Genomic DNA, 72,089 nt, shown 5'->3' with positions numbered 1-72,089 from the left:
AAATACTGACGTAGACTCTTTCCAGGACAGGATTTGAAAGATAGATGGTTTTTCAATTTGTAGTAAAGAAGGAACGGTATGGCCAGGGCTATAGTATATTAGTAGGGATAGAGTAGAGTTAGGTGGTAAAGGGCTGAGAATGCCCAAAAAGGACTGGAATAGGACGCCTTGAGGATATTGTATAAGCCTCTGCCTTGGCCATTTTGATCTTCCTTTTTAAGGAAATTCTTCCTTATCATGAAATGTAATCGTTATTTTGGGTAGGGTAAAAAAATAAACGTGATTCTATCACAAAGTTAAATTTACAGGACTAGGGTAGAAGTTGCCTTCAAACTTCTTCGTTACGATTGGAAGCAGAGGGTCAGCTTATACAGAACTGAGATGAGACGCTGACCCCATGCTCCACTAGAACTAAGCAGCATTTAGTATCTTTCTACTCTTCTAATAGTTTCATAAATATTTAATAACTTTTGGTGTGTAGCGAGTATATATCGCACATTCAGTTTTGACTTCTAAGACAGTATTGACATGTTTTAATGCAGTAGGTTGTATTTCCCTCACTGGCTTGAGACACTTCCATCCCAGAGACTGAGCAGGTCAGTCAGGTCAGGCTCATGATTGTTTCCCAGTGTATTCATAGGAAAGTAGTTCCAGAGAAACAAAGACCTTCATTCACAGTAATCTTAATGGATAGGAAAATGCACACTAGGCTTTTTACGGCATTTTTATTTCTTTTAAGCCGAAATTTTTAAATAGCTACCTTGAGAAGCATAGTGTCTTATTTTGATATTTAGAGCAATGTATTATAATCTAGGCAGCAGCTATTTGTACAAAGGCAGGCATGTTGTACGTTGTATAAGTCTTAAGATGGGCTAATTTATCACTTAGAGTAATAGATTTCAGGTAATTTCAGAATTAGAAGTTATAGGGATGGTCAGTGATCTTGGATTTTTGTATTATCATAATTCTTCTTTATTTTGCATACTTTTATTACAGCATACTTATTTATATATCCTTTTAGTCCACTTGTTTGTTATTTTGAACAGCTGTGAAGTCAGTCCATTGTCTTGCTCTGCTATTACTTGTTTAACCACCCCACCTACTGTTGAACATTTAGATTGTTTCCAGTTGCAAAAATAGTGCTGCTGGGGATATTTTGATATGTATTCTATTGCTCTTTTTTTTTCTGTATTCTCACAATAAAAGAAAATAGAAGTATAAGAAAAAAGTTCTAATTGTATATCTTCAGAAGAGCAATACCACACAGCCTCAGCAATATTAACAAAAATATTTCTTTTTTATCATTAGGTACTGTTCCTTTTCTTATTAGTTCTACTAAGATTTATTATAGATGTTATAAATATATTTATTATGAACATCTCCAGCAGATCCAGTTTTTGTTACTGGCCAGTGTTCTTCCTTCCCTGTTTGTTTCTCTGCTGGAGACTGGGGTGGTGAGCCGGCTGTTGAAGAGACGCCAGCTCTGATTCATTCACAGCTGCCCTTCACGCAGTCTCAAGGGAGAAGGGATGGTGCTAACACAGCCACCGCCTTCCTCATGACTTGCCCTCCTGCTATCTGGTGACATTCACAAGTTGACAAGTGCTTACTCAGTATGTACAGCGGAGGCTGGCCCTCTGCCCAAGGTCATGGAGCACAGCGGTGACATGCCAGGCTCGCTTCCTGCCACCAGATGGCTTAGAATCAGCGGAAGCTGTCACATGGAAAGTAGTAGAAGCATTAGCGAGGTTGTACTTGTTTGCCAGGGCTGCCGTAACGAGGTCCCACAAAGTGTGTGGCTTAAACAATCAGAAATGCATGGTCTCACAGTTCTGGAGGCTAGAAGTCCAAGATCTGGGTGTCGGCAGAGCTGGTTTCTTCTGAGAGCCCTGAGACACACCTCTCCCCTAGCTTCTGGTGGTTTACTGGCAACCTTTGGCACTCCTCAGCCCGTAGACACATCACCTGATCTTTCCCATCATCCTCTCCTGACATTCTCCCTGTATATGTGTTTGTGTCCAAATTTCCCTTTTTTTATGAGCACACCAGTCATCAGGTCTAATCCTAGTGACCTCGCTTTAAGTTGACTACCTCTGTAAAGACTGCCTCCAAATAAAGTCACTTTCTGAGGTACTGACAGGACGCCAACATATCTTTTGCAGGGCGGGGGGACATAATTTAACGCATAACAGAGGTCAAGAGGAATATGAGAAGTTTGGGAAGCTTTGGAGGAGGAGGTTGAATGCAGGGGACCTCGAAAGCCATTTGCAGTTGATTCACTGCTTTTTGACTAGTCCCTTGTCAGTCTGTTTCCTTGTTGACAGCAGCAGCTGGGCCTTGTGGGACCGAGATCATCAACACCCCTATAGGCAGGTTGGTCACTGCTATGAAAAGTGTACCTAAGTGACAAAACTAACTTAGAACAGAAGCTAGTGCTTTTTCAGAAGCGGTCATCAAAAACACAGAGAGAACTTCTCTGTGAAGAAAAAGAAAGTGTAAGAAAAGCCCGTGCTTCCAAATTAAATCTGGAGTTGTCATTTGCTTACTTAAGTCACTTATCTTCTGTGAAGGAAGAGCATCTAGAAAGAGAATGGGTGCCCTTGCTGGAGAATTATATTTGGCATCTCCAGCTTTGGTCTAAATTATGGTTCTTGACTTGAAAAATACTTTTAAAGCTCATGAGTTGTTGCGATTAAATTGACTCAACTATGTTAGCAGGTCACGATTTTTTCTTTAAAGCTGCTTCCAGCTTTTAAGAAAATGATGTTTACACCATCCTGCTCTGTCATAGCTTTTCATTGTAAACTTAGGGTGCCCTAGTTGGGTGACCTGGAAAACATGCTAACAGAAAGCTTTAGAAAGTTGGCTTTTTAAATTGACTGATCCTTGTGTCAGTATCATATTATATTGAACATATACTTTAAAAAATTTGCATAATAGCAGCAATAGTTACTTAAATAATTGCATTAACTTTTAGTCAAAGATGGGGTGGAATTGTCATATAATCTTCCTCAAGGAATTCATATGTTCCAGTCAGAGAAATTGAGAAATTTTTCAAGATGCCTCTGGAATTCAGAATTAGCCACAAAATCTTATTCTCCTTTTCAAATGGAAGAAATTCGGTCCATAGAACTTTATTGAGCCAGGTTGCCTTCCTTTGCATGAATTTGGAAATTTTTTTTTTCTTTTTTGAAGAGAAAAGAGAAGTAGTATTTATGGAAGGAGGTTGGGGAAGACATTCTTGGGAGATTTGTGGTAACAGGCCAGATACTTTTGATTCCCCCCCCCCGCCCCCACTAAATACTATGTGCAGATGAAAAAAGAAAAAAAAAGGCTCAGTTGAAGTTGCTAGTTAACTTGCAAATGAATGCATACTAAATACTCTGAAATCTACCAGCCGCTGGTCTCTCTGAGTGTGGCCTCCAGAGCACGTGTCCTTCTGTCCAGGCCCTCAGTGGAGGGGCCTGGGCAGTGCTACAGTCTATTGTGCTAAAGCCGATACGGATGAAGATTTGTGTTCTGTCCATCAGAGGAACGCGGATCTGTCTGTGCAACCTGTCAATCGGCAGTGCGGGTTTAAACTAAATGTTGCCTTGGTACTTTGTTCCTTTGCTTACTGTTAGTGTGGTCACAGGTGTCAGGACACAGCGGCAGGAGGCAAGGACTGTGTTTACTCACTTTGGTGTCTCTGGAATCCAGAAAAGTACCTGGATTTGGATAACTCATTTGTTGGATGTCATGGCAATGAAGGAAAAAACCCCACCCATTATCCATATGCAAAGGAAAACACAGTTCAGAGGGTGAGATGTCTACACAAGCTCTGAGGCAGCTAAAGGTCCATCACTAACTGAATCAGCCCTGCTGCTGCTGATGGTGATTAGTCAGTGTCTGCTTCTGCTGCTGGAAGGATGAGCCCCCGTAAGTCAGCTATTCTGAGACAAAAAAGATTCAGTGACATTTATTTAAATAGAAATGATTTGTTAGTGATGCAGTTTTACCTTAGTAATGATTGAGTAGAAAAGTTAAGTGTTTCTTGAATAAATGTGTTGTCACAACAGGGACTGGTCAAAATACATCAAATACATTTTTAAATGACTTTTTCAGTTCAGCAGAGAATGGTTTGCTGGAGAGTGACTGTGCCACCTTGGCTGGTGTGTGACTGGCGTTGCTGAGCTCTGTGTTTTGCGCTTGCAGCTGAAGCCCAGGACAGCTCCTGCCTCCGAGAAGCCCAAAACCCAGAACCCTAGAGAGAGAGAGAGGCAATTGTCCTGTTATACCATATTTCATAATAAAGGCATCTACACAGTGCTGAGGGTGCAGTGATTCACTCTTCAAATGCCTGAGGGAGTCACTGAGTGCTTGAGCTGATCTTTGAAGGAGGAGTAAGAGTTTTAGGAGTGGGTAGGGTAGGGTTAAGGGGAAGGAAGGGTGTTTCAGGAGGAGGGATTAACATCTGCAAAGGTACAGGGGTAAGAGAAACTGGGACCATCTCCTGTATGGAGAGAGTCCAGAAAAATCGTTCCCTCTTCATTTATCGCACTTAAGCAGGGAAGATTCAACATACACAGATTGTGGTTTTTCGGGCCTCTAGTAAACCTCAATTGACCTATTTATTGACCTGTTTTGATAAATTAAAAGTTTCAACTGCAACAACAGGGATGATGATTCCAGAATCTAGCCAAGCATCAGACCAGCTGGGGGAACCATTTAAAAATACAGATTTCCAGCACATTGGCCCCAGAAATTCTAATTCAGGGGCAAATGTGCTGGAGCAGCCTAGGAGGAACCTAGGAAGATGACTCTTTGAATTTCCCCTGGTGGTTTTGTGATTCCTTAGCCACTCATTACATATTAACAGAAATAAAATTGTTATGAAAAGTAGGCCTATTTATCAAAATAAAAACTTAGAAGAATGACATTGTTTTACATTTTTGAAGCTTTCTTTGACGTCTGAGTTAATAGAAGACATTCAGTTTGTTGTGATATCACACACTGTGTAGCAGCTGGAAAACTGCATTGTATACAACCGAGAGAATGAAAGTGAAAAAAGTAAATAATGTCTTAATATTACTGTGAAAATGGTTTTGACCTTGCAGATACCCCAGTAGACTCTTGGGGTCCCCCAGGCATATTATGTCTTAAGGCCATCCAGCAGACCACCCATCACTCCCCTCGCCACCCCCCATCACACACACACACAAGCTTCCCCGGGCACCTAGTTACTACCTTGACTCCTCAAAATGAGGAATCTGACAAGATCACTACAGTGTTTTGTTCTATAAATTACTCTGAAGCAGACTTTAAATGAACATAAAGAAGGCAGCTAAGTATTTGTTGAATAAATAAATGTTAAATATTTATGCACTGTGTACCTTTAATCAGCTGATAAATTAAGATTAGATGTCTTTGCAGCCAACCATTTAGAAAATCTGATTATTTTCAAATAAATTAATATTTGGAAGCTAAAAGTTCTAACTAAGGATAGCACTGGATCATGGTTATTGAGCTCTGAATCCAGAAAGCTGTCTGAATTCCAGCCCCAATACTTAAAACAGGGATCATGGGCAAGTGACAGAAACCCTCAGAGCCTCAGTTTCTTCATCTGAAAGTGAGAATAACAGCAGTAAATGTTCACAATCCCTTATATTTATTTCCGAAATTCAGACACATCTAAAAATGGAAATTTTCTTTGAAATTTCACTGAACAGGCAAACCTGGCCTGAATTCCTTTGGTAGGAAAAGCTCACCTGAATGGACTTGAAGCACTTTTCATTTATTTTACCTGATCGGACTATTTGTGTATTTTCCTGCAGAAATTAGTATGTTTGATTATGGAGTACTTTGTAGACCTTGATTAGTCTGTGTATTATGAATGTTTCATAGTTAAGTCAGATAGGTACTGAATTCCAAAACACATCTGCCCCAAGGACTTCAGATGAGAGACTTAGGATAGGTCTTACCACATCAGGATTAAATGGGCTAATGTATACTTATAATGTCTAGAACACTGCCTAGTACCTAGCACCATATTAGGTTTTGTTAAATAAGTAGGGTGATATTTCCATACAGATTGCCAATAAACCCATGAAAGAATGCTCAACATCACTAATCATTAGAGAAATGCAAATCAAAACTACAATGAGGTATCACCTCACACCAGTCAGAATGGCCATCATCAAAAAATCTCCAAACAATAAATGCTGGAGAGGGTATGGTGAAAAAGGAACCCTCCTGCACTGTTGGTTGGAATGTAAATTGATACGGCCACTATGGAGAACAGTATGGAGGTTCCTTAAAAAACTAAAAATAGAACTACCGTACAACCCAGCAATCCCACTCCTGGGCATATACCCTGAGAAAACCATAATTCAAAAAGAGTCATGTACCAAAATGTTCATTGCTGCTCTATTTACAATAGCCAGGACATGGAAGCAACCTAAGTGTCCACTGACAGATGAATGGATAAAGAAGATGTGGCACATATATACAATGGAATATTACTCAGCCATGAAAAGAAACGAAACTGAGTTATTTGTAATGAGGTGGATGGACCCAGAGTCTGTCATACAGAGTGAAGTAAGTCAGAAAGAGAAAAACAAATACCGTATGCTAACACATATACATGGAATCTAAAAAAAAGAAAGAAAGAAAGAAAAAAAATGGTTCTGAAGAACCTAGGGGCAGGACAGGAATAAAGACACAGACGTAGAGAATGGACTTGAGGACACGGGGAGGGGGAAGGGTAAGCTGAGACGAAGTGAGAGAGTGGCATGGACTTATATATATATACTACCAAATGTAAAATAGATAGCTAGTGGGAAGCAGCCGCATAGCACAGGGAGATCAGCTCGGTGCTTTGTGACCGCCTAGAGGGGTGGGAGGGAGACGCAAGAGGGGGAGATATGGGGATATATGTATATGTATAGCTGATTAACTTTGTTATAAAGCAGAGACTAACACACCATTGTAAAGCAATTATACTCCAATAAAGATGTTAAAAAAAAAAAAAATAGGGTGATATTTCCAAATAAGTGTGGAAACCCCTGAATAGAAAAGAAAGCTCTTCTTATTTTACTAACATTTCCACATCAATGAAAGATGAGTTTTTGTTCTCTTTTTTCCTCTTGAGTTGGGCAATAGGAAAAAAAAAAAATGGAAAAGTGCTATTTTCCTGCTTTGTATCAGAGAAAATAGTAACTTTGGCGGAAGTGTACCTTCCTTGTTATTTGGAAATTGAAGGCACTTTAGAATTAGTCATTCTGTTCATTTTTATTGAGCACCTACTATGTGCCTGGCAAGCTGGATACTAGGGCTACATAAGGGAATAAGCCCAAGTCTATCCTGCAGTCACCCATAGTCTAGTGGGAGAGAAATAGTTGAGCCAGTGGTCATGCCAAATACTCGGTTTTAAAAGAATTAACCCGGGAATGCCTTCTAATTTAGGATTGCCAAATAAAAGACAGGACTCCCAATTAGTTTGAGTTGCAGGTGAACAATGATTAACTCTTTCGTAGAATTATGTCCCAAATATTGCATGGGACATACTTATACTAAATGCAGTATTTGTCCTATGCAATATTTGGGACGTACTTAGAACCAAAAAATTATTTATCGTTTATCTGAAATTCACATTTAAGGACATTCTGTATTTTCATTTGCTAAATCTAGCAACCCTACCTACGGTCCTGGGCTATTTTCAGCCATATTGGCAAGCTCTGAGTAGGAAACAGATATTGCACTCATATTGGGTAATTGAGTTTGTAAAAGAAGACTATTTATAGAGGTATGGGCAGGGTTAAAGGACACTAAGGATGATAAAACAGCCGGGGCTGGAAGCAGTTACTACCCCCAGGTCCCAGAGGGGCAAGAAGGAAAGAAACAGAGAGGGCCGCTGACAGGCGCCATGGCCATCCCAGGGTGAGATGCGTTCCACCAGCACAGACCCAGTAGGAAGGAAATTGGCAAAAAAAAAAAAAAAAAAACCCCAAAACCTTACTCTGCTCCCTCCCGACTTCACTCTGCTCCTGTCCTGCAATCTTGGGAGTGCCCTGCCCTCACTAGAGGCCGGGAGGCCAGGGGGCTGGCACTCCATACCCAGGTGGGTAGGGGATGGGCCTATGGAGGTAAGTTAATTCATTCCGATGTGTATCTGATTAAGATATCCTTGCATCAGAACACATCCTTTGCTACGACAGTAATAAGCCAGGGGGAAAGAAGGTGGGGAGGGACAGAAAGGAAAAAAGAAAAGGAAGAATAGAGTGACAGTCTGAAATTTGAAGGTCAAGGAAAAAAGTGAATCAGCACTATGAATGATTTTAATCAAAGGTAATTTTGTTTCTGCCAAATAGGTTCTTTTTCCCCTCCTTGGAATAACGATCTCGATTTCTTGTATCAACTTAATGGCTAGAACCAGGGCCCTCGGGCCCTCATATTATGCCGGCACGTGTACGACCCTGGAAGCCAGCACCTCCTTAACGTGTGGTCCTCGGTGCCTCACCGGGCTCGCCCCCGCCCGACCTTCATCCTCCGTCAGGCAGGAGGGCACAGTCCCAGATGAGTCCAGGCCCCTGCCCTCCTCACCACACTCTTGTCTCCATTCGCCCAAGGCCAGGCCTGTGGTGCTTGACCCAATCCTCCCACCAGACAGCTTTCAGTTTGCTGATGCAAATGGTTTGTAACATGGTGATACCAACTAGCCAACTGGTGAAGGCTGAGGTAACAAGGGTATGTGAACCACTGGGCATGGCTGGGCTCCTTCCTCAGGGCTCTCCCAGCAAAGGCTAGGTCACCACCCGGAGACGGGTTTTGGAATGCATGGGGCACTTTCAGGTAATGCCCAGGTGTCCACCAGGCTTGGCTGAAGGTCCGTGTCCGCGCACTGGGCGTGGTCCTGCGCAGGGCTTCAAAGCGTGCTGCAGACCTGCTCTCGTCTGTGCTGAGCGCTGATTTCCCTCCTTTCTCTGGGTTACAGTTTCCCAGGCAAGGCTTGCAGCAGACGCAGCAACAGCAGCAGACGGCCGCTCTGGTGCGGCAGCTCCAGAAGCAGCTTTCCAGTAAGTACCTTCCGTCCGGAACAGATGGCTCCCGGGACGTGAAAAACAAACCAGTGAGCAAAACACAGGTGGCAGTTCCTCAAAAACGGCCAGCACACTGTCTTCCTTGGTGCCGTTTTCGTGTGCGTTTTAGTCCAGGCCCTTCTCATTTTGTTCGTGTTGGTTTGAATGCTTCTTTTCCGGAAAAGCCCCAGTCTTTTCCTTGAGTTCAGCGAGGATGTTTTCCTGTTGCTTCTCTTTGAATCTGGGAATGTTTCTTTCCAGCTGGGGTCCCTGTGGAACGGCAGGTGCTTTTCTTATAAAGCTAGATGTCCCAGAGAGCAACTCTGGGCTGATACCCTCCAGTGTACGATGGAGGAGGTGCCCGCCCCACCCCCAAGACTCAGATACGGAGAGGCCAGCACCAGACCTATCCCCTGGTCACTAGGGCCATGACCGCTCTTACCACGGCACCCCCCTGCCCTTCCTGATAGCGACTAAGAGAAATCAAGACCCATAACGCGGCAGGCGGCGTCGCAGGACAGCGTTTCTCCCCGGTTCATCTTGCTGCTGTGCCGGCGTGCTACCTTTCTAGGGCGCATGCCGCCAACCATTCCATCAGACCTCATCCCGGTGCCAGCAGCCGGCTCCCGTGAATCCAGTCGCCCTGTGCTGGAGTCACGGGATGGGCAAGTCTTCTAGAAATGGGAGCGAGGCCCCTGTGATACAAAGAATATTGGCCTGGAAGTCAGGAGACCTAAATTCTGCTCTATCACCATTATCTGGATCATGCAGTTTTTCATCCATACAGCGAGCAGGGAGACTAGCGATTTCTCGATTCTGTGCTTCTGAGGTACAGAGCGACGAGCAGCGAGTTCTGAAGGCAGTGAGTGGTGTGGCTCTGGTGGGATATTGTAGGGAAGAGGGCCAGCTGATGACTGAGAGGGGCAGCTTGGCTCTAGTCTTAATGTCCTGGCTGGCTGCTGCCCGTGTGCTTTCCTGGGCAGAGGGGGCACCTCTCCTAGACCCTGTGTCTCTCTGAGGGCATAACCAAGGTCTGTTGTTGTTGTTTTCCTTTAAAAATATTTCCCTCAGTTAAATCATGTCAGTCTTTTCCAACAACTGTTCCATCGGTGTGGTCTGTTAAACACATGTGTGGTTAAAATTTCACTGTGTTTCATCAGCTCCAGAGTTCACTTTTTTTTTTAAATTTATTTATTTATTTATTTTTGGCTGCACTGGGTCTTCACTGCTGCACGTGGGCTTTCCCTAGCTGCGGCGAGCGGGGGCTACTCTTCGTTGTGGCTCGCGGGCTCTAGGCACGCAGGCTCAGTAGTTGTGATGCACGGGCTTAGTTGCTCCGCGGCATGTGGGATCTTCCCGGACCGGGGCTCGAACCCGTGTCCCCTGCATTGGCAGGTGGATTCTTAACCACTGTGCCACCAGGGAAGCCCCCAGAGTTCACATTTTTGCACGGCTAAAGAGAGAATATAATTTTAAGGTGGAGACAACATGTTATATTTTAATTTTTTTTTCTAGTGATTGGAGGTATGTACCTACGATTTTTATGGAGTAGCACCTATCTGGGGAGCATACTCTTGGTTCCTATTTCCAAGGGCTCACAGAATGCAGTTTTTGTTTTTGTTTTTTTTGGGGGGGAGGGTTTTGCCGTCATTTCTGGAGCACTTTCTTGGACCCATGACTTTACATGTATTAATTCACTTGATTCCTAAACCACCTCATGTGACAAGGTATCATTGCTATTCCCGTATTACAGACGAGGAAGCAACTAAAGAACAGGGACATTTTCTCGTTTGCCCAAGGTTACTCGGCTAGCAGCTGGGACTAAAACTCAGACTATCTCCTTCCAGAGCCCACCTCTTAACCACAACATATATTCTGATGCCTGACATGAGCAGTGATGCCGGCCTCCTTTGTTGAATAAGGGCAACTAAGCTGAGCTGCCCACTGCACAGCTCCAGCCGGCTGCATTTATGCCATAATCCGTGTGAATGGGGCCTTCGGATTTGAATAGTCCCACCAGAGTTCTGCAAGCAGTAGCTATTTCTAAGCCTGTGTCATTTTTTTGAACCTACTCACTGTTCTTTATCTGTCCAGATGTGCATATAGACACATGTGCACATAAACACATGTGCACAGGCACACACTCGCGTCACACACACAGCCTGTCTCTCCCATGCATACACTCTTGCACGGTTCTCTCTGATGTATCCATGGCCATTTGCAGAAAATTGCCCCTTTCAAGCTACTTCTCTCTCACCTATTATAACGTCAGTGTTAAAGTAGAATCTCTGATGTGCTTTTATAAAGTTTCCAGAACTTTTCATGTTCTATGATACTTACAGTCCTTTTTTATGTTAGTATTGAGATGTTTCTTAGCTCAGGGATACAGACTTTTGACGAGCCAATGACCCTCATCCCAAGGCCTCTTGCTGGCCGTTGTGGGACTCTGACGTAGAGGTGGCCCCTCTGCGGAATGAATTCAGCAGTGGTATTAAGACCTGGGCCGCACAGGTGTCTGGGCTAGTGTTATACTGCCTGACCAGTCAGTCTGCTTTCAGTATCAGCCTCAGGGATAGAGGAACAGTGACAAGAGCGTGCCATCGATCTGTGGCATCATTTTGCATCTGCAATTTTATTGGAGTTTCTTTTTCTCATTAGGTAACCAGCCACAGCAAGGAGTGACTCCCTACGGGCACCCTTCACACTTCTGAGTCTGGAAGAGAACAAAGACATGAAGTTTTTCGTTTGCACTGAAAAATAGAAAATCACATTTAATGCATTAGTCATCTTTAGAAATGTCCCTTTGTTCTTTCATTTCTTTGGCGTTTTCCAATATTTTACGCTATATTTCATACCAAGGTGTTTAAACAAAAAGTAAAGGAAAAGGTGTGGTTTGGTTTTGTTTCATTCAATTTGAAAGTAGGTTTAAAAATGTGGATCATGTGGGCCTAACTCCAGGAAGAGTTTGGTAGCAGACCTTTTGAAATTGGTGCTTTTATTGAATCTCGTAGTTATAGAAAGAATGGATTATGGTGGATTTAAAATATTTATGTATTCATTAATGATGAAGTTTGGTTTTTTTGTTTTTTGGGTTTTTTTTTTTGTTTTGTGGGGTTTTTTTGCAAACTGTGCCGGACCAAACTACTGATTTGAAAGGCATGTCAGATCTTGACAGGAGAGCAACCCATTTATTCTGCATTCACCTCTGGTGGCGAGATGGACATTTATTTGCATCGCTCTAATTTGAAATGTTTGTAATTTCTTAAGCACTTTATGAACTTTGTTCTTATTTATGTAGGATTTTTCTTTGCTTCTGTTGTGGTCAAAAGGTGCTGAAACAGATTGTTGCTTAGTACTTAAACTTCTTAGACCAAGAACTTAACCCAAGGCTTCTGTGAGAGCCACCCTAAGGTATGTGGAAGCCTGTTAGAAGTAGCTGTACTACTAAATTTGTTTTCAGTGGCGAGTTCATTGACCAGAGTCTTTGTGAAGGTACAACATGTAAATTCTAAAGGCCGGAATGAACCACAGTGGAATTGTTCCAATTATTTGCCAGATTTGGCAAAAATGACTCTGTCCAGTTTTGGTTCTCCTGAACCTTATGCCAACTTGAGAAAAAAATCTCGCAGCTGGCCTGAGATTCCACAGTGCTCAAACTTGACATGGTTTCCAGAGAATCTGGCCCCCAAGTCCAGGGGGGCTCTGGTTTTCATAAGAGATGTATTTGCTGTTTATTTTGTATGGTAAGTATTTGCTATTTTGAATTTAAATATTAATGTTGGTGTCTGTCTTGGTTGTGTATTGCATATACTGTATTTATAAATTGGTGCAAAAAGCACAAGTAAAGTAAATTATACATCAAATTTATTATAAAGAAATAGTAACTATTTTAACTTTGTTCAAGTATGTGGTAATTTGCTCCTATTAGAGTAAAAAAATACAGTAAATTATTATCAGTTTGTGTAACTTAAGAGTATTCCATATAATATTTTTTTAGATTTAGATGCATAAAATTTTGAATGTGAAAATTGCAGGGCATTTTAAAACATGTGGGGGATATTTTCCCATGTTCTGTGTTAATTCATTTTCTTTTGCCATATGAATTTACCTGTAACGTAGTCGCGCATACTGTGAATAGATTTGTCTATAATGAGCAAACCATGTAGAACTACTTTTTTTTAAATGTAGCTGGTACAACTTTAGTAGATCATTTCCTTTGCAAATCATTATATAAATAATTTATATCTTCCCAGGTGAGTTACTCATTGCAAAGTTTGACTCATGCAAATGACCTCAAATACATGTCCGCTTACTTTGCTGTGGCAGCATCCATGTGAACTGCTTTGTACACTGTGAAACGATTTCGCTCCAGCCCGCTCATTTCATGTTTACTCTGGGCTGGAAAAGACTTTGCCAAAACATTAAAGACCATTCTTTTCACTAAATTAACATGTTCTATCTGCTTTCAGAAGATGAATCTTGACATTTCAGCTGGTTTTGTATATCAGGGTTTTTTTTGTTTTTTGTTTTTTTCCCTCTTGAGAGTCATACTTAGAGTTCATGAAGTTATTTTTTCTTCAAAGTAATCTGTCATATAATGACTGCCTTGGCAAAACAACTGAAATGTGAATGTCGTGCCTAGTGAGTACCGGTCATGTTCTGTCCTGATTGTTGTTTTACTTCTTCTCAAGAATTACTGGTGTTTAAAATGCCACTTTTCAGTTTGAACCATATATATTTGTAGCTCAATATTGCAAACAGAAGTAAGACTGTTTCAAGAATGAGTGTTATAATTGCATAGCATTTGTATGCACTTTATATTTTGCAGAAGTTAGTGAAATTAATTTATTAATCATTTTGCACTTGAAAGCTGTGGGGCATAGCTTTTTGTTGTTGTCGTCTCCTTTTTTTTTTTTTTAGGTGGGAAAGCTAAGATATGGTAAGGCCCTATAATTCGACGATTCTACAGAGAGTTGAGGAAAAACCTAGAACTGGTTTTCCCCTGTGTCCTATACAGAGAGAAACTGGAATTTTCAATTCTATTCTTATCATATTTCCTCCCACTTAATCCTCTCTCCTGAGAGTTTTCTTTTTCTTTTTTAGAATATGCATTGATTTGTCTTGAAATGATCACAAAGGAAAGCCCTGTCCTTCGGCAGAACCTGGTAATTTGCTTGGTGAGACAAAGAGGAAATTATCTTAGGATAAGATGGAGACCCCCAGTTTCCCTTAAAGAAGACTTTGAAATAGAATGGAGTTGGACATAAGAAGCCCTTAGATACACCTGTTTACACAGTAGGCTTCTTCCTAATAGGGTTACATTTGTCCTCTTTTTTTTAATTCCTCTTGGTCCAGAAGTAGAATGAGATCACTGTTAGAACGAGTATCCCTTGACCGCTTGTGGCCACAGGATACCAACGTCAAAGAAAGAACGTAGGAATCAGGTCACCTCTTTAGGTGGGGCAAGCTGAAAGTTGGTGTGATTAAAACACGATGAAGTGAGTCCCCCCCATCATCTGTCTCAACTGATTGACAGGGGCAAATGTAGTTCTCGGTTTTGTGTGCTGAGATATCTGAGCAAGACCTATGGCATTTTCTTTTTCATTTATTAAGTCTCCTATAAGTCTTCTTAAATAATAGGCAAATAATTGAATAGATGCTGGAGAAATTACACTGGAAAATCCTAGCCTCTAGAGTTAGTTAGAAAAGCTGAATCATATTGTCCCTTAAATTAATTCAGGTTGAATTAAGCATGTAATATAAATAAATTCAGTGAATTACAAAAAGCAACATTTTGTATAGGGTTGATCAAATTTTAACTACAGTGAAACTCCATTATATGTATTTGGTCTAGATTTTCCCGAACATTTCCCTGTCACAAAGGATTATCACCTTATAGAATAAATGCTCATAGAGCAATGATTGATTCCTCCTAAGAAAGTGTTCCTAATAAACAAATAGTTCCAGACCAGGGGTGCCTGAGCTAGATTTTGAAGTTATAAAGAAGTTTCAGTGTATTTTAAAAACTTTTTAATGGCTTTATTTGGGATAGATGTAATCAACCCCCTTTTCACGTTTTATGATGTGCAGGTGTTAAGTTGCTTTTTTACAAGTGGAAATTCAGCCTGCATTTATTTTTAAATGGTTATTAAAACCTTTTTTTGTATTCCCCATCAATGAAAATTTTCAGTGTGCACAAAATGGTGAATCATAAAACAGTTCAGCGCTTATTTTCTGTGGGTTTTAGTAAAATATTTATAAACTGACCACAGTATTTATACATCAGGATGGCAAATTTACATCGACCGCAAATTTAATCTTTTCCGTTGTGTCTGTCCTCAGCGCCATGCTTGTAACATTGATTAATAGAAGGTGGACACTAGGCAAATGGTAATGAAAGAAAAAAAAAAAAAGTCCATTCTTTAATGAATTCAGGTACATTAGCCACTTGTTATTTTATGGTCGATCATTTTCTTAATGTTCATTGTTATTTGTTGGCAAAATAAAAGTGCCTTAAGTTAAAAGTTTGTTTTGAGATCCATTATAAAAAAAATCAGTATCAGTTCATAATGCATTTATTTACAAGTCCTTTTTTTTTTGCATGTCTATTATAAATTTAATATTGTAAGTGTATTCAAATTCATTTACATGCCTATGGCTGCCTTTGATTAAACTTCTTCCAAAAAGTAAATTCTGTCCAGATGTTGACTTTGTTCAGGTAGTTTTATTTTCTGTCAGATTACCTGGATGTAAGTTGTTGCATAATCACTTCCAAGTGGATTCTTTGCTGTGCATCTGTATATCCCAGAATCTGAGGTTTGAGGATTCTGAATGACTAGGGTACCTTGTGGGTGAAAACGTTGAATTCCACGTTGAATTCCATGTGTCCTCCCTTTGTGTGCCCCTGAGAACAGGGCGTGGTCAGGCATCTCCCATGTGATTTCTGGCTTGGGGACTCCCAGGGCCACACAGTGGAGCTGAACGGCCACGCCTGTCCTTGTGAGGACGCTCCTGGGTAGGCGATTTGTAATTCGGGGAGGGTAGGCCACAACCATTACTGGAATAGTAATCAGTGCGTGGCCAATACTGTTTTGAGCCTTACAAACGTAGCTTCCTCTGTCATAAGCTGTTGCCTCTTTGATGACTAAGGTGCCGTTTTCATGCAGTATGTATTTTCCACTGGTCTGAGGCCTGTCTATTACATAACCACTTGGCACAGTCCATTTGATACGTGGCTTAGGGCTTCCATCAGAGACACAGCGCAACGACAGAGTGTCTCCACTGATACTGTAAACTGTTCCTCGTGCATAAGTGACAATCACTGGCTTTTGGCCAATTTCTAATACAATTAATTTCTCAATATAGCCAACTTTATTTCTTGCTGCGCACCGATATTTTCCTGCGTCGTCCCGAGTCATTTTAGAAATGATAAAAGAGCCGTTACTTGCTATTAGATACTGAGAATTTTTTGGTCCACTGGGAAACAACTGTGTGCCATTTGGTAAAATCCAGATTATTTCAGGTGGTGGGTTTCCATCAACAGAGCAATTCAATGCTGTGGACTTTCCAAGCTGGGCAACGATTTTTTCATTAAGTGGATTTCTGAACGTCGGTCTTCTCAGCATTTCCAGTACTTCTAACTGTACCACCAGCACACTCTCTCCTCCTTCATTCCGGGCCACACAGGTAAAATTGGCCGCATCTGAAAGCCTCACGTTCCTGATTTCCAAGGTTCCATTTTTATGCACTGTGATTCTGCTTCCGTAGTATGGAACTGTGAGGAAAATATTGTCTGGCATGATCCACATGATTTGAGGCGATGGCGTCCCTTTGGCTCTGCAGTCAAAGTGTTTTTTGGAATGCCTCACTGCCGTGGCTTTAATGATGGTTTTATCTGTATACAGACCATTGATTAATGGAGGTTTGGAGACAACGTCCAGTTTGTACATTTTGGTGTCATCCCCACTGGGATTTCGTGCCACACATACGTACTCTCCAGAATCGAGCAGTTTCACTCTGTTGACGGACAAAGACCCATTGGCATGAAATGTGTACCTGTCCTTAGAGAATGAAATCATGTCATTGGAAGGCAGCAACCAAAATATTTTTGGCTTGGGTTCCCCAGTGACCTCACAGTCAAGGACGGCTGTGTCTCCAGCCTCGACTCTCGTGTTGGTCTTGTAACCCTGCCGGATCCGTGGGGCGGCTGTTATGACTGTTAGGTGGACTTTCATTTCATCCTTCCCTAGAGTGTTCTGGGCATGGCACGTGTAATCTCCTTCCTCTGCCATCCCAACTCTGTTGAAGTATAAGGTTCCGTTGTCGAAGAGGGTGACCCTCCTGGCGCTGGGGCCACTGTCGTCGGCCTGCATGGCGTTATTTATCATCGTCCCATCAGGCAGACTCCAGGATATCTCGGGCACTGGTGAGCCGGAAGCCATGCAATCGACTTGGAAGTCTTTCCCGTGAAACACTTGCTTTTTAAAATGTTGCTTGTGGTCAATTTTGGCAGGTTTCCGTCTTAGGCTGACGTGCATCAGGGTCAGATCGTCCCCCATCTTGTTTCTTGCCACACACAAGTAGTCCCCACCGTCTTTTTCTGTTACTGATCCAACAAACAGGGATCCATTTGGGTAGACATGGATGCGGCTGCCCATTCTGAGGAAAGAAGAGACTGATTGAGTATGCAGGTATTAGCAAGGGGTGGGAGACTTATTTACACAGGATTAGCTTTATGGACATTTTCTTAAACTGTTGGAATGGAATTAAAATCAGTACTGGCTTCTTTACTGTCTTTTAAGCTATTCTGAAAGATGAAATTAGCTGAACAGATATGATTTAGTGCAGACAAACAGTATGTCTTAGATGGACTTCAAATGAATCTCCTTTGCATTTCAATTAAAAAGAATTTTAATGGTGACGAGAATATTAGAAATACCAGTTTCCTAGACCCATGACTGTCTTGACCACTTTACACATCAAATGATCATTTTGTGGTATACGTCAGTAAAGAAGAACTTTCATACAAATTTACTTGCTCAGAAAAGATACCAGGTTTTCCTTTTTAAAGAGATATTAGTAATCAGTTATTTGGTTAGAAAATGAGTTTTCTTTTTTTTATAAAGAGAGAAAATGCCAAGGTAAGACACATTAGAAGCTTACTAAAGCATCTGTCTTTGCAGGCAGCTGTACCGTGACTCTGGTCTCTGTATTATATTGAACTTCATGAAGACCATTTTTCTCTCTGAAGCCACTACACAGCCTGCTATTACCACATTGAACCATCAGGTGGCAGATCTTTCCTGGTAAAACTATATCTAGTTTTTCAAAAAGACCGGTGGAAACTGAGTAACTGCTAAAAACGCAATCAAAAACACCCATAGGTGGAAATCTCCGTACATGTTTTTCTCCTAGTTTTTTGGCAACATGATCTAAGCAGGTGGGTGAAACGAGAGAGAAAAGTGTGGATGACCTTTCATAACATAACTGCTAAGCAAGTCAAACAGCCTCAAGTCATTTTTTACCTTCAAGAAAACATACTGTAAGTAGGAAGAGTATTTGTTGTAGGACAACTTACAAGTGCTGATATTCTTTTTTTTTTTTTTTTCCTCAAGCCTGGAAAGAACTTGTCTTGCATATAAACCAAAGGAAGGTCATCATAATGGATGCACTTAATAAAAGGAATGGAAACTACAAGGGTCTTTGCATTTATTTTGTAATCTTTAGGTAGTTCCCCACTATACAGCCAAAAAAATGATACTTAGACAGATGTAGTAACTTGCCCTTTTCACCATGCTACACTGCCACCTGCTATCATTCTTTCCTAATGCTTTCTAAGAGCTCTGTTTCTCAAACTCGGGTGCACATTAAAATCATTTGTATAAAATAGTGCTGTTGCCTGGGTCCCACCTCCAGAATTTCTGACTTAATTGGTGTGGAGTGTGACCTTGGCCTCAGGACTCAGTTTTCCAAATGACTCTCATGTGCAGCAAAGTCTGAGAACCACTGCTCTAAATCTTGGTATTTAATGCAGTTCCCTCATCACCTGCATCAGAATTACATGGGGTCTAATTTAAGATGCATATTTCCCGGTTTCACTGTTCAGAGATTCTGATCCAATAGATCTAGCCAGGGATCCGGGAACCCACTGTTTGACAAACTTCCCAGGTGACTCTATGAACATTAAAGTTTGCCAAACAGTCTCAAATTTGAGTGTGCACTATAATCACCTGGACAGCTTTTAAGAACACAGATTGGGTGTCAAAACACAGAATCGGATTCAAGTTCTCAGACGATGTTAATGCTCTTGGTAGGGGGACAACCCTTTGAAAACCAATGACTCAAAATGACCTTTCCTCACCCCAAAATCTGATGCATCTGGAAGTTGTAATATATAAAAAGAGAACTGTAACTGTTTCCTTTCATAAACTGATATTTTTAAGGGAAAATTTACTTTTGAAAGTGGAAGTTTTCCCTGAGTAAAAGAAAGGGAATTCTTTATGAAAATTAATGCACAGCCAAGCATCTGCTGTCTTTTAGAGCAGTGTTTCTTGGACCTTATTGTGCATGTGATTCACCTGGGGATCTTTTTAAAATGCAGATTCTGATTCTGCCCATCTGGGATGGGGCCTGAGTTTCTGTTCTTGTAACAAGTCCCCAGGTCATGAGAAGCAAGGTTCCAAAGAAGAGGAAACACAATTCTGTCCTGAAACATAGGTCACATAAGTCACATTTAAAGTCATGGAGGTAGACCAGTAGTGCTCTAAAAGTCTGAGATGGTTAAAAAAAAATTCAGAAAAGGCAACTGTGCAGCTGACAACTAGGCTTTAAAAAAGTAAAAAGTTTTGCTTATTTTGTTGATGGTGGAATAGACTTGGATGAGCATAGCTATGATGAAAATTTTCGTTTTTAGAATCTAAAATAAATTCAGACAGAGCCAAGAAGTGGCAACAGGAAGGACTTTTTTTTTTCTTTTTTTAACAGCAGAAGTGCCCTTTTAATTTCTTGACATCTAAAGCATCTAAGTAAAGAGTATTCTTGCCTTTCTGAGTGGGTTAGTTGCAGAATAATCACTGAAGTGTTCAGTTAGCAAACAAGTTGTAGTTCATTATAAAAGCAAAGAATGACAGTACCTCTAGTGGACCTGTGATAGCATCTGTGATCTTACACACTCTGTTGCCTCTTCCAAAATATGAACAATCTTTCTGTGTTCCATAAGTGCTTTCCCAAAACAAAATATAAACAGCCTACCTAATATCTTTGCTATTAAACTCTGAAAGATTTGTTGGACTACCTAGGTCGAGATTTATTGGTCAAGATTTATTCTGAGGTGCTAATGTGTTTTAGACATTCCTTTGGATTAACTTTTTAAGACATTCCCTTACATTTTTTCACACCTCTTTCATTCTTAAAAATTGACCTAATGCCCAGTAAACATTTTAGACATTTTTTTTACAACCTAAAATTTGAAATTTATCTGTTATTCCCATCACAAGTGTAATGCCTTCTACACTTCTTGCATTGGTTTCTGCATGGGTAGTGAAATTGTATTCAGAATTACACAGAATAATGAGCAGTCTCTGGGTAAATGAGAATCACCCTCAAGTGCTGCAGGGTGATTGATTAAATAGACATGCCGATATTATAATATTATATACAAAAACTGGTAAGCTATTGAAAATATTTGATGCTACAAATGGGTATACGTATAGTAGATAACAAGCATAAACAATAGTAGATAACAAGCATAAACATGGGACTTGTGAAGTTTACATTTCATAACAGCATTTTTAAATTTAAAATCTAAATTCAATTTAAGATTTAGGTAATTTTCATGACTTATTTGAAAAGCTTGAAAATTAACATTTACTTTGGAGTTAAAGATCACTAGTTAAATTCCTTAACTATATCCGTTACCAACTTATAGTTTGACACTAGAAAAAAATCTATTCTTTTAAGTATAAACTCATGTATAATTTCTCTTGCATGGATATTTTCTACTAATAAATAAACATGGAGGCGGAGTCAAGATGGCAGCGTGGGAAGATGCAGAGTTAGCATTTCCCCACAACTATGGCACCTACCGGCCACTGGTAGGGGACTCTGACGCCCAAGGAGACGGGAGGAACCCCAAAGTGAACCGGCAGGATGTAGGGGGACTGAACAGGGAGGTGAAGTGGAGGCCAGACAGGATCAGCGACCCTGAGGCCGGGGAGATCAGGAGAGGCAGGTGGGAGGGGCCACCCCAGACTGGAGGAGCAGAGGGGGTTTGCCCCACCCACTCAGGCACAGGGAGCATGCTGAGCTCCCAGGCTGACTCCCTGCCCTCCAAACCCCGCTCCAGTCCACGTGGATCCTTAGGGGCATAGGAGGGAGGCTGGGGAGATCAGGAGAGGCAGGTGGGAGGGGCCATCCCAGACCGGAGGAGCAGAGGGCGATTGCCGCACCCACTCGGGCACAGGGAGCATGCTGAGCTCCCAGGCCGACCCCCTGCCCTCCAAACCCCGCTCCAGGCCACGTGGGTCCTTAGGGGCATAGGAGGGAGGCTGGGGAGTTCAGGAGAGGCAGGTGGGAAGGGCCCTCTGGGAGGAGCGGGAGAGGAGCAGAGGGCGTTTGAGCCCAGAAAGCCTGCTGGGCTCCCAGGTGAGGTCCCCTGCCCTCTGAGAGCAGGTGTGGGGGGCACGCCTGGGCCCCTTCTGTTCCTTGAGCCTAAGCCCCACCCCCCCACAGCCCCCAGGGCCTTTTCCAGCCCTGTCAGTGGTCCTGAGCATTGGCCCCGCCCACCACCCAAACCTCACCCTTGCTTAGACCCTGCCCTCCACAGCCAAGGCCTTTTCCAGCCTTTTTTTCCCCCCCCTCTTCTTTTTTACTATTGTGGTACTGTTGTACCTTCTGGTTGTTGATTCATCTATATTTTTATTTTTATATTCCTAACATATCTGTTAGTTTCCTAATCTAATTTTTTACTTTGTTACTGTGGTTTTTTTTTTTTTTGCTGCCCCAGGCAGCTTACAGGATCTTGGTTCATGAGCCCATGGGTGGGCCAAAGCTCCTGCAGTGGGAGCGCTGAGTCCGAACCACTGGACTAACAGAGAACCTCAGACCCCAGGGAATATTCATCCGAGTGAGGTCCCACAGAGTTTCTCATCTCAGCACCAAGATCCAGCTCTACACAGTAGCCTACAAAGCCCAGTGTTGGAAGCCTCAGGCCAAACAACCAGTAAGAGATGAACACAATCCCACTCATAAAAAAAAAAAATGAGATGGCCAAAAAATATGTCACAGATGAAGGAGCAAAGCAAAAACCTACAAGACCAAATAAATGAAGAGGAAATGGGTAATCTACCTGAAAAAGAATTCACAGTAATGATAGTAAAGATGATCCAGAATTTCAGAAATAGAAATGGAGGCACAGATTGAGAAAATACAAGAAATGTTTAACAAAGATCTAGAAGAACTAAAGAATAAACAGAGATGAACAATGTAATAACTGAAATGAAAAATACACTAGAAGGAATCGATAACAGAATAACTGAGGCAGAAGAACGAATAAGTGAGCTGGAAAACAAAATAGTGGAAATAATTGCTGAGGAGCAGAATAAAGAAAGAATGAAAACAATTGAAGACAATCTCAGAGACTTCTGGGACAACACAAAATGCACCAACATTCGAATTATAGGGGTCCCAGAAGAAGAAGAGGAAAAGAAAGAGCCTGAGAAAACACTTGAAGAGATTATAGTTGAAAACTTCCCTAACATGGGAAAGGAAATAGTCACCCAAGTCCAGGAAGCACAGAGTATCCCATACAGGATAAACCCTAGGAAAAACACACCAAGACACATATTAATCAAACTAACAAAAATTAAAAGAAAAAATATTAAAAACAGCAAGGGAAAAACCAACCATAACATACAAAGGAATCCCCATAAGGTTATCAGCTGATTTTTCAGCAGAAACTCTGCAGGCCAGTAGGGAGTAGCAGGATGTACATAAAGTGGTGAAAGAGAAAAACCTACAATCAAGATTACTCTACCCAGCAAAGATCTCATTCAGATTCGATGGAGAAGTCAAAAGCTTTTCAGACAAGCAAAAGCTAAGAGAATTCAGCACCATGAAACCAGCTTTACAACAAATGCTAAAGAAACTTCTTTAAGCGGGAAACACAAGACAAGAAAAAGACCCACAAAAACAAACCCAAAACAATTAAGAAAATGGTAATAGGAACATACATATCAATAATAACCTTGAATGTAAATGGATTAATTGCCCCAACCAAAAGACTGAGACTGGCTGAATGGATACAAAAACAAGAACCATCTATATGCTGTCTACAAGAGACCCACATCAGACCACTTCAGGGACACATACAGACTGCAAGTGAAGGGATGGAATAAGATATTCCATGCAAATGGAAATCAAAAGAAAGCTGGAGTAACAATACTTGTATCAGATAAAATAGACTTTAAAATAAAGACTGTTACAAGAGATAAGGAGGGACACTACATAATGATCAAAGGATCAATCCAAGAAGAAGATATAACAATTATAAATGTTTATGCACCCAACATAGGAGCACCTCAATACATAAGGCAAATGCTAACAGCCATAAAAGGGGAAATCGACAGTAACACAATAATAATAGGGGACTTTGACACCCCATGTACACCAGTGGACAGATCATCCAAACAGAAAATAAATAAGGAAACACAAGCTTTAAATGACACAAGAGACCAGATAGGTCTAATTGATATTTATAGAACATTCCACCCAAAAGTGGCAGAATACACTTTCTTCTCAAGTGCACATGGAACATTCTCCAGGATAGATCACATCTTGGGTCACAAATCAAGCCTTGGAAAATTTAAGAAAATTGAAATTGTATCAAGCATCTTTTCTGACCACAATGCTATGAGATTAGAAATCAATTACAGGAAAAAAACATAAAAAACACAAACACATGGAGGCTAAACAATACGTTACTAAGTAACCAAGAGATCACTGAAGAAATCAAAGAGCAAATCAAAAAATACCTGGAGACAAATGACAATGAAAACACGATGATCCAAAACCTATGGGATGCAGCAAAAGCAGTTCTAAGAGGGAAGTTTATAGCTATACAGGCCTACCTCAAGAAACAAGAAAAATCTCAAATAAATCTAACCTTACGCCTAAAGGAACTAGAGAAAGAAGAACAAACACAACTGAAAGTTAGCAGAAGGAAAGAAATCATAAAGAGCAGAGCAGAAATAAATGAAATAGAAACAAAGAAAACAATAGCAAAGATCAATAAAACTAAAGCTGGTTCTTTGAGAAGATAAACAAAATTGATAAACCCTTAGCCAGACTCATCAAGAAAAAAAGGAAGAGGACACAAATCAATAAAATTGGAAATGAAAAAGGAGAAATCACAACTAACACTGCAGAAATACAAAGAATTATAAGAGACTACTACAAACAATGATATGCCAATCAAATGGACAACCACGAAGAAATGGACAAATTCTTGGAAAGGTACAATTTTCCAAGACTGAACCAGGAAGAATTAGAAAATATAAACAGACCTATCACAAGTAATGAAATTGAAACTGTGATTTAAAATCTTCCAACAAACAAAAGTCCAGGACCAGATGGCTTCACAGGCCAATTCTGTCAAACATATAGAGAAGGGCTAACACCGATCCTTCTCAAACTCTTCCAAAATATTGCAGAGGGAGAAACACTCCCAAATTCATTCTACGAAGCCACCGTCACCCTGACACCAAAACCAGAAAAAGATATCACAACAAAAGAAAACTACAGGCCAATATCACTGATGAACATAAGTGCAAAAATCCTGAACAAAATGCTAGCAAACAGAATCCAACAGCACAATAAAAGGATCATACCCCATGATCAAGTGGGATTTATCCCAGGGATGCAAGAATTCTTCAATATACGCAAATTAATCAATGTGATACACCACATTAACCAATTAAGGGATAAAAACCATATGATCATCTCAATAGATGCAGAAAAAGCTTTTGAAAAAATTCAACACCCATTTATGATAAAAACTCTCCGGAAAATGGGCATAGAGGGAACCTACCTCAACATAATAAAGGCCATATATGACAAACCCACAGCAAGCATCATACTCAATGGTGAAAAACTGAAAGCATCTCCACTAGGATCAGGAACAAGACAAGGATGTCCACTCTCGCCATTCTTATTCAACATAGTTTTGGAAGTCCTGGCCACAGCGATCAGAGAAGAAAAAGAAATAAAAGGAATACAAATTGGAAAAGAAGAAGTAAATCTGTCACTGTTTTCTGATGACATGATACTATGCATAGAAAATCCTAAAGATGCCACCAGAAAACTACCAGAGCTAATCAATGAATTTGGTAAAAGTAACGGTACAAAATTAATGCACAGAAATCTCTGGCATTCCTATACACCAGCAACGAAAAATCAGAAAGAGAAATTAAGCAAACACTCCCATTTACCATTGCAACAAAAAGAATAAAATACCTAGGAATAAACCTGCCTAAGGAGGCAAAAGACTTGTACTCAGAAAACTATAAAACACTGATGAAAGAAATCAAAGATGATATAAACAGATGGAGAAATATACCACGTTCTTGGATTGGAAGAATCGATATTGTGAAAATGACTATACTACCCAAAGCAATCTACAGATTCAATGCAATCCCTATCAAACTACCACTGGCATTCTTCACAGAATTAGAACAAAAAAAATTTACAATTTGTATGGAAATACAAAAGACCCCAAATAGCCAAAGCAATCTTGAGAAAGAAAAACGGAGCTGGAGGAATCAGGCTCCCGGACTTCAGACTATACCAAAAAGCTATAGTAATCAAAGACAGTATGGTGCTAGCACAAAAACAGAAATATAGGTCAATGGAACAGGATAGAAAGTCCAGAGATAAACCCACGCATCTATGGACCCCTCATCTATGACAAAGGAGGCAAGAATATACAATGGAGAAACGGCAGCCTCTTCAATACATGGTGCTGGGAAAAGTGGACAGCTACATGTAAAAGCATGAAATTAGAATACTACCTAACACCATACACAAAAATAAACCCCAAATGGATTAAAGACTTAAAAGTAAGACCAAGACACTATAAAACTCTCAGAGGAAAACAGGAAAAACACTCTTTGGCATGAACCACAGCAAGATCTTTTTTGACCCACCTGCTAGAGTAACAGAAATAACCAAATGGGACTTAATTAAACTTAAAAGCTTTTGCACAGCAAAGGAAACCATAAACAAGACAAAAAGACAACCCTGAGAATGGGAGGAAATATTTGCAAATGAAACAATAAACAAAGGCTTAATCTCCAAAATACACAAACAGCTCATGGAGCTCAATATCAAAAAAACAATCCAGTTAAAAAATGGGTGGAAGACCTAAATAGACATTTCACCAAGGAAGACATATAGATGGCCAAGAGGCACATGAAAAGATGCTCAACATCACTAATTATTAGAGAAATGCAAATCAAAACTACAAGGAGGTATCACCTCACACCAGTCAGAATGGCCATCATCAAAAAAATCTACAAACAAGAAATGCTGGAAAGGGTGTGGTGAAAAGAGAGCCCTCCTGTACTGTTGGTGGGAATATAAATTAATAAAACCACTATGGAAAACAGTATGGAGGTTCCTTAAAAAACTAAAAATAGAACTACCATATGACCCAGCAATCCCACTACTGGGCATACACCCTGAGAAAACCATAATTCAAAAAGACACATGTACCACAATGTTCATTGCAGCACTATTTACAATAGCCAGGACATGGAACCAACCTCAATGTCCATCAACATATGAATGGATAAAGAAGATGTGGCAAATATATACAATGGAATATTACTCAGCCATGAAAAGAAACAAAACTGAGTTATTTGGAGTGAGGTGGATGGACCTAGAGTCTGTCTATGGAATCTTAAAAAAAAAAAAAAATGGTACTGATGAACCTAGTTGCAGGGCAGAAATAAAGAGACATAGAAAATGGACTTGAGGACATGGGGTGGGAGGGCGAAGCTGGGGCGAAGTGAGAGCAACATTAACATATATACACTACCAAATATAAAATAGATAGCTGGTGGGAAGCAGCAGCATAGCACAGGGAGATTGGCTTGGTGCTTTGTGATGCCTAGAGGGGTGGGATAGGGAGGATGGGAGGGAGGCTCAAGAGGGAGAGGATATGTGTATGCATGTGGCTCATTCACTTTGTTGTGCAACAGAAACTAACACAGTATTGTGAAGCAGTTATGCTCCAATAAGGATCTATTAAAAATAAATAAATTAACACACAAACATATAAAATGGAAATGTTCATTCCCATGTTTTCTGTCATATTATGAAACATCATTGTATGAAGTCATGTAAATGGCAAAAATTAATACTCATAAACTTATTTTTCAAAGATTTAATCTGTACAGAAGACAGTTAAAAATCACTATTAATATGCCTGTAACAGGAGATATTAGAGAAAGTATGTATGTGTATATATGTGTCTGACACCGTCAGAATGATTGGAGGTCCTGAATACATGTCACTTTGTGAAGGCCTTAATGTTGTGACTTTCATAAAGTGCTTTGCAGTTTTAGGGTAGAATAAATTCAGTATAGATTGCACTAAAATTGAAAATGCTTTACTAGGAGACTCTGAAGAGTGAAATAATGAAGTGCATCTCTCCAGAACTTGATTGCTTTACAACATTCCCTCTTATTTTTGGATAGGAAAATTATAAATACATTTACACAGGTACCATTTTAAAACTGTCACAAGTATGGAAGCAAATGAGATTTTTTATCCTTCTTTTTAACTACATAAACTCAGTAAGAAGCTGGCCCTTAGAGTATGGCATTTAAGAAACTTGGTTTTTATGTAATTTGTATTATTTTGTATTAGTCTCAAAACGATTAGGTTTTCTTTAGAGCGAGTTACTTTCCTGTGCAGAGTCTGTGTGCTCTCAACACTGCTGCTACTCTCGCTCTACCCCTTTTACCAGTTCAGAAGTTGTACAGCTAAATAAAGAAGATAATCTCAACAGAAAGGTATGGTTTACCTGTGCCACTGGTTGACGACAGCCTTGGATGGTAGCCTCCAGGTTATTTTCGGTTTCGGCTCCCCAATGGCTGAGCAGTTCAGTAGTAATTTGTCCCCCAGATTCACCTCCGTCCATTTCTGGGATGCAAATTCTATCCTGGGGATGGTCTCTCGTTCTTCCACTGTAAGAATTACCACCCTTCTCTCTGAGCCAGTGGAGCTGGTAGCAATGCATTCATAAGTGCCCCGGTCTGAAGAGGCTATGTTTCTTATAAACAGAGTTCCATTTGAAAATAAGAACTTGGAATTGATCAACTGTAATGGTTTCACTTCGGTGCCATCAGAGAGGACCCAGTGAACACCGGGCTGAGGAGTTCCTTTTGCAGTACAGGGTAGTTTCAAACTTTCACCCCAAGTCCCTGCAATAACTTGCCTCTTTTGTTCTAGAATAACAGGTGGGGCCGCAATAACTTGTATTTTAACCAGCAGTGCATCCTGGCCCACTGGGTTGCTGGCCACGCATTTGTAGAAGCCCCTGTCATAAATGCTGAGATTGTGGATGACCAGCGTTCCGTCAGATGTCACCAGGGCCTGCCTATTCCCCTCGGATGATTCAGAGACCACTGTCTGGTTTGCAAGAATCCAGGAAATTGTAGGGCTGGGCCTGCCTTCAGCTCTGCACTTCAGTTCCACTGTGCTTCCGGAATGGGCTGTGATCTCCTTAGTATGTCTCTCCAGGATCCTGGGGGGATAGGAAACCACGGACAAGGTGACGTGAAGGCGGTCTGTGCCAAGCGGATTGGATGCTGAGCACAGGTACTGTCCGCGGTCCTGAATGTCCACCCTCTGTATGGACAGGGTACCATTGGGGAGCACGTGGAACCTGCTGTTCTGTTTCCTTTTAGAAGAATCAAGTCCTGATAAGAAGAAAGAAATGTATAGCCATAGGTCATCAAAGTTTAGATAGTAAACGTAAGTTGCTCACGTGGAAGTCTCAAGAGGAAAGCTATCTTTTTGTTAGGCTACTGGGGAAAAAATATATTTAAAATTAAGACACCTAGTCTTCAGAATACTAAAGTTATTTCTGGATTTTTTTTTTTTTAAAAACCCTAATTTTAATGTAAAAGCCAGATGCTTCAACACAATGACCATTCACAATTTCTTTGGATCTGCTTTCAAAGCATTTCAAAAAAATGGTCTTATGTTTTAAAACCTTCTAATGAGCAAAAAGCCATGCGTATATCAAATAAGGATAGTAAATGGTTGAGTCTTGGAGAAATCTGATGTTGATGTTGACTATTTGGATCCATAACCCCGAATCATGACACAATGTTTTCCTTGTTTTGTAACTAAAGAAGATGAAGCGTAAAGAAACAGTTTCAAATACCTGATGAGACTCTGGTCCAGTGGATAGTGGGCATGGGATTCCCAACAGCTTCACAAGGAAGAAAGGCATCTGAGTTAGCTGGAACAGTAAAACTTGCCGCTCTTCCTCCAACTATTCTGGGCCTTTCAAATATATTCCTAGATAAAGAATCAAAGGGAAGGAATTTGGAAGTTGTTATTTTTTGAATTGGTGTCTTATCGAAGCTACTTTTCTTTGCCTTCTTCTGCATATCCCAATTTGAGGCATGAGTAGTGTCCTCTGGCAGATCTGGAGTGGGCAGTATGCTCACTACTGGCTTTTTGACCTTTTCAGCCATTTCTGGGTGTGACTTGTGCCAAAAGTGGTTTTCTGACCAGGGAGAGGGAGTCAACTCAGAATTCTGTGATTTAGCTGTTATTAGTGCTGGCATAGGAGTAGAACGTAACAGATTGGAGTAGATAAAGCGGGTGATTCCAACTGTGAACTTGGCATTTGGGTGAGTTTGGGGAGATGTTACTGCTAATTGCTCTGGACGAGCATTGTGCTTTGAGGATTCATGTGACTTGACCATTGTACGTGTCATCATCCTGAAAATGGGAGTTGCCATATTGTCAGCAACTGCACTTTGCTTACTCAAGGGAGGGGAGGTGGGAATTGGCATTGGAGTGGCACTGGCGCTCAGGAAGGGTGGCACGGTTGAGTGTCTAAGGATTGTGTTCCTAGTGGTGGTACTCTGGTGTAGTTTGCTGGACAAAGTGGTTTCAGAAGCAGCTGTGCTCTTCAAAGTCTGACTCCTTTTCTGGGGTGGTTCTTCAAGTACATCTGTCAGATTAAAGGTTCTTGGATGAAGACCAATCGTGCTTGAAATTTCTTTTATGTTTTCTAGAAGAGAATGAGTGAAAGCAGACACACTGGGTTTGGTTGAAGTTTCAGCTGCTGTTAGAACAGGAAGTGTCACAGTGGTGGGTGTAATGAAGCCAGAAATCTGGCTGGGAGAGTTATTTGGGTCATTCCTATTCTTTTGAGGCTCCTTTATTCTTTGTACTTTTCGTGCCCTGGGTCTGGCTAGTTGGGCTTTGTTGATAATGATAGATGCAGGGGCAGTAGGAGTAGTTGTCAGGATGGCTGTTTGCAGTGATATGAAATCTGTACTTGATTCTTTGCTTGAGCCACTAGGAGGTGTAGGGTCAACAGGTGGGAAGGGCAGCTCCTTCATTGTTGGGAGACTTATACGACTGTGTGTTTTAGTGGTACTGTGGTGAGTTGTAGCTGATGTTGCGGATGGAATTTGCATCACACTTGCTGAGAGTGTTGTGAAATGGAAGGGGGAAACCTTATCTGTGGGTAAAGTAGGAGATATTTTAGGAAGCACCAAGTCTGTGCTTTTTTGTGAACCAAATTTTTGCTGATTCTTTAGCTTTTCTTTTTGGATATGGTTATTTACAAAGATATGATGCCAGGGAAATTTCCTTCTTGAAAATCTTGTAATGGCTATAGTAGTAGGCATAGGTGGCTTGATGGTGGGACCTGGAAGTGGCGATACAATCACTGAATCTCTTTTAGCTTCACTGGCTTTAGACACGCTTGGGTAACTAATATTTGTTGCATGAGTCATAACTGCACAAGTTGGAGTCACTTGTGTACTTTCAGCACTGAGATATTTTATTGTCGGTGTTGTTTTCTCAACATCTACATTTGGTTTTTTCTTAAATAGTAATGATGGATTGTGGACTAGAGTTGTAGATTCTTCTGCTATGACTCTGGCAATTTTAGCTTCAGGGAGGGTGACGGGGGAAGACCTTGGAAAAGGCAATGCTGTTGCAGCAGTGCTGAGTCTCTCTCTGGGAGAACAGGATGGGCATACCACATTGTGCTCAGTGGCTGAAAATGCCGTGGTTCTTTCTACAGAAGAACCTCTGAGTGTTGGCCTCACAAAGTTGTATCCATGCTGTCGGAAAATTGGAGCTCGCCCCCTGCTCCAAATTTTCCTCCGTCTTCCAGAGTGTCTGGACAGTGGAGTGTTAATTGTACTATTTCTAGGAATGTGTAACTGAGAATGAGCAGCAGTGTGTGGGTCCGAACGGAGCTTAGAGGTGTTAGGTTTTTGAGTAACATGAGAATGGGAACGATGGTTCCAGGGTTCGCTGACTCCTATTACAGACGTCTGATGACTATTCGTGGCATTCACTGATCCTAAAAATACATCAGCTTTGCTGTTAGCACTACCCAGAATTTTGATATGGACATCTTTGATTGTAGTAGCCCCCACTGTTAATGGGGGTGCACTTTGCAAATGCTCTCTTTTTCTCTCCGTGTTGTCAGCATCCTGAAATTGACTTGCTTCAGGTAGTAGAGGAAAGATAGTAGATAAATTTCGGTTGGTTGTGCCTTGCATTTTGCTTGATGTGGTTGCATTCATATTCTTTGACATGGCTTTAGTTTTAATAGTAGTAGATGGTTTGAAATCTCTTGGTTTTTCAGGCAGTAGTATCTGTGGACTCACAATTGGAGAGACTTGGGTGCCAGCAGTTATACTTGTCACAGGGCTATCAGATGATTTTCTGGAATCAGCAGTCACTGTCCTTGCCAGAACACTGGGAACTTTAGTCGCCAGGACCATAAATTCCTCTTTTGGAGGGAGCATGCCTGATGAGTCTACTTCCTCACCAGGTGTTTCCAGGAGTTGAGTGACCAGTGGAGGTGGCTTTGTTATGGTATTTTCTCGCTTCTCTGGCATAATATTCTTTTTAGCTTTCTCCAGTAGTGCTGCCCAGTGTTGTGGGTCAATTCTCTGGGCAGAGGGAGGGAACTGCCTCCTGTGCTCTCTGAAACGTCGGTTGTTTGCATCTCCACGCCGCTGGGCTATTAACACCCCATGCTTAGGATTCTTACTTGTGATTGAGACTTGTTTTCCAGCCTCAGCCCTCACTGGAGCAGATGTGGGGAGTTGTGCAGCTGGTGGGTCCTTAAGCTGAGCAATGGAATTGGGCTCATCAAACCCAGATCCATCTGTTTCTACATTATGCTCCACTGGCTGTTGCCCTTTTATTTTGACTGAAACTTTGTTAATTAAAAAATCGATCCCTGATGGGTTGGCTGCTACACAACGATAATGACCCTGGTCTTTTTGAGTCGCCTGTAATATTCTTAACGTGCCATTGTTAAGAATTTGCTTATCTCTTGAGGACTGATGGAGCACAGTGTTTCCTGGAAGAACCCAGCTGACAGAGGCATCTGGGATACCCGTAGAATGGCATGGAAGGTCAAGTGTTTCACCAATGGAAACTATATGACGAGCTCCATTTTCCTGATAAGCTTCTACGTAGGGCTCTACCACAGTAATCCTATAGGTGAGAATATCTGCATCATCGTAATTGGTGCTTATGCAGTGGTATATGCCTGTGTCAAAACTATCAGCCATCTGGAGTTCCAGTTTTCCACTTTTGTCTATCAGGACTCGTCCATCCTCACTAACATAAGGGGCTCTCACTTTACTTCCATCAGCTAGAAGCCACTCCAGTTGTGGGGGAGGGTCTCCTTGGCTGGGGCAATCTAGGTCAATGGTCCCACCGACCAAAACAGTGCGTTCCCGCTTAGTATTGTTATCCCTGGAAATCATGGTCCAATTGTGTTTCTCTGGCTTCATCTCTGCCCTTGGTAAAGTGACTTGGGCATCGCTGGAGTACTGGATCTGCAATGTACTGAGTGTGGTGGCAGTTCTGTTTAGCTGCAAGGAAATTTGGTCTTGCATTAACCAAGAGGGATCTGCTCTGAGATCAGCCTCGATGTTGGTAAAGATGTCTTCAGGCTTCAGTACCACCTGTTTATATTTGTAGCAGAGTTGTGGTGTTTCAGTGAGCAAGTGGCTCCTTTCTAGGATCAGAGGAGAGTCACTGTACAAAGCCAGCACTTTCCACACTGGCTGAATGTGACTGTAGTCTATGTTACACACCAGAAATGTTGAAAACGATGCATTTAGCATGATGTAGTCATTTTCTGCAGTGAACGCAGTGGATGATGTTGTTGAGGGCTTTTGGATACTGCAGATCATGTTAGCTTCATTTCCAGACTGGTCTGTCATATTCAAAGTCAGGGAGCCGAAGGGTGCCATGAAATCTTGGGGAGAGATGGACACAGAAACACTATCTTCCAGAATAGTCAGGCTCTTCAATTTCAGGGAGGGGTCAATGGTTGGCTTGGCACACAGGAAAGCTGCAGCTGGGACCATAACTAAGGGCCTGCCTTTAGAGGTCCTGGGGTTCATGCAACGTGGACATTGCTGAGGACTGGAGGGACTTCTGTCTTTTTTGCATTTTATTATATCTAGAAAAAATGACAATTGAATTATTGCCAGTTGTGGCTTCTTTATGAATTAACATTTAAACATTTTGAATAAGTAGCTTTTGCTAGAATTTAAAACAACAATTTAGAAATTTTAGTGTTTCGTCCTTTTTTTTTTTTTTGTCTTTGGATTGATTTTTGAAAACAAATTGTCTATATACCCTGCCACAATATCATATCCATAGGCACAAGGACTTTGTCTGTCTTGTTCACTGTTATATTTCCCATGCCTATAAAGTACCTGATATTTATATATTTGGTACTCAGTAAATATTAGTTGAATAAATCATTTCCTTATCTAGGGAAACAGAATGCTATGCTTATGTTTGTCGCTTTTTATTAACTTATTTATTATTTAGTTCTGTTTCCCTATTTTAATGTTTTAAGACTCAGAGACCTTCACTGTCCTTTAAATGGTAACCTGTTTGATAAATTACCATTTATAAGTCCTTGGATATCATTAAGAACCCAAGTTTCTGTCCATTACCAAAAAGAACAATGAGTGAATTACAAGGTATCTTGGTGTGGTCTAGCTTGACCGCAGTAGGAATGGAGACAACAAGATGGTTGCAGGAGATAATGAAGTTGGTAGAACCAATCAATAAGAGGTGAGGATGTGGTTGAACAGAGACGGTGATTAAGAAGAAGAGTGAAGGAAGACACAGTATGACTTTGGTAACTGAGGTAGACTCAATGGAGGAGGATCAAGTTTAATGGGGAGAGAGGAACATTGTGCCCAAGCAACAGAGCAGCCCATTAAAGGACTGACATTTTGGTGAAGTCAGAAGCCTGAAAAATCTTATAGCTCTTGGACCACCCTAAGCCTTTGTGAATCATAGAAACCACCTCTTTCAGGTATTCAGATATCACGTACCTGGTCATTTAAAAATACAGCTCTGGTGAGCCTATTTAAAATGGCTGGTCACTGCAATACTTGATAAGAGGTATGGAGTTTTACCTCCTACAAAATACAGCCAGGGACTTCCATGCTGTTCCATATCATGCATTAGACACAGCATGTAAAAGAAGAATTGTACTTCTTAGAAGATATCATTTGACAGAGTGGCTGGACAGGGTCAAATCACCTTCCCGTGTGTGCATGATTCCTCTCAAAGGCTTGAGAAAATCGCTTTGACCAATGACTCCAAACCCTTCAGTGTGTACTTCAATGTTACAGGCAATGCCACATATATATCTGGCTACTCAGCATTCTTCAGCAAATTTTAAAGTCCCAACTTACATAGAGGAGGTACCTGGCAAGCCTGCAAACCTCTCTGAGCACTCATAAGAGGCTCTTTTCAACCACCCACTTAACCAACAGCTGTGACCTTTTACCTACTTCCCAGTACCCTGGGCTCAAACCCTGCTATAGCAAAAAACATGGCAGACTTCTGGCTTAATTAAACCTCATCACAGAATTATGATCCTATCTTGGTTTGATTATTGCTCGGCCCTGGACATCAGGTATTTTACCTCAGTTACAAATCTGATCATGTCATTTACATTCTCTCCACCACACTCAGTTCCATTCACACAGAAACGCTTTCCATTCCTTAACTCTCCCATGCCCTATCAAGCTCAGGCATATGTTGTCCCTCCTACTTCCAGTACACTTGCTGTCTGATAGGCCCTCTTCTATCACTGCCTAACTACTTACCTCCTTCATTACCCAGCCAGAAGAGTGCTACTTCTGGGTGGGCTCTCTTCTTTTTGTTCTCCTGGTACCTTCCACTTCTTGTATCCTAGTCCTCATTGCCCACTAGTAGAGAGACTTGTCTAGTTGTCTGTCTTCCCACAAGACTGTAAGCCCATTACTTGTTGATCTGTGTGTCCCAACCCTGGCAAAGGGATGGTCAGGAAAGATTACAGGAAGGAAGGAAGGGCAGTCTAATTCTAAGACCACATTTCTTCCACATTTTAGCTTATAAATTGTGTCATGCAACTGAAGGTGTTTACAGTAGCGGCTGACCAGCTGGCAGTCTTGATATAGCTACCACTGCTTGCACACACACAAATACTGTTATAGCTGTTGATATTTACATATATTGTTTTCTCTTCAATTGAGTTACATTCACTGTTGGTATTACGTATACTGTTTGCCACTTAAAATGTTTCTATTAAGATAACACTATGCTTGGCATTACGATAAGAAGTTATTATGCATATAGAAAGACTTGGAAACAGAAGCAGGACATAAATTTAATATTTGTGAAGTAAGTGTTTGTCAGAGAAATGGCCACAAACTCATATTTCATAGAAAAGCAGCACCTAGAGCTTTGTGGAACCTAAGAATGGAGGATACCCAAACATAGATGAAGCTGTGTTACATTTAACTACTGAGATATGTGCAAAAGGACTGCCAAGTGAGGCAACTGAAGGTATGAGAAACTGTCAATCTCTTAGAATAGATGGAAAAAATGTCAAAGCAGAAGTTGATGTGACTGACTCATGAGTCTCACAGAATGATCATTAAGGCATCTCAGTCAAAGGAGAACACTTGATTGTTTAGACACGACCAAGAAATGTTAGCACTAATGGGGTTGGCTAATTATATATAATGAATGAATATATGTAACACAATAATAGTGGGGGAATTTAACACCCCACTTTCATCAATGGACAGATCATTCAGACAGAAAATCAATAAGGAAACACAGGCCTTAAATGACACATTAGACCAGATGGCCTTAACTGATATTTATAGAGTATTCCATCCAAAAATGGCAGAATACACATTCCTCTCAAATGCACATGGAACATTCTCCAGGACTGATCACATACTGGGCCACAAAGCAAGCCTCGGTATATTTAAGAAAACTGAACAGTATCAAGTATCTTTTCCACCCAAAACACCATGAGATTAGAAATCGATGACAAGAAAAAACTGTAAAAAACACAAACAGCTGGAGGCTAAACAATATGCTACTAAACAACCAATGGATCACAGAAGAAATCAAATAGGAAATCAAAAATACCTAGAGTCAAATGAAAACAAAAGTACAATGATCCAAAACCTATAGGATGGAGCAAAAGCAGTTCTAAGAGGGACGTTTATAGCAATACAATCCTAGGAAACAAGAAAAATCCCAAATAAAAAACCTAACCTTACAGCTAAAGCAACTAGAGAAAGAAGAACGAACAAAACCCAAAGTTAGTAGAAGGAAAGAAATCATAAAGATCAGAGCAGAGAGGGCAGACAGCAGAAGCAAGAAGAACTACAATCCTGCAGCCTGTGGAACAAAACCACATTCACAGAAAGACACACAAGATGAAGAGGCAGAGGGCTATGTACCAGATGAAGGAACAAAATAAACCCCCAGAAAAACAACTAAATGAAGTGGAGATAGGCAACCTTCCAGAAAAAGAATTCAGAATAATGATAGTGAAGATGATCCACGACCTCGGAAAAAGAATGGAGGCAAAGATCGAGAAGATGCAAGAAGTGTTTAACAAAGACCTAGAAGAATTAAAGAACAAACAAACAGAGATGACCAATACAATAACTGAAATGAAAACTACACTAGAAGGAATCAATAGCAGAATAACTGAGGCAGAAGAACGGATAAGTGACCTGGAAGACAGAATGGTGAAAATCACTGCTGCGAAACAGAATAAAGAAAAAAGAATGAAAAGAAATGAAGACAGCCTAAGAGACCCCAGGACAACATTACACGCAACAACATTCGCATTATAGGGGTCCCAGAAGGAAAAGAGAGAGAGAAAGGACCTGAGAAAATATTTGAAGAGATTATAGTCAAAAACTTCCCTAACATGGAAAAGCAAATAGCCACCCAAGTCCAGGAAGTGCAGAGTGTCCCATACAGGATAAACCCAAGGAGAAACACGCCAAGAAACATAGTGATCAAACTGGCAAAAATTAAAGACAAAGAAAAATCATTGAAAGCAGCAAGGGAAAAATGACAAATAATATACAAGGGAACTCCCATAAGGCTAACAGCTGATTTCTCAGCAGAAACTCTACAAGCCAGAACGGAGTGGCATGATATACTTAAAGTGATGAAAGCAAAGAACTTACAACCAAGATTACTCTACCCAGCAAGGATCTCATTCAGATTCCATGGAGAAGTCAAAAGCTTTTCAGACAAGCAAAAGCTAAGAGAATTCAGCACCACCAAACCAGCTCTACAACAAATGCTAAAGGAACTTCTCTAAGTGGGAAACACAAGAGAAGAAAAGGACCTACAAAAACAAACCCAAAACAATTAAGAAAATGGTCATAGGAACATACATATCGATAATTACCTTAAACGTGAATGGATTAAATGCTCCAACCAAAAGACACAGATTGCTGAATGGATAAAAAAATAAGACCCATATATATGCTGTCTACAAGAGACCCACTTCACACCTAGGGACACATACAGACTGAAAGTGAGGGGATGGAAAAACATATTCCATGCAAATGGAAATCACAAGAAAGCTGGAGTAGCTATATTCATATCAGATAAAATAGATTTTAAAATAAAGAATGTTACAAGAGACAAGGAAGGACACTACATAATGATCAAGGGATCAATCCAGGAAGAAGATATAACAATTATAAATATATATGCACCCAACATAGGAGCACCTCAATACATAAGGCAACTGCTAAAACAGGAAATCGACAGTAACAGAATCATTGTGGGAGACTTTAACACCTCACTTACACCAATCAACAGATTATCCAAACAGAAAATTAATAAGGAAACACAGCTTTAAATGACACAATAGACCAGATAGATTTAACTGATATTTATAGGACATCCCATCCAAAAACAGCAGATTACACTTTCCTCTCAAGTGTGCACGGAACATTCTCCAGGATAGATCACATCTTGGGTCACAAATCTAGCCTCAGTAAATTTAAGAAAATTGAAATCATATCAAGCATCTTTTCTGACCACAACACTATGAGATTAGCAATCAATTTCAGGGAAAAAAACATAAAAAACACAAACACATGGACCCTAACAATACGTTACTAAGTAACCAAGAGATCACTGAAGAAATCAAAGAGGAAATCAAAAAATACCTAGAGACAAATGACAATGAAAACACGACGATCCAAAACCTATGGGATGCAGCAAAAGCAGTTCTAAGAGGGAAGTTTATAGCTATACAAACCTACCTCAAGAAACAAGAAAAATCACAAATAAACAATCTAACCTTACACCTAAAGGAACTAAAGAAGAACAAACACAACCCAAAGGTAGCAGAATGAAAGAAATCATAAAGATCAGAGCAGAAATAAATGAAATAGAAACAAAGAAAACAATAGCAAAGATCAATAAAACTAAAAGCTGGTTCTTTGAGAAGATAAACAAAATTGATAAACCATTAGCCAGACTCATCAAGAAAAAGAGGGAGAGGACTCAAATCAATAAAATTAGAAACGAAAAAGGAGAAGTTACAACAGACACTGCAGAAATACAAAGCATCCTAAGAGACTACTACAAGCAACTCTATGCCAATAAAATGGACAACCTGGAAGAAATGGACAAATTCTCAGAAAGGTATAACCTTCCAAGACTGAACCAGGAAGAAATAGAAAATATGAACAGACCAATCACAAGTAATGAAATTGAAGCTGTGATTAAAAATCTTCCAACAAAGAAAAGTCCAGGACCAGATGGCTTCACAGGTGAATTCTATCAAACATTTAGAGAAGAGCTAACACCCATCCTTCTCAAACTCTTCCAAAAAATTGCAGAGGAAGGAACACTCCCAAACTCATTCTATGAGGCCACCATCACCCTGATACCAAAACCACACAAAGATACTACAAAAAAAGAAAATTACAGACCAGTATCACTGACGAATATAGATGCAAAAATCCTCAACAAAATACTAGCAAACAGAATCCAACAACACATTAAAAGGATCATCCACCATGATCAAGTGGGATTCATCCCAGGGATGCAAGGATTCTTCAATATATGCAAATCAATCAATGTGATACACCATATTAACGAACTGAAGAATAAAAACCATATGATCATCTCAGTAGATGCAGAAAAAGCTTTCAACAAAATTCAACACCCATTTATGATAAAAACTCTCCAGAAAATGGGCATACAGGGTTCTACCTCAACTTAATAAAGGCCATATATGGCAAACCCACAGCAAACATCATTCTCAATGGTGAAAAACTGAAAGCATTTCCTCTAAGATCAGGAACAAGACAAGGATGTCCACTCTCACCACTATTATTCAACATAGTTTTGGAAGTCCTAGCCATGGCAGTCAGAGAATAAAAATATAGGAATACAAATTGGAAAAGAAGAAGTAAAACTGTCACTGTTTGCAGATGACATGATACTGTACATAGAGAATCCTAAAGATGCCACCAGAAAACTACTGGAGCTAATCAATGAATTTGGTAAAGTTGCAGGATACAAAATTAATGCACAGAAATCTCTTGCATTCCTATATACTAATGATGAAACACCTGAAAGAGAAATTAAGGAAACACTCCCATTTACCATTGCAACAAAAAGAATAAAATACCTAGGAATAAACCTACCTAGGGAGACAAATGACCTGTATGCAGAAAACTATAAGACACTGATGAAAGAAATGAAAGATGATACCAACAGATGGAGAGATATACCATGTTCTTGGATTGGAAGAATCAATATTGTGAAAATCACTATACTACCCAAAGCAATCTACAGATTCAATGCAATCCCTATCAAATTACCAATGGCATTTTTTACAGAACTAGAACAAAAAATCTTAAAATTTGTATGGAGACAAAAGACACCGAATAGCCAAAGCAGTCTTGAGGGAAAAAAAGCAGAGCTGGAGGAATCAGACTCCCTGGCTTCGGACTATACTACAAAGCTACAGTAATCAAGACAATATGGTACTGGCACAAAAACAGAAATATAGATCAATGGAACAAGATAGAAAGCCCAGAGATAAAGCCACGCACCTATGGTCAACTAATCTATGACAAAGGAGAAAAGGATATACAATGGAGAAAAGACAGTCTCTTCAATAAGTGGTGCTCAGAAAACTGGACAGCTACATGTGAAAGAATGAAATTAGAACACTCCCTAACTCCATACACAAAAATAAACTCAAAATGGATTAAGGACCTAAATGTAAGACCAGACACTATAAAACTCTTAGAGGAAAACATAGGAAGAACACTCTTTGACATAAATGACATCAAGATCTTTTTTGATCCACCTCCTAGAGTAACGGAAATAAAAACAAAAATAAACAAATGGGACCTAATGAAACTTAAAAGCTTTTGCACAGCAAAGGAAACTATAAACAAGACAAGAAAACAACCCTCAGAATGGGAGAAAATATTTGCAAATGAGTCAACGGACAAAGGATCAATCTCCAAATATATAAACAGCTCATGCAGCTCAATATTAAAAAAAAAAAATAGCCCAATCAGAAAATGGGCAGAAGACGTAAATAGACATTTCTCCAAAGAAGACATACAGATGGCCAAGAGGCACATGAAAAGCTGCTCAACATCACTAATTATTAGAGAAATGCAAATCAAACCTACAATGAGGTATCACCTCACACCAGTTAGAATGGGCATCATCAGAAAATCTACAAACAACAAATGCTCGAGAGGTTGTGGAGAAAAGGGAACCCTCTTGCACTGTTGGTGGGAATGTAAATTGATACAGCCATTATGGAGAACAGTATGGAGATTCCTTAAAAAACTAAAAATAGAATTACCATATGACCCAGCAATCCCACTACTGGGCATATACCCTGAGGAAACCATAATTCAAAAAGACACAGGCACCCCAATGTTCATTGCAGCACTATTTACAATAGCCATTCATGGAAACAACCTAAATGCCCATCTACAGACGAATGGATAAAGAAGATGTGGTACATATATATAATGGAATATTACTCAGCCATAAAAAGGAACGAAATTGGGTCATTTGTAGAGACATGGATGGATCTAGAGACTGTCATACAGAGTGAAGTAAGTTAGAAAGAGAAAAACAAATATCGTACATTAACACATATATGTGGAACCTAGAAAAATGGTACAGATGAACCGGTTTGCAGGGCAGAAATTGAGACACAGATGTAGAGAACAAACGTATGGACACCAAGGGGGGAAAGCGGCGGGGGGTGGGGGGGTGGGATGAATTGGGAGATTGGGATTGACATGTATACACTGATGTGTATAAAATGGCTGACCAGTAAGAGCCTGCTGTATTAAAAAATAAATAAAATTCAAAAATTCAAAAAGAAACACGACTAGTAAATTTAAAAAAAAAAAAAGAGCAGAGCAGAAATAAATGAAATAGAGATGAAGAAAACAATAAAGATCAATGGAACAAAGTCAGTTCTTTGAAAAGATAGACAAAATTGATAAACCTTTAGCCAGACTCATCAAGACCAAAAGGGAGAGGACTGAAATCAATAAAATTAGAAATGAAAAGCGAGAAGTTACAATGGACACCACAGAAATACAAAGGCTCCTAAGAGACTACTATCAATACAAGCAACCATATGCCAATAAAATGGACAACCTAGAAGAAATGGACAAATTCTTAGAAGGATACAATCTCCCAAGACTGACCAGGAAGAAATAGAAAATATGAACAGACAAATCACAAGTACTAAAATTGAAACTGTAATTTAAAATCTCCCAACAAACAAAAGTCCATCACCAGATGGCTTCACAGGCAAATTCTATCAAACATTTAGAGAAGAGTTAACACCTATCCTTTTCAAACTCTTCCAAAAAATCGCACAGGAACAGAAACTCCCAAACTCATTCCATGAGGCCCCCATCACCCTGAATCATACAAGGACACCACAAAATCATACAAGGATACCACAAAATCATACAAGGATACCACAAAAAAAAAAAAGAAACAAAATTACAGACCAATATCACTGATGAACATAGATGGAAAAATCCTCAACAAAATACTAGCAAACCGAATCCTACAATACATTAAAAGGATCATACACCACGATCAAGTGGGATATATCCCAGGGATGCAAGGATTTTTTCAATATCTGCAAATCAATCAGTGTGATACATCACATTAACAAATTGAAGAATAAAAACCATATGATCATCTCAATAGATTCAGAAAAAGCTTTTGACAAAATTCAACAACCATTTATGGTGAAAACTCTTCAGGAAGTGGGCATAGAGGGAACATACCTCAACATAATAAAGGCCATATATGACAAACGTACAGCCAACATCATACTCAATGGTGGAAAGCTGAAAGCATTTTCTCTAAGATCAGGAACCAAGACAAGGATGTACACTCTCGCCACTTTTATTCAACATAGTTTTGGAAGTCCTAGCCACAGCAATCAGAGAATAAAAATAAATAAAGGGAATCCAAATTGGAAAAGTTAAAACTGTCACTGTTTGCTGATGACTTGATACTATACATAGAAAATCCTAAAGGTGCTAACAGAAAACACTAGAGCTCATCAATGAATTCAGGGAAGTTGCAGGATACAAAATTAATACTCAGAAATCTGTTGCATTTCTATACACTAACAATGAAAAATCAGAAAGAAAAATTAAAGAAACAATCCGATTTACCATCACATCAAGAAGAATAAAATACCTAGGGATAAACCTACCTAAGGAGGCACAAGAACTGTACTCCAAAAACTATAAGATGCTGATGAAAGAAATGGAAGATGGCACAAACAGATGGAAAAATATACCATGTTCTTGGATTGGAAGAATCAATACAGTAGGTCCCTGACATACGAATGAGTTCCATTCCAAGAGCAGGTTCATAAATCCAGTTTGTAAGTCCAATGAAGTTAGCCTAGGTACCCAACTGACACAATCGGCTATATAGTACTGTACTGTAATAGGTTTATTATACTTTTCACACAAATAATACATAAAAAAACACAAAAAATAAAACATTTTTAATCTTACAGTACAGTACCTTGAAAAGCACAATAGTATAGTACAACAGCTGGCGTACAGCGGCTGGCATTGAGTGAATAGGCAAGAAGAGTTACTGACTGGAGGAGGAAGAGGGGGTGGGAGATGGTAGAGCTGAAGGATCGTCAGCAATAGGATAGAGGGCAAGCTGCAATTTCACTCATGCTTGACATTGATGGCACAGGTTCTGGTTCCTTGCTGGATTCAATTCTATCTACCCTATTGAAAAACACGATCCAGTGATGTCTGGGTAGTAGCTCTTTTTTTCTCATGATAGATGATAATGGTAGCACTGGATTGCATCCTGAACGGCTGCTGCAACCTTCGTGTACCATTCTACATTCAGATCCTGTGCCTCAAAAACTAACAGTGCCTCCTCAAATAAATAAAATCCCCTTGCCATCTCCTGCACTGTGAATCTCTTCGGTTCTTCAGTTACTTCTTCTTCCTCTTGTCTCTCTTCATCCTTTCTCTGGTCCTCCAATTCCATCAGGCCTTCAATGCATGTTCGAATCTTTGAAAGTTCACAACTTGAAGGTTCGTATGTAGGGGACTTCCTGTATTGTCAAAATGACTATACTACCCAAGCCAATCTATGGATTCAATGCAATCCCTATTAAATTACAATCCCTATTAAATTACTAATGGCATTTTTCACAGAACGAGAACAAAAAAAGTTTAAAGTTTGTATGGAGACACAAAAGACTCCAAATAGCCAAAGCAATCTTGAGCAAGAAAAACAGAGCTGGAGGAATCAGGATCCCTGACTTCAGACTATACTACAAAGCCACAGTCATCTAAACAGTATGGTACTGGCACAGAACATAAAAATATACATCAATGGAACAGGATAGAAAGCCCAGAAATAAACCCATGCACCTGTGGTCAATTAATCTATGACAAAGGAGGCAAGACTATACAATGGAGAAAAGACAGTCTCTTCAATAAATGGTTCAGGAAAAACCGGACAGCTACATGTAAAAGAATGAAATTAGAACACTCTCTAACACCATACACAAAAATAAAGTGGATTAGAGACCTAAACATAAGACCAGGTACTATAAAACTCAATAGAGGAAAACATAGGCAGAACACTCTTTGACATAAATCGCAGCAATACCTTTTTGGATCCATCTCCTAGAGTAATGAAAATAAAAACAAAAATAAACAAATGGGACCTAATTAAACTCAAAAGCTTTTGCACAGCAAAGGAAACCATAAACAAAAAGACAACCCACAGAATGAGAGAAAATATTTGCAAATGATGAGACTGATAAGGGGTTAATCTCCAAAATTTACAAACAGCTCATGCAGCTCAATATCAAAAAAAACAAACCCAATAAAACAAAAAATGGGCAGAAGGCCTAAATAGACATTTCCCCAAAGAAGACATATAGATGGCCAAGAGGCACATGAAAAGATGCTCAATATTGCTAATTATTAGAGAAATGCAAATCAAAACTACAATGAGATATCACCTCACACCAGTCAGAATGGCCATCATCAAAAAGTCCACAAACAATAAATGCCGGAGAGGGTGTGGAGAAAAGGGAACACTCCTACATTGTTGGTTGGAATATTGATTGGTACAGTCACTATGGAAAACAGTATGGAGGTTCCTTAAAAAACTAAAAATAGAGCTACCATATGATCCAGCAATCCCACTCCTGGGCATATATCCAGAGAAAACTATTCTTAGAAAGGATACATGCACCCCAATGTTCATTACAATAGGCAAGACATGGAAGCAACCTAAATATCCATTGACAGATGAATGGATAAAGAATATGTGGTACATATATACAGTGGAATAATACTCAGCCATTGAAAAGAATGACATAATGCCATTTGCAGCAAGATGGATGTACATGGAGAGTATAATACTAAGTGAAGTAAGTCAGACAGAGAAAGACAAATATCATGTTATCATTCATATGCAGAATCTAAAAAAATGATACAAATGAACTTATTTACAAAACAGAAACAGACTCACAGACATAGAAAACAAACTTATGGTTACCAAAGCTGAAAGGTGGAGTGGAGGGATAAATTGGGAGTTTGGGATTGACATATACATACTACTGTATATAAACTACATAACCAACAAGGATCTACTGTGTAGCACAGGGAACTATGCTGAATATTCTGTAATAACCTAAATGGGAAAAGAATTTGAAAAAGAATAGGTATATGTATACATAAACTGAATCACTTTGCTGTACACTTGAAACTAACACAACATTGTAAAACAACTATAGTCCAATTAAAAAAAAGACCATAGGTGGCTGGTGGACTCATCTGTAGTCACCATCCAAATGGCTAGCTAATTGATAAAATCTTAACAAAAACTGAATACTATGTTCTAGGCACTTTCTAGGGGATAGAGATAGATAAATTAGACATAGGAAAGGCAACACCCCTTCCTATTAGGGATGAGTGCTGAGCAGTTTGTGGCTGGGAGCCCATCAGGCAGAAAAGTGCTCCAGACTGGGAAGGAGCAGGTATGAGGTGGTAAAACAGTGTGCAGTGTGTCTGTGATGAGAGCTGGAAAGGAAGGAGATGAGACTGAGACTCAGCAAGGAGCATGTTGGGAAGACCTGGCATGATGGGCCAACGAGCTTGGACTTTGTTCTCTAGGCCAGGGTCAGCAAACTTTTTATGTAAAGGGCCAGACAGTGAAGATTTTACGTTTTGTGGACCAGAGGTCTCTGACAAAACGGCTCGACTATGCCACCATAGCACCAAAGCAGCCATAGATGATATGTAAAGAACCGGGCATGACTGTGTTCCAATAAAACTCTACTTACGAAAGCTTGTACAGGGCTGGAATTGGCCTGTGGGCTCTAGTTTGGCAATTCCTGGGCTCTATTAGGTCATTTAAAAAATTCTTTGGTATGTAAAATAACTGGATATCTAACAGTCAGTGGCATACTCCACCTGATGAAATGTTAGCTGCTAACCATATATATTAGCCTGATTTTATTACCAGAGCATGTAACTAGCAAAATGGCAAGTAGGTTTAACACTTTGTAGGAACTGAGCACAGACTCATTTCTCCCTATGGGCAAAATCTTATTACTTCTTTCACTTCTACCTTTCTCAGATGAGTTTCCCCATTTGCTCACCATCCTCTCCCTGTAGTCCAGCTAGCAACCACATGAAAATCCAGCAGTTCTTTCTCATTCCTCATTCTCCTTTATTTCTCCATAGCATTAGAAAGTATTGGGAAACCCCCGCTCAGTCCCTACTGCCTGTTAGGTATCTGTGAAGCTACTTTCAGGTGTGGTCACCTCATAATTCAATTTCTCATTCCCCAGACATGAAACACCATGAGCACTTCCTAGTTGGGTCCCCCCTTCACTCCCTTCCCCAGGTCCATCCTCTCCACTGCTCACAGATTGGCCATCCCTAAAAAGCATTTTATTGGGAAACCCTGCGTTCAAATCTTCCACTGTAAAATCTCCCTTTTGTCGATAGGATAAAATAAAAAAATTTAGTCTGGCATTCAGCACTCCCCACAGTTGGGTTCAAAACAGTCTCTAAATAATAAATGCTAGAGAGGGTGAAGAGAAAAGGGAACCCTCCTACGCTGTTGTAATTGGTGCAGCCAGTATGGAAAACATACTGGAGATTCCTTAAAAAAACTTAAAACAGAGTTACCATATGATCCAGCAATCCCACTCCTGGGCATATATCTGGAGAAAACTCTAATTCAAAAAGGCACATGCACCCCAATGTTCACAGCAGCACTTTTTACAATAGCCAAGACATGTCAGTTGACAGATGAATGGATAAAGAAGATATGGTATATATATATATATATATATACACACACACACACAATGGAATATTATTCAGCCATAAAAAAGAATGAAATAATGCCATTTGCAACAACATAGATGGACCTAGAGATTATACTAAGCGAAGTAACTCAGAGAAAGACAAATACCATATGGTATCACTTATGTGTGGATAATCTAAAATATGACACAAATGAACTTATTTACAAAACAGAAGCAGACCCACAGACTTAGAAAACAAACTTATGGTTACCAAAGGGGAAAGGGGGTATATAAATAAGGCATTTGGGATTAACAGGAACAATACTACATATAAAATAAACAACAATGTCCTACCGTATAGCACAAGGAACAATATTCAATATCTTGTAATAAACTCTAATAGAAAAGAATATGAAAAAGGATATATATATATATATATATATATATATATATATATATATATATAAAACAGAATCACTTTGCTGTACACCAGAAACTAACACAACAATTCAAATCAACTCTACTTCAACTCTACTTAAATTTAAAAAAACCAAAATACCTTGCCAGTCTATACTGACTCCATGCCAGGCAAATTGGGCTATTCACTGCCCTCTTCATGAGACTTATCCTATCTGTTTTTATGTACAAAGCAGTTTCTCCATCCCAAATACGTTATAGAAAAAGGTCTGGACTTTTCAGTTTCTACTTTTCTACTTTCTAGCTGTGTGAGCTGGGTGGAAATGAAAATCATGATAATACTTCACATTTGTTGAGTGCTTACTTTGTGTCATACATTGTGCTAAGCACTTTATATGTATTATTTTAATTATTTTTTCCAATTATTATTATCCCTATGTTACAGGTGAGAAAACTGATGCATAAAAGACTAGTCTAAATGACTAGCTCAAGATACCCAGCTTTTCTAAGCCTCAGTTTCTTCATCTGTAAATTGAGGATTATTGTGAGGATTAAATAGGAAGCATCGAGCACAATGTCAAACACAAACTGAGTATATGTTACCTTTCTGCTCGCTCCCTATTATTCCTTCCTGTCCTTTTGGTATACCTTTTGTGCCCCAGCACAATTTTCCTCCATTTTAGTCAAGGCAGAAGTAACTTACTGACTCCGGCTCCTATAGAACTAAATCTTTAATATAAACATTTTGATGTTTTTCATCCATAGCCTTATTATCTTTTTATGTGTTCGTCATATTTACCTACAAGACTGCAAACTCTTGAAGAGCAAAGGTGGTGTCTATTGGCCTAAAGTAGTTCACTTTTTGACTAATTATATTGACTACATATATATACATACATACATACGTACAACTGTGTATCTATCTATCTATATATATACACACTATATATATACACACACAATATATATATATATTTCACCACAGCAACTTCAAACTTTTCCCACGTTTCTCAAGCTTCCGACCTTGACCCCTTCCTAGCACCCTCTCCCACAACGTCACGAAGAAGGAAAAGCCATCAGATAAGAACTTTCTTACTCTCCTCCACTAGACCCAGGAACTCGCCTCTGTGCCAATCTAGTCCTTTTCTCTCCTACCTCCTAAGGAAAATCCCTCCCCTGTGGCTGGGTCTCTTGCCCTCCAGTCATCTCAGGGGACTTGCTCCATTGATGATCTGCTCCTTCTGCAATGTTGCTACCTTCTCCTGCTCAATAATCTCGTCTCACCTTAAACATGCTCAGGCCTCTCTGATGCTCAGGGTCCTGAGTGGTGGCACATTCCCATCTGGCGGCCACCATTCCTCCTTCACCTCAAGCCAAACCTCTCCAGAGTCAACTGTGGCCCTGCCTCCCCCTCCCCCCTGCACAGCAATCCAGCTCTCATCGATCTTTCCAAAGTAACCAACCACCCCTTTGATGCCAAAATCAATGGACTCCTTTCAGTCATTACCTAAGGACTTGATTAACTGAAATGATTAATCAGATTTTAACAATAGTGCAATTAGTTGTTTGTCCATTTTCCCCAACAAGAATGTAAGCTCCATGAAGGCAGGGACCTTGATCAGTTCTGTTCACTTTTGGATCCCTATGTTCTCTCTGGCCTCTTGTACATAATAAGTTTACAATAACTACTCAGTGACTGAATGGATCTTGCCCTCTTCTTGGTAAATTCTACTCTCCCCATCAAAGCATGTTTTACACTCTGATTGTCTGCTTATCTGTATCCCACCAGAAGTGTAGTTAGAGCAGAGACAGTGCTCTTGGTAGTTGCATCACTGGGCACAGGGCCTTGAATAGAACTCCAAAAAATATGTATTGATCGAGTGACTGAAGGGACGATAAGAGGGAAGGGCTTTTATGCCTTGTGGTAAGTAGGGAAGAGTAACACACAATACGTTCTTATTTCCCAATCTTGCTAAAAGCCAGGAGTGATGATTGGATAGTTGACCTGAATTAATGAAAGGTTATTCATTAATGAATTAAGAGAGTTCATTCTCATTGAATTTTTATTGAGCTTTCATTTTCTTTCCAGCTAAATTACCTTGGCACTCCCTACTTACTGATGAAACACCTCCAGGCAGATTTCTTCTACTGAATTAGGACAAAGAAAGAAACAGTCTAGGTACCTGGCTTCTCCCGTATCCAGTCAGACAACCATTTCAAATGACAATCACAGGTCCAGGGATTCCCATGAAGATAAAGGCTTTCCAGATCAGGCATATAGGTGACCATCTCTTGAGGGATGGAGCTCAGAAAGTTATCAGACAAGTATAGGTACTTAATGAAAGATGTTTTAAATATCCGGAGGTAGCACAAGGAGACAAATGTATCTGGATGAAGCTTAGTGAGCTGGTTGCCTTCCAACTGCACCAGTCGGAGAGAGGTGAGTCCATAAAAAACCTCTGGGTTTATAAACTCGATATTGTTGTGGTCCATATGCAACCGTGTCAAGCTCCTGAGACCATAGAAAGTGTCCTTCTGAAGTTTTCGAACTTTGTTATAGCTCATTTTTAAGACCTAAGAGTAAAAAGAACACACTTATTTTGTCAAAGGAATTATGACAAAAAGGAAAATCATATCCATAATACAACATACGTTGAGATTAATCCAATGCAGTGTGTGTACCTTGTTTGGATCCTAATTCAAACAAACCAGTTGCAAATCAAGTATGAGAACATCAGGGAAATTAGAATATTCATGAACAGTTTATGATATTGAGGAATTACTGCTATAATCTTAAGGTATAATAATGATATTATGGTTCATTTTAAAAGATTCCATAACTTTGACATATAAATTGAAGTACTTATAGATGAAACATTATGATATCTCAGATTTGTTTCAAAACAATGCAATGAAGTAGAAAAGTAGTGGGTGGAGACACAGGTGAAACAAGACCTGTTATGTGTTGATAACTACTGAAGCCGGGTGATGCTGCATTGGGGATCATTATATTATTCTATTTTTGTATATGGTATACTTTTTTAAAAAACGTATCATGGAAATTTTCAACCATATACAAAAGTATCTTGACATTTCAAGTAAACTTAAGATTTCTTGAACCTGAATTTTTCATAAGAAATATGATTTTATCTTTCACATTTAAAATGGCTTTGGACTTTCCTGGTGGCACAGTGGTTAAGAATCCGCCAGCCAATGCAGGGGACATGGGTTCGATTCCTGGTCCTGGAAGATCCCACATGCTGCGGAGCAACTAAGCCTGTGCACCACAACTACTGAGCCTGTGCTCTAGAGCCCGTGAGCCACCACTACTGAAGCCCGTGCACCTAGAGCCCATGCTCTGCAACAAGAGAAGCCACCGCAATGAGAAGCCTGTGCACCGCAAAGAAGAGTAGCCCCCACTAGCCGCAACTAGGGAAAGCCTGCGCGCAGCAACAAAGACCCAACGCAGCCAAAAATAAATAAATTAATTAATTAAATGGCTTTACTGAGATACAATTCACATGCCATAAAAATCCACCTTTTTATTTATTTTTTTTAAAGTTTTTTTTTTTTTGATTTGGACCATTTTTAAAGTCTTTATTGAATTTGTTACAATATTGCTTCTGTTTTTTGTCTTGGTTTTTTGGCCACGAGGCATGTGGGCTCTTAGCTCCCCGACCAGGGATCAAACCCGCACCACCCCCTGTATTGCAAGGTGAAGTCTTAACCACTGGACCACCAGGGAAGTCCCCCAAATCCATCTTTTTTAAACCGTACAATTCAGTGGCTTTTCGTATATTCACAAGGTTGTGCAACCATCTCCACTATCTAATTTTAGAACATTTTCATCACCCCAAAATAAAAACTGATACCCATTAGCAGTCATTCCCCGCCTCCTCCTAGCCCTAGAAAACCACTAATTTACTTTGTTTCTGTGGATTTGCCTATTGTCAACATTTTAAATAATGGACGATACAACATGTGGTCTTTTGGGTCTGGCTTTTTCCAATTAGCATAATATTTCCAAGACCCAACACTGTTGTAGCATGTATCAGTCCTTCATGCCTTCTTATTACTGAGTTATATTCCACTGTATACATGTAATATATTTTGTTTATCCATTTATGAGTCAGTGGACATTTGGGTGTATTTTACTTTTTAGCTATTATGAGTAATATGATTTTTAATTGATTTTGAATTGAAATTAAAATAGTTTTTCAATATTTCAATAGTGTGTGGGTATTCTCCAATTCCTTCTCCAGTTACCAACTGAACACGCTCCTTCTCCCAAAAAGAAAAGAAAAAGAAATGCTAGCAAAAACAATGATTTATCATCATATTTTCCTAATTTGACCTAATCTGTCATCTCTGTTGAGAATGCTTTTCTGGAATGCCAAGTTCCCTAATAAGCAAAGAAAATTGAAATTGACAACATGAACCAGCTTTGCCCCAAATATTATCAAACTCAACATTCATCAATATCTATGGAAAACCTGGTCAAGAAAACAAATATGTGTGAATTCCATGAAGGAAATGTATTCCATCTAATCCTCTGAAGATATATATTCCAAATAAAGCCTGATTAAGCCAAACCAACAGAATCACATATCTAGACTTAAATCTATGGTTTTACAGAGGCTTAGTGTGATGTGAAAAGGCTCACACTGCACACTGGCATTTTATCTTTTCTAAGGATAGAACTGACTATTTTATTGCACTGTATCTCTTCTATGAGGAGCTTTGGGAAACATTTTTTTTTTTCTAATTTAAAATCAGACGTGGTTGTACTTTTCCTGAACAGTAGTTTTATTTTTTAATTTACTGAAAAATTGAGTTAGCTTCTCAAAAGCCTCAAGTCCTACTTACAGCAGACATACTGATCTTTATGCCTGCAGTTCCCTGCATTCCCTTTGTTCTTGTTCCTAAGATTTCTTCTACCTTTTGCTTTCTTACCTACTGGGGTGGTAATTCTTACAATATTCGATGCATTCTTGGAAGTCCCCGTAACTTTAAAAAATTTTTTGAATAAGACAGTGCATAAGTAAAGTGAAACTTAAAAGTATATTGCTCTATAGAAAGCTAACTTCTATGTAAAGACAGAAATTATTTTTAGAAACTACATTCAATTCCCAGATGAACATGACTAGAAGTGGCCTTTTAGGATTAAATTTTAAAGGTTTAGTAATCCTTGGGCATTGATAATTTTTTTCTTTCTATGAGCCTGAGGTATGAGAAAATCAGAATTTTCTTATTATTCTAATTTCCACATACAGTTGCTCTGAAAAAGAAATCAGTTATTTGACATTTTCCCTTGATGTCTACATCTAATTTACAGAGTGTTGATTTGGGGGTTCTCTAGGAACAGGTAGCTTCTGGAGGCACATCTCACCTCATTAACCTGCCCCTTCCCCACATCAGTCTCACCTGCAAGGCCTGCAAGTCTGAGAAGGTCTTAGGAGGAATTGTGTGAATGCCATTGCTGTGTAGCATTAGTAACTCCAACTTGTTTAGGCCAGAAAAATCCGTTTCTGTCAATCTAACCAAACTGTTGTATCTGAAATAAAAGCATCATTCTAGGCATAAGCCAAGTCTGTCAACTAAAGTTCAAATGTCAAAGCAAAACCCAACAAACACACACATGGAACTGAATTTCACTCCCCGCCCCCTTTTTATTCCTTGTGCTCTAAGGAGATAATCCAATGCTTGAAATATTGTTGGAATTCATCAGATGCCACAGAAGGTCAGCCCCTCCAACCCAGCCCTTGCAGTCTCAGTTACAATCATCCTACTCAGATTCCTGGAAAATGCCATATCCCTTCTCATTTTCAAACCTTTGTACATATGCTGTTCCTGCAGGTTGGAATGCCTTTGACTCTAGCCCTCTCTATTTGTGAACACTGTTAAGACCCAGCCCATTCTCTAATAACATGGCCGCCTTGTTCCCCCAGGTGTAATTCATCATTATGAAGTAATGGTTAAGAAACCTGGGCTCTGAAGCCAAATGTTTTGGGTACAGTTATGAACTCAGGTACCTGGGAGTAGGGCTGACCCTGGGTTAAATCAGTAACCTTTCTGTGCCTCAGTTTCCTTGTCTATAAAATGCAAATAATAGAACCTACTTCAAACGGGTTATGAGGATTAAATGAATGCATACATGAAGAGTGCTTAGCTCAGTGCCAGGACACAATGTTAGCTATTATTATTAGTGATTGTTCCCAAGGCACTTCGTACGCTCTATTATAGTTCTTATTAAATTGTACTAATTATACAACTGTCTTCTCCCTTTAACTAGGGTTTCTAGAAATGAATAATATATCTTGTTCATCACTGTATCCCTGGTACCATCATTGTGTTTGGCCCATAGTAGGCGACCACTAATGTCAAATACATGATGTTGAGTCTGCTTGTATGTGCATTCACACACACAGTTTTTCATGAACTTTTATACAGTCGCCTTTTAGCAGATTTAATTTACGCATTTTAAAAGGCTTTTAAATAAGTCAGTTTCTATGGAAAAAAAAATCCAAGGGCCTTAGAAAACGATCTAGTTGAGTTTTCGTATATATCTTTTATGTATAAGAGGACGCTTCCAGTTGTCCTGTTACCTCTTATCATAACACTAATTCTTAACCAGAGCTATATTATTATCCAGCAAAAATGTAGCCAGAATGAAGCTTTTCTATAATCATGGGCCTCTCAGCCTACCATGAGTGACTATGGGTTCTAGAAGAACTTTCTCCTAGTAAAAGTTTACCAGAAAAAAATTTTTTATTGCCCCAGCAAGCTTAAGATCCTCATGTACTCATTTCAGAAGAGAAATATTGTTAAAAGAATTGTGCTTAATCTCCCAAAGTCACAAGTGTTTTGAGGACAGGTCACCAGTGTAATCAATCCCTCCTTGAGAAGGAAGCAAGACAAGGGCCCCTGCGCACCCTAGATTGATACGTTCCACGTTGTGCGGGAGGCTGTGTGGGATGGAGGTCAGGTATCGAAACGTGCAGTGCACCTCTGTAGGCACGTAACAGGCACAGCGGCGAGGACAGGCCCTGCCCCCGGGGAAGACCACCAGGCAGACTGCAGCCAAGGAGACCAGTAAGCTGGTGCTTCCCCTGCTTTTCACCTTCATCCTGAAAAAACATCATACCTCGGAGTTATAAATATGGTTTGAGCAAAGTTCCCATAGACCACACACAGTAACTGGTAATCTGGGAGACCTTCCTGAAAGGTCGTAAGGGGCCAATTTCACTCACAACTTTTATGGTAAAGCTTACTCTTTACAAAGCTGTAGTGTATGCTGGCCTCATTTGGATCCTTGTGATCAATCAGGATATTTATTGCTGTGAAATTCCTTTACAGCTTTTCACTTCTTAATGAAAAGCAGCAATCCCTATTACTTAGAGATTCATTAAAAAAGGAAAGTGGAAACCATAATGCAGATATTGTGACAACTGAAATACATAAGGCTTAGCTTCCTGTTTATGCTTTAGTTTTTTAGACTTTAAAAAACTGATTATAAAACTAATACATGTGCAACAGAAAATTTAGAAGCTGTAAATAAGTAGAAAAAAGAAAATAAAATTACTCATACTTCCCACCACCCAGATATAATTGATAACATTTTGCTGTACTCCTTCCAGCCTTTTACATATTGGGTTGTATGTTACTGCATATATATGATCAAATGAAATTTCATAACACATTTTTATCATTGAACATACAATGTTTGTTTTTTCATTTTATTAAACCTTCTTCAAAAACATTTTTAAGAGCCGTAATAATCCACTGAAAGGATGAATAAATCTCTTCCTAACATGTCCTCAAGTCCTTGCCAAAAAAGACACATTGTACATGTCACTGCCAAATGATGACCATAAGTAATAGTAACTGACCGGCTGAGCGGGCTTGAGCCTTGTACCTGCGGCGCAGTGGGCCACGCTGACCCCTCGCAGGCATTATGCTGTCTGCTTTTGCTCTGCTTAGAACATCCCTCTGCCTCTTTTCTTGGTCCCTTCTCATCCTCCTCCTCACGTCTGCCATGGGGGTGGGGGAGCATAACCAGGGAAGAAATATGCTCAGCTTGTTGGAAAAATGGTATCTGTTACCCACATGTGGGTCAAGCCCAAGGATCCAATCCTAGTTTTTGCCTGAAATTCAGAATATACAAAGATTGTAATAACATCTTTATTATGCTTCTCTAAGAAAAGTGACCTTCATAGAACGGTTTCTTTTAGATTCTACCAGCAACCATCCTTTAGCTATAAACCACATTTAAAATAACATGAATGCTGAATTGCTTGTATCTCCATATAGATAGAAAGATAATGGAATTATTAGAATATAGCCCAAATTAAAATTTACTATAGGATTAATCACATGACAAATTTTGTCATTGTAACCGTCTGGTTACAAACATTTTAAATAAATGTCGTATGATTGAAGACAGCATTTCCACTTTCTTATCATTAGGTAAGCAAAGAAAGGAACAATAGGATGAAGGTAGTTCTCTCATCCAGCTAGAAGAATAGAAGTTACGCGTATGCCCACTTGAGAGTTATTGAAAGGAGACTCAAAAGTCTAAAGGAACACGTGGATAGTGGATTCCCACAAACTTAAACCTGAAAATGTGTATGATGAAGTAGATAGAAATTGACAATACCTGAGCTCTTCTGTCCTGGTCCTAAATCCTCTCCTGACATAGGCAGAGACTGAAAATCTTCCCAAGAAATGGAAGATCGTATCCAAACCTGAGTAAGGAAAAGTTGTCTGCTCCAAAGTGGAGCCAGTGGCTTGGTCTTTCTGGCTTGCAGCTCAGGGGTATTACTCTGGAGAGAGACCTGGGGCACCCCCCAGCCGCAGCTCGATAACCGGAGCTCACGTGAATCAGCAGCGTGCCTTTATAACTGTTGCTACAGAAACAAAAAGCAAAGTGGAGGTTTTAAAATGTCCTTTCTCCTCCCTCAACGGTGTGCTTAAATTCCCCTTAAAGTTGTCATTTAAAGATATGTATTAATATCACTCCCTTTTGCCCCCAAGTCCCAGGAGCTTCTCCTCCCTTATCCTTTTTGGGCAAATCTGTCATAAGTGCCCACAATAAGGGCCTCCACCTACTGGTGAATCTTTGCTCAGAGTTTGTCTTTTGCTTGGCATCGGTCCCCGAAGAAGCGACTTTCTCCTTTTTGCTGTAATCCTCCTCCCTCTGGCGCGTGCTCCACCCCACCCGACCCTCACCCCTCCCACTCTGCTGGCCCTGCCCTGGCTCGGGCCCCAGGACTAGCTGCATTCCCACACCAAGCCCCGTCTCCGCTGCCCCTGGCCCGGGCATGGGTCCTGTCCCCTTCCCCGGGAAGGACGGCCAGAGCCGCTCACCTCTCTGCCCAGGTGACCAATGGGCTCCCGCCGCCGGCGTGTCCTGGGTTCAGCTGCCCGGGGCGCAGGGACCGCCCAGAGCTGAGGGAGGGAAGGCGAGGCGGGGCGACGCTGATTTATGTGTCTGGGGACTGCGCCGAGGCTCCATCGCACGCGGATTGTAAACGACCACCAGACTCCTCTTTATTTTTCAGAACGCGCGGATGTCTACTCGCCTTCTGTCTTCTTTCCTCCTCTTTCTCTAATTCCCTGGATTTCTCAGGCGCGTTCTGGCTGGTGGGCAGGTCAATTTCAGCCGCGGCGGGACCTGAAGCCCACGTTTACCTCCTGCACCTGTTGACAGGTGGTGGGTAAATCTTTCGGTTTAAGGACTTGCTTGAATCACCACGAGTTGTTCTCAATTCTGAGGTTCATCAAAGTTCTGTCTGAAGGCTGAGAGGTAGCCATGATAACCTATGATACCTGCAGTTTGAATTTTCTGTTTGACCCAACTGGAGAAATCTCTCCTGTGAGCGGGATTACCAGGGCGCTGGGTTTAAATACTTTTTTTTCTTTTCTCTCTTTTTTTTTTCTGTTTGAGTTGCGTCCCCCTCTCTCATCTCCACCCCCGCCATCCATGAAGATAGCCTCCAGAATCGCCCCTAGCAACTCAGACCTCATTTAATAGTGCCTGTATTGGAGACAGGGCTCCCAATATCTTGACTCATAAACGCTTAGTATAACTAAAATGACCCTTTTCACTTTAGTTACACTGCATTTAAACTTTTGATGAAAATTTGAAATGAACGTTTTTGAGCAGTGATTCTCAGGGTGTGGTTCTGGGATCAGCAACGTCAGCGTTATCCTGGACCTTGTTAAAAAAAACACAAATTCTCAGGCTCCATCCCAGACCCACAGAATCAGCAACTTCAGGGATGAGGCCTGGCGTCTGTGTGTAAACAAGCCTTCCAGATGATTCCCATGCAGCAAAATTTGAGGACTGCTGGTTTAAGGAAATAACTTCTTATAATGACAATGGGGTTTACCCTGTGGCAATACTATTATAAGCATTTTACAAATATTGACTCATTTAAACCTCACCCAAAACACCAAAAAACCTAAAAGGAAAATGTTTGTGTCATTTTCATTTTACAGGTTAGGCACAGAAAGGTGAGTGACTCCCCACAGGTCATTGCCAGCTTGTAAGCAGAGAAGCCGAAGTTGATTCAAACCCAGGCAGCCTGGCTCTCCAGCCTGAATGTTTAGCCACAAAGCTGCAGCTGCCTCACTTAGCCAAACATCGGGAATGTCCCATATCCAGTAGCTAAACATTCAAGTGATTTATAGTTAGTAATAAGTGAGTCAGTGACCGTGGTCGAATTCTAGAATCAGGGACTCAAGAGTAACTCTAGATGTATGTGTGATGTGAACATGGTCTTTAGTTCTGCACAGCCGACATGGTTCTTTACGTTAAAAATTCACAGGTGATCTCTAGACTTAGAAGCTTGCTTGGGAAATACGGCATATTTGTGGATTCTTCGCATCCACAGTTTTTCTTCCAAAGCTCCTTGGTGACCAACCTCATTGCTTCATACTCTTTTGTCAATTTCTAACCAAGATCTGGACTCCCAGACCCTTGCTAGGATGAATCACAGAAAGATGACTGTAGCATGTTATGCTCCTTTTTTTTTCCCAGGATGGTTACATGGGGTCATTTTTTTTTGCTGTCAGTTTCAAAAAGAACTCCTGTTAGGAATGTTTGCTTGTTTTAAGGGTTTTAATGAGAGATATTTCTAGAACTGCTTTGTGTCAGAGTTCTCCCTGTATTTTCTACTTTTTATTTAATCTGCCAGAATTATTAGAAACTTGAAAGGCATGTTGGGACTAATTCTAGTTCAACTTGCCCTATTTAATAATAAAAATAGGAATAATAATCATTGCTATTGTAGTCAGGGCATATATGTGCCAGAAGCTTTATATGTGTTGCTTAATTCTCAGACATATTCTTATGAGGTAGGCATTAAAATTATACCCATTTTCAGGTGATACTCTGAAATAATTAAGAGCCAGAATACAATACTGAATTAATTTTAAACCTCTAAGGCCCCTGTTCTTAAGCCCTACCTTTCCCAGCCTCCTCCACTTCTGTTTACATTTACACTGTTGTAAAATTTGGAGGCTCCACAGCATATCAAGGGTTAAAGTCTGACCAGTCTCCTTTCTAACCATACTTAATAATGCAATTTGTTTCTATAGATTCTTACGGTGTACAAATCACTTTCATGTTTGAATATGGCTTCATTTAATGTTTCCAAGAAATAAGTAAAACTCAATGATAATAACTCTATTTTATAGAAGAAGAAGCTGAGGTTGACTATGTGTATGAATTACCAGACTCACATCTGGAGTTAACCTGAACTCCTAACCCTGTGCATCCTGGATTATAAACTGTGTTTCACCTACGCCTTCAGGATGGTTTGCCATTTGAATTACCTCTCACTATAGTTTAATCTAATATTTTTCTTTAAATCACTCCTCCCTTCTTTTTTCTAAGTCTTTCCCTAAACAATAATATCAGTAAATTCACAGGTTTGATATTTTTTTCTAGTAAACATGACAATAAATATACATCTTTTTTTACCCTTTACATCACCCCCTGGGAATTTACATCTCCCCCATCTCTGTCATTGACATGGCTCGTTACCCTTTTTGGTATTTACGTACCTCTTACTCCTCATCCTTAACATATCAACTGTGCCACTTTTCATTTCACCCCTAAGTCAGGGCAACTAACACCGACAAATCCAGTCTAAGATTTTACATCCTATATCACCTGACAATCATAACAACTCAGGTTTTGTTGTTGTTGTTGCTGTTTTTTGGCCACTCCCTGTGGCTCTCGGGATCTCAGTTCCCCGACCAGGGATTGAACCCCAGGCCATGGCAGTGAAAGTCTGGAATCCTAACCATTAGGCCACCAGCGAACTCCTGAGCTCATGTATTTTGAAACTCACTCATATGCATATCAACGATAAACAAATGCTAGAATTGTTACATATCTATTAATCAGGACCGATCATTACTAGCTCCCAGCCCCACAATTTTCTTATTAATTGATCAACTAACCAAACAATCAAGTCACCTGCTTAGTGAATACAACAGCAGTGAAGTAGACCTAAAATCCTGGCCACCTTTTTTTTGTTTTTGAAGTTACAGCCTACTGGTGCAAGTGATAAGTGCCATGAAGAGAAATAGTGCAGAAAAAGGATATCAAAATCAGTCAGTATCAGCCCTGATCCAATACAATTGCATCTCAGCCAACGGAAGTCAAGCTGCAGACCCTAAGGCACTTATTTTTCAATGAACAATTAATATTCCACACTCTTAACCCTTTAGTCATTCAGAATGCTATGTATAGGTACAATTTTGAAAGATTTAAAGACATTTTGAAGCCGATGCATAGTTCTCTTATGAGTTCGTAGGCTCCAGATTATAGGAAATAGACAAACTACTTAGGAGGCAATTGTAATAGTACAGCCTCAAAATGACAAACTAAGTTAGTGGTTTTGAGAGTAAAGAAAGATGTTAGGTAGACGAGGCATGTAGGAACCAGAATTGTTAAGAATGTATTTGGGGAATAAGGGGGGAATAAAGGAGAAATAAAAGAGAAATGATGGATGAGTCTTAACATTTTTCATCAATGACTTCCAAGGATCCTGGGAAAAATAGGGCTGAAGCAGATAAAAGTGAGAACCCCACATAGATGCAGACCTGAGAAAAGATCAAGGCAGAAGAAGCGCTATAATAACCAAGTATCCACAGCTGTCAAGAATTTAAGAGATTTCTAGAGGGTACCCTTGCTGACTGTAACATTGTACACTGGTCCCTGTAAACGCTACATGTTGCTTTTCTAACAGGTACTGTATCAAAGGCCATCATTGGTGGATATTTACAGAATTCATCATGATTTCTTAAGCATGGGCAGGAGATACATCTAAGGATTCTCAGATCTATGAGATGGAATCTCAGAGGTTGTCCAAAGGTGAATGTCCTATGTGTGAAAAGGGGATGGTACAATGTGGTAGTAGTACAATGTTGGTAGAATTTCATGAGCATTTTCTAAGAGCAAACAGAGTGTGAGCTAGTACATAGGGAAAACTCAAGGGCACTATGGTCAACCACACTAACAACCCTAGAAGTTGATTTTCGAGGAGGAACCACTTCGAGGTGGTTTCTGAGGTCAGCCACTGGGAAGAGTGAGGAATCCAAAACTATAATTATGGGTAGATCATACACAATGTCTAGTTAAGCCGTCGGCCACTGTATGAAGCTTTCCATATCACTGAGGTATTCTGAGGTACTGAGTTTTGGAGTAGGGATACTTTTGTTGTCTTGACACACATGGTAGGAATTTTGGAAGGGGTGAGTTCTAGAGAATCACATCCTTGTCAGATGATGCCTTGAAAAATTATTTTTTTAAGCCAACAAATACACTACTTACATTCTTGGTTTTTTTCTTTAAATAGAACTTTATTGGAGTATAATTGCTTCACAATACTGTGTTAGTTTCTGTTGGACACCAAAGTGAATCAGCCATATGCATACATATGTCCCCATATCCCCTCCCTCTTGAGTCTCCCTCGCACCCTCCCTATCCCACCCCTCTAGGTCATCACAAAGCACCGAGCTGATCTCCCTGTGCTATGCTGCTGCTTTCCACTAGTCATTTTACATTCGGTAGTGTATATATGTCGATGCTACTCTCACTTCACCCCAGCTTCCCCCTCCCACCCTGTGTCCTCAAGTCCATTCTCTATGTGTACATCTTAATTGCTGCCCTGCAACTAGGTTCATCAGTACCATTTTTTTTTTTAGATTCCATATATATGTGTTAGCATACGGTATTTGTTTTTCTCTTTCTGACTTACTTCACTCTGTATGACAGACTCTAGGTCCATCTACCTCACTCCAAGTAACTCAGTTCCGTTTCTTTTTATGGCTGAGTAATATTCCATTGTATATGTGTGCCACATCTTCTCTATCCATTCATCTGTCAATGGACATTTAGGTTGGTTCCATGTCCTGGTTATTTTGTAAATTACACTACTTACATTCTTATCTCTCCCTTCTACAGTTCTCTTAGCTCAGTTTGAGTCTTTGACTTAATTCTATGTTTTATTAGAAACTTGCCCTTTCTTCACAGATAACAAATGCAATATTTTCCAGATCCAGTCTCTCTGATGATAGGGAAAAGTAATAAAGCCATATGCGTGTATATACACACACACACACACACACACTCACACACATACACGGCTGCATTTTCAAGTACTTTACAGCATTAAACATAGATAGGATAAGTGGAGTTTCTTAGCGGTGCAGTGTCTTAGAATTTTAGGATTTGTTTTACATACATCATAATCACAAAAAAAATAGAAGTTTTCCTTTCTATTCTTCATTGTTAGTTTAAGTCACTGAACATAGTTGTAAAATATATTAGACATTCTCTTGGAATAAGCTACAGACATGTTAGGACATTATGAAAGAACAAAGATTTATGTGGAAAGATTCAATAAAGATTCCAAAGACCACAATCATCACAGAGAAATTACTCTGTTTTTTCACTTCTCCCAATAGAGGTTTTAATTAACACACTCTGAGAACAGCCATGGAACAATGCAGAGGAAAGTCTATGGTTTTAGAGCAGGGTCAGAAAACTTTTTCTGCAAAGGGCAAGTAGTGAATATGTTAGGTTTTATGGGTTATAGGATTTCTATCACAAGTACTCAATCCTGTCATTGTAGTGAAAGCAACCATAGACAATATATAAATGAATGAGCATGGCTGTGTTCCAATAAAATTTTATTTATAACCACTGAAATTTAAATTTCATATAATTTTAATATATAATAATATATCAAAATATTATTATTATTTTGATTTTGTTTCGATCATTTACAAATATAAAAAAAAAATTCCTAACTTACACACCTTTCAGAAAAAGGCAGTGGACTGGATCTGACCATAGTTTGCCTACTTCTGCTTTAGAGCTAAGCATTCCCACTGGGTCCTTTGTGGTGGAGACGTGATCTGAACACCGGCATTCAGTGTCACATGTGATCTAACATATCAGATACAAAAGGGAAGAGTTTGAGGGTTTTCTTTCACTTCAAAGTCTAGGATTGAACGGCCAAACATGCTTTAAGAGATTTATCTTCAGCAGTCAAAAGTCACTTTCTGGAAGGATCATAACGGTTTTGTAATTTGGAGTTTCTTCATGCAATATTCTGTGATAATCTTGCCAGAATACAGCAGTGACGTATGCCAGCATTGTCAAGATTCTGACATAGTGCTTAAATGAGGCCAAACTAAACAAATAATTTAAAACTCTGCAGTTCACAAGTAAATGCCCCTTTTCTTCTTGGAATTCCATATTTAGGAAAGGAAGAATTTACTTCTGACCATTATAAGAAGACTTAATCAAATTCCAATGCTCCATAAGAATAAACCATTTTGCATTTGAAAAGAAAGACAAATCCTAAAAAATACAAGGACAGCCAAGGCCCGTCCTTAGGGACTTAAAAAGAGTGTGATATGGGAGGAAAAGTTTAAGTGATAGAATGAAGTCATGGAGTCAGCTTTGGATGAGATAAAATAAAGCCCTTTCATATTAAATTAAATTGATATACACTCAGGAAACATTAGCCTAAACCAAAAATATCAAGGGAAAGACTAATCAAATACTCAAAAAGAGGTATTTAATTTGCTATAATCTCCTAACACCTGAGCTCTCAGGCAAATACTCTACAATTTAATAGGTCTTATTTTTGTGCTAAATCTGATTTAAGTTAGTAAAGTCATGTCTGCAAATATAGAGCAGCAAGACTTCTCCACATCACATAGTCCAGATCAAAGAAGTCCTAGTGGCAGCGGTTCTAAGAGTTGAAAGAGCTGGAGTTGAAAGAGTTCACATAGATGAACTTTTCTTTTCCTATATAAAAATTAAAGACAATGCTGGAAGCAAAGTAGGATGTTGGTCATTCATCAGCTGGGATAGATTCACCGCAAGTCTTGATGAGGAAAATAGCTAGAAACTGCGTGACTCCTGCATATATTTAAACCAGTTGTTCTTTCTGGTTAATGTGAAAACAAAGTTTAAATGTCTTAATTAATTTTATTTTCTACTCTTTTATAGTTTTAGCCCTGTCCCTCAAAGGAATATAACTGAGTAGTCTACTTACTACTCACTATTTAAAGCTAAATTCTCCACTTAATAGATATAATATAGTATAAGAAACTCCTGGCTAATTTTATGGACATGTACACAGAACAGTTCACCAGTTAGCACACTGTTTACACATGTCCTCTGCTAAAGTAAAAGCACAGAACAGACCTTTCCTTGTTAGGACCAAGAGTTTTTACTGGGATCGGAGAACTCTAAATATATAACTTGTAAATATGTCACTTTCTAACAATGTCAGGGGGACTTCCCTGGTGGCACAGTGGTTAAGAATCTGCCTGCCAATGCAGGGGACACTGGTTCGAGCCCTGGTCCGGGAAGATCCCACATGCCACAGAGCAACTAGGCCCGTGCACCACAACTACTGAGCCTGCACTCTAGAGCCCGTGAGCCACAACTACTGAGTCCGTGTGCCACAACTACTGAAGCCTGTGTGCCTAGAGCCCGTGCTCCACAACAAGAGAAGCCACCACAATGAGAAGGCCGTGCACTGCAACAAAGAGTAGCCCCCGCTTGCCACAACTAGAGAAAAACCCACGCGCAGCAACGAAGACCCAACGCAGCCAAAAATAAAATAAAGAAAATAAATAAATTACAAAAAAATTGTTTTTAATTTAACAATGTCAGGTAATACAGAAAACACATCTATGGAGTGACTTCAGAGTTTGGAAAGAGGTCCATTTACCTATAAATTATTATATGGGGGCTTCCCTGGTGGCACAGTGGTTGAGAGTCTGCCTGCCAATGCAGGTGACACAGGTTCGAGCCCTGGTCTGGGAAGATCCCACGTGCTGCGGAGCAACTGGGCCTGTGAGCCACAACTACTGAGCCTGTGCGTCTGGAGCCTGTGCTCCGCAACAAGAGAGGCTGCGATAGTGAGAGGCCCGCGCACCGTGATGAAGAGTGGTCCCCACTTGCCGCAACTAGAGAAAGCCCTCACACAGAAACGAAGACCCAACACAGCCAAAAAATTAATTAATTAATTAATTTAAAAAAATTATTATATGGAATGTAATTTGAATCCTCCTCTTCAATGCCATCATTACCTGCATCAGCGATGCACCATGCACCATGCACTCTACAGAAAGAGTTACATCATGAAGAAGCACAGTCTTTGCTTTGAGGAGTTAATAATGTAATGAAGAGAACAAGATAAATGGTCAATCATCACCTTTATCACAGTTACCTATAGAGGAGTACACACATAAATGGCCATGTGTGAAGGTGGCCATATGTTTATTGTTGCTTTGGTTTTTAAAAATAATACCTGTTCAGGGAAATAGCCAAGATGGTAGAGTAGGAAGACCCTGAGCTCACCTCCTTCCATAGGCACAGCAAAATTACAACTATTTACAGAGCAATTACTGATGAGAAAGACCTAAACACTAGCAGAAAAGATCTTCTACAATTAAAGATGTAAAGAAGAAACAATAACAAGATGGGTAGGAAGACTGCAGAGATGCAGTATAGTCAAAACTCATACCTCCAGGTGGGTGGACCCACAAATGGGAGGATAATTATAATTGCAGAGGTTCTCCTCAAGGAATGAGGGGTCCAAACCCCACACTGGTCTCCCCACTTTGGGGTTTCCTGCACTGGGAAGATGAGCACCAGAACATCTGGCTTTGAAGGCCAGCAGGGCTTATTTTTGGGAGAGCCAGAGGGCTGTAGGAAACAGAAACTCCACTCTTAAAGGGCACACACAAAATCTCACTCACTCTGAAACCCAGGGAAGAAGCAACAGTTTGAAAGAAGCCTGGGTTAGACCCATTTGCTGATCTTGGAGAGTCTCCCAGAGAGGCAGGAGGCAACTGGAGCTCACTTTGGTGGATATAGATGCTGACAGCAGCCATTGTGAGGAGCTCATTCTACCATGAAGGCAATGGTGCTTGCAAGTGCCATTTTGAAGTTTTCCCTCGAGCTTATTAGCACCGGGACCTGACCCCACCCGGTGTCAGAACAAGTACTTGGATGCCTAAGGTCAGCAGCTAGCTGGGCAGGGACACAGCCCCACCCACCAGCAGGCCAGCTACACTAGGACTCCCTGAGCCCCTAGATGCCACCAGGATGTGACCCATCTACAGAGGGCCCAGGACCCAGCCTTGCCCAACAATGCACCAGCACTGGCCCCAGGACCACCTGGGCCCTGCCCCCACCCAACAGTGGGCAAACATCAGCTCTGGAACACCTTGGGCCTCAGCCATTGCCTGAGGATCTGACCCCACCCACCAGCAGGCTGACACCGGCTTCAGGATACCCTAGGCCTGCTCACCAGCAGGCCAAACCAGCTACAGGACCCCCAGGGCCCTGTAGCCAGAGACCACAAGATACAGCTCCATTCACTAGTGACCTGGCACTAGCCCAGGGAACCCCTGGGACTTGACCCCGCTCACTAGTTGGCCAAAGCCAGCTCTGGAGCACCAGGGGCCTGCATCCAAATACCACAGAATTCAGCTCTACGCAATAGTGGGCCAGCACTAGCCTCAGGATCCCCAGGGTCCTGCAGCCGGAAACCCTGGGACATAGCTCCATCCACTCCTGGGCTGACACTAGTACTGGGACAAGCCTCATCCACCAGAGGGCAGGCACAATCTCCGAGACCCCTAGGGCCCAGCAGCTACAGACACTGGGACCTGGCTCCACCCAACACTGAGCCACCCAGGGGGTATCCAGGCCCACCCACCAGTGGGTAAACACCAGCTCCAGACCCCTGGGCCCAAAAACCAAAGACCCCAGGACCAAACTCCACCCACCGGAGGACCAGTACTATACCCAGGACCTAACCCCACCCATTATCAGGCTGACACCGGCTTTGAGACACCTTAGGATTATCAGCCAGCCACCGCAGGATCCAGCCCCGCTCACCAGCCAGTCTACACCAGCTTTGGGACACCCCCTGACCCTGCAGCCAGCCATGTCAGGAACCTACCTTGCCCATCAGCAGGTGGACAGTAGATGCAGGACCCCTGGATCCACAAACACAAACCCTAGGACCTGGCTCTGCCAACCAGTGAGCCAGCACCAACCCTGGGCCCTCAGGGGCTCTGAACCAGCTGCTCTGTGACAGAGCTCCAGCCACCAGTGGCCAGTAGCTTCCACACAAGGCAGGGTCTGGCAACCAACTTGCCGCAACTGGAGAAAGCCCTCACACAGAAACGAAGACCCAACACAGCCATAAATAAATAAATAAATAAATAATTAAAAAAATAAGTTTCCTTTTTTTTTTGGTTTTTTTAATGTATTATTTGTGTGAAAACTATTATAAACCTATTACAGTACAGTACTATATAGATAACTGTGTTAATTGGGTGCCTAGGCTAATTTTGTTGGACTTAGAAATTGGACTTATGAATGTGCTCTCAGAATGGAACTCATCCGTATGTAGGGGACTTACTGTAAAAAGAAAAGAGACCTCTGAAACGACATCAAACATACTATCATTTGTATTATAAAAGAGAGAGATAAAGGGGCAGAGAAATTATTGAAGACATAATAGCAGAAAACTTCCCTAATCTGAGAAAGGAAACAGACATTCTGGTCCAAGCAGCACAGAGAGTCACAAACAGGATCAAGCCAAAGAGGACCATGCCAAACACATTGTAATTAAAATGGCAAAAATTATAGATAAAGAGAGAACATTAAAAGCAGCGAGGGAAAAGCAACAAGTTACATACAAAGGAACGCCCATAAGGCAATCAGCTGACTTGTCAGCAGAAACTCTGCAGGTCAGAAGGGAATGGCATGATATATTTACAGTGATGGAAGAGGAAAACCTACAACTAAGAATAATCTACCTGGCAAGGCTTTCCTTCAGATTTGAAGGAGAGATCAAAAGTTCTACAGACAACCAAAAGCTAAAAGAGTTCAGCATCATGAATCCAGCTTTACAAGAAATGTTAAAGGGACTTTTCTAAGTAGAAAAGAAAAAGAAAAGGCCACAACTAGAAATATAAAACTTATAAAAGGAAAAATCTCATTGGTAAAGGCATATATACAGTAAAGGAAGTAAATCAACCACCTATAAAGCTAGTAGGAAGGTTAAAAGAAAAAAGTAGTAAAATCATCTGTATCCACAATAAGTAGTTAAGGGATAAGCAAAACAAAAAGATACAAAATATGAGGTTAAAAATAGTGAACGCTGGTTGGGGGGAGTAAAAATGCAGAGTTGTTAAAATATGTTTGAACTTAAGGGATAAGCAACTTGAAATAATCATGTATACATATAGATTGCTATATATAAACCTCATGGTAACCACAAGCCAAAAATCTATAATATATACACATACAAAAAAGAGAAAGAATCTAAACATAATGTAAAGATGGTTATCAAATCACAAGAGAAGGGAGCAAAAGAAGAAGAAAAGAACAAAAAAGAACTGCAAAAACAACTCCAAAACAATTAACCAAATGGCAGTAAGTACATACGTATCAATAATTACTTTAAATATAAATGAACTAAATGCTCCAATCAAAAGACATAGAGTGGCTGAATGGACACAAAAACAAGACTCATATTTATGCTGCCTACAAGAGACTCACTTCAGATCTAAAGACATACACAGACTGAATGTGAGAGAATGGAAAAAGTTATTCCATGCAAATACAAATGAAAAGAATGCTTGGGTACACAATATTTATATCAGACAAAATCAAATTTAAAAGAAGACTGTAACAAGAGACAAAGAAGGACATTACATAATGTTCAAGGGAGCAACCAAGAAGAAGGTATAACAATTGTAAACATATGCACCCAACACAGGAACACCTAAATACATAAAGTAATTATTAACAGACACAAGGAGAGAAATTCACAATAACACAATAATAGTAGGGGACATCAACACTCCACTTACATCAATGGACAGATAATCCAGATAGAAAATCAATAAGGAAACACTGGCCATAAATGACACATCAGATTGAATGTACTTAATATATATAGAGCATTCCATCCAAAAGCAGCAGAATACATATTCTTTTCAAGTTCACATGGAAAGTTCTCCAGGATAGATCTCATGCTAGGTCACAAGTCTCAGTAAATTTAAGAAGATTGAAATCATATCAAGCTTTTTTTTCTGACCACAAGGCTATGAGACTAGAAGTCAACTACAAGAAAAAAACTACAAAACACACAAACACGTGGAGGCTAAACAATATGCTATTAAACAACAATGGATCACTGAAGAAATCAAAAAACATCTGGAGACAAATGAAAACAAAAACACAACAATTCAAAATCTATGGGATGCACAAAAGCAGTTCTAAGAGGGAAGTTTATAGCAATAGAAGCCTACCTCAGGAAACAAGAAAAATGTCAAATAAACAACCTAACCCTATACCTAAAGGAACTAGAAAAAGAATAACAAACAAAACTGAAAGTTACTAGAAAGAAAGAAATAATAAAGAACAGAGAAGAAATAAATAAAATAGAGACAATTTTATTACACAAAAAGCAAAGGAAAATGAAAGAATGAAACTAAGAGCTGGTCCTTTGAAAAGATAAACAAGATTGATAAAACTTTAGCCAGACTCATCAAGACAAAAAGAGGGCCCAAAACAATAAAATCAGAAATGGAAAAGAAGTTACAACCAACACCACAGAAAAACAGAGGATCATAAGATATTACTATGAACAATCACACATCAATAAAAATGACAACCTAGAAGAAATGGACAAATTCCTATAAATGTACAATATCCCAAGACCAATCCAGGAAGAGATATAAAATATGAACATCTCAATTACCAGTAATGAAACTGAATCGCAATATTTTTTAAATCCCCCAAAACAAAAGTCTAGGACCAGATGGCTTCACAGGTGCATTTTACCAAACTTTTAGAGAAGAGTTAACACGTATCCTTCTCAAACTATTCCAAAAAATTGCAGAGAATAGAAAGCTTCTGAACTCATTCTACGAGGACAGCATCACCTTATACCAAAACCAGACAAAGATATCACACACACACACACACACACACAATTACAGGGCAATGTCACTCATGAACATATAAGTAAAAATCCTCAACAAAATATTAGCACACCAAATTCAACAATACATTAAAAGGATCATATACCATGATCAAGTGGACTTTATCCCAGGAATGCAAGGCTGTTTCAGTATCTGCAGTTCAACTGATGTGATATACCACATTTACAAAATTAAGAATAAAAACCATATGATCATCTCAATAGATGCAGAAAAAACTTTTGACAAAATTAAACAGCCATTTATGTCAAAAACTTTCAACAAAGTGGGTATAGAGAGAATATACCTCAATATAATTAAGGCCATATATGACAAGCCTATAGCTATCACCATACTCATCATACTGAAAGCTTTTCCTCTAAGATCAGGAACAAGACAAGGATGTCCAGTTTTGGCACTTTTACTCAACATAGTATTGGAAGTCCTAGCCACAGCAATCAGACAAGAAAAAGATAAATAAAAGGAATCCAAATTGGAAGGAAGAAGTAAAACTGTCACTGTTTGCAGATGACATGGTACTATACATAGAAAATCCTAAAGATGCCACCAAAAAACTATTAGAATTCATTAATGAATTCAGTAAAGTTGTGGAATACAAAGTTAATATACAGAAATCTGTTGCATTTCTATACACTAACGATGCTGTATCAGAAAGAGAAATTAAGGAAACAACCTCATTTACAATCACATCAAAACAAATAAAACACCTAGGAGTAAATCTAAGGAGGTAAAAGACCTGTATTCAGAAAGCTATAAGACACTGATGAATGAAATTGAAGACGACACAAACAGATGGAAGGATATACTGTGCTCATGAATTGGAATAACTAATATTGTTAAAATGACTATTATACTCAAGGCAATCTACAGATTCAATGCAATCCCATCAAAATACCAATGGTATTTTTCACAGACCTAGGACAAATAATTCTAAAATTTGTATGGAAACACAAAAGACCCCAAATAGCCAAAGCAATCTTAAGAAAGAAGAACAAAGCTGGAGGCATCATGCTCTCTGATTTCAAACTATGTTGCAAAGCTTCAGTAATCAAAACAGTACGGTACTAGCACAAAAACAGACACATACATCAATGGAACAGAATATAGAGCCCAGAAATAAACCTACACTTATATGGGCAATTAATCTATGACAAAGGAGGCAAGATATACAATGGAGAAAAGACAGCCTCTTCAATAAATGGTGTTGGGAAAACTGGATAGTTACATGCAAAAGAATAAAACTGGACTACCTTCTCACACCATGCACAAAAATAAATTCAAGGGCTTCCCTGGTGGCGCAGTGGTTGAGAATCTGCCTGCCAATGCAGGGGACACGGGTTCGAGCCCTGGTCTGGGAAGATCCCACATGCCGCAGAGCAACGAGGCCCGTGAGCCACAATTACTGAGCCTGCGTGTCTGGAGCTTGTGCTCCACAACAAGAGAGGCCATGACAGTGAGAGGCCCGCACACCGCGATGAAGAGTGGCCCCCACTCACCACAACTAGAGAAAGCCCACGCACAGAAACGAAGACCCAACACAGCCAAAAATAAATAAATAAATAAAT

General features: G+C 40.0%; 2 protein-coding genes across 5 annotated transcripts in view; one reads left to right on the top strand and one right to left on the bottom strand.

The window, feature by feature from the left end:
• MED12L (mediator complex subunit 12L) overlaps positions 1 to 11,790 on the top strand; it is a 317,353-nt gene extending 305,563 nt beyond the window's left edge. For 2 of the 3 annotated variants that reach the window (XM_082394312.1, XM_082394313.1), the window contains one exon: positions 8,972 to 9,263. In XM_082394312.1, the coding sequence (XP_082250438.1) occupies positions 8,972 to 9,259 (288 nt within the window). In that variant the 3' untranslated portion in view covers positions 9,260 to 9,263. Of the gene's footprint in view, positions 1 to 8,971; positions 9,264 to 11,714 lie in introns of those variants that run through there. The other variant, XM_082394311.1, reaches the window with a different exon arrangement.
• A 3,995-nt stretch (positions 11,791 to 15,785) lies between these two features.
• IGSF10 (immunoglobulin superfamily member 10) lies at positions 15,786 to 65,123 on the bottom strand. Of its 2 annotated transcripts, XM_082394309.1 has the most exons (8): positions 57,319 to 65,123; positions 55,842 to 56,858; positions 54,885 to 55,079; positions 53,377 to 53,506; positions 50,136 to 50,526; positions 29,506 to 33,807; positions 28,138 to 29,035; positions 15,786 to 17,714 (listed from the first exon to the last, which is right to left on the bottom strand). In XM_082394309.1, exons 2-8 carry the CDS (start codon positions 56,003 to 56,005, stop codon positions 15,791 to 15,793), a joined length of 8,004 nt encoding a protein of 2,667 aa, XP_082250435.1. In that variant the 5' UTR covers positions 56,006 to 56,858; positions 57,319 to 65,123; the 3' UTR covers positions 15,786 to 15,790. The 2 variants fall into 2 exon arrangements, with proteins under 2 accessions (XP_082250435.1, XP_082250436.1); XM_082394310.1 differs by lacking the exon at positions 57,319 to 65,123 and having other exon boundaries at positions 56,609 to 57,262.
• Between the last annotated feature and the right edge of the window lie 6,966 nt (positions 65,124 to 72,089).

This window comes from Balaenoptera borealis (assembly GCF_965194805.1).
Source record: "Balaenoptera borealis genome assembly, chromosome: 5".
NCBI classification, from domain to species: Eukaryota; Metazoa; Chordata; class Mammalia; order Artiodactyla; family Balaenopteridae; genus Balaenoptera; species Balaenoptera borealis.
Note: the sequence above shows the minus strand (reverse complement) of the source record. Positions and strands in the feature narration are given on the sequence as shown.

Bases quoted from the DNA above. Each gene is read 5' to 3' on its own strand.
- IGSF10 (XM_082394309.1), bottom strand. From the start codon at position 56,005: ATGCTCCCCCACCCCCATGGCAGACGTGAGGAGGAGGATGAGAAGGGA. The intron at 50,527-53,376 runs GTGAGACTGATG...TTTTACTCTTAG, and splicing joins CAGACTTGCAGGCCTTGCAG to GTCTTAAAAATGAGCTATAA. The intron at 29,036-29,505 runs GTATTTGAAACT...TCTTCTTATCAG, and splicing joins CTGGACCAGAGTCTCATCAG to GACTTGATTCTTCTAAAAGG.